At 32.5% G+C, this 58,539-nt stretch overlaps 1 protein-coding gene across 1 annotated transcript; it reads right to left on the reverse strand.

Moving 5' to 3' along the window:
- Positions 1-46,572: 46,572 nt before the first annotated feature.
- Positions 46,573-50,603, reverse strand: LOC105114459 (putative auxin efflux carrier component 8). The gene is made up of 5 exons (XM_011011007.1): positions 49,763-50,603; positions 49,586-49,671; positions 47,498-47,655; positions 47,066-47,142; positions 46,573-46,957 (listed from the first exon to the last, which is right to left on the reverse strand). The coding sequence occupies exons 1-5, from the start codon at positions 50,407-50,409 to the stop codon at positions 46,885-46,887; spliced, it is 1,041 nt and encodes a 346-aa protein (XP_011009309.1). The 5' UTR covers positions 50,410-50,603; the 3' UTR covers positions 46,573-46,884.
- Positions 50,604-58,539: the final 7,936 nt, after the last annotated feature.

Below are 58,539 nucleotides of genomic sequence, written 5' to 3' on the forward strand. Positions count from 1 at the left end.
TTTCAAAGAAGGGTTATTTTAGCAAACTCTGAAATTTGCAACAACGTCTGTAGTTGCAAAGATAAATTTTTGAATCTATGAAATTTGCAGCAGATTAACAACCAATGGATTTTGCAGTAGCACATGTCAGTGCAAATTATCCATTAGCGGTTATTGAAATTTCCAACAACACATGCGGCTGCAAATTATCCAATTTGCAAACAAATTAGCAAGAAGTACAATTTGCAACAGTGCGTGCAGTTGCAAAGCTACTGCTAATAAACAAAGTATCTCTCCTTGGTTAAAAAATTTGCATCCTCTAGACTGTAGTTGCAGTTTTCCTTGCAAATAACCTTTATTTTCGGTAGTGAGGTATATTGCAATGCTCCCATTTGTAAAGTTCACAGATACGAAGTGTACTCAGTCATTTCAAGTGGATTTAACCGCTATGGACTCTGAACCAGATGTTTCTCAAAGGTTCATGTCCATTGGTATGTGAATTATCAGGGTCAAAGTGAAACATGTCAAAAAAGAAGTAATAAGAACTAGTATTTAATGACATAATAATCATCGTGAAGCCTTCACATTCTGGTGGTGCCAGTGAATAAATGGTGAGGGGGCATATGACGTTTCTTGTCCGGAGGAATTTGTTGGAAGTTAGATGGTTTGTTAGCTAATAATTGATTAGTTATTTACTTTTAATTTCTTCTTACTCTTGTCTTCGTTAGAGAATTTAGGTTTTTAGCTTAAACTTTGTTAAAAAGTTCTTGTAAATGATAAAAACTACATCCATTACAAAATTTTGCATTTACGCCACTGACATGTTTTCTTCCTTCTCTCTTAGTTTTCTTTCTAATGAGGTTTTATGGAAGTTCAACCCAAGCTTTATTACGCAACCATTTGGGTTTTTGTTGCGTAATCCTGTTGGGGCTCGAAGGCTCTAAATGTTTAAATTGATGATCATATTCACCAATGTCTGTGTTCTGGTCCTGGTTTTGAGTGTTAGAAATGATAGAGCTCTGGAAAAGGGTCAGCTTTGTATGCTGGGAGTTTTATTTCTGAGATTTCACCACCTTTGATTTTAATTGAGACACCATATTTTGTCCAGCTGAATTGTATAAAATCCACATTGATTGCAGGTGTCGTACAGTGAGGACAAGATATGGAAACAAATTCGTGCAGTACGCACAATAGTGGGGTACAAAGCTTCTGTGCGAGGAACGTGTATTGAGGAGCTCAAGGCACTGTATGTATTCACCGGAGTGGAACCACCCTCCTCATTCAGGGATCCTTCCGATCTGGCGGAGGTCAATGACAAGCTTAAATTTCTTATGACTATTGTTGGAGTGAAGTAGAACTGCAGTTAGTTTATCCTATGTTTCTGTCCTAACACTGTCTCTGATTATGTTCGTGCGATGTTATGGATAGTTGCTTCCCTGAAGAGAAGCTGCAGATTTTGCAGCCTCCGATTGAGAGAAGTAGACAGGAGAGGTAAGAGGGTATTTAAGCAAAGTCGTGTCATGTGAGCTATGCATAAATTATTATTATTATTTTCCCAACTCTTCAAGTTATTATCTTTATTTTGAATTTATTTTTTTCTCAAATTTAATAATTTGTGTTTGGTGGGGACAAAATTATAAGGTAATTAATATATTTTTTTCATTCTTAATATGCTTTAAATCATATCCATTTATTCTTTATTTTGTAAAATCTAGATTTAAGAAAATAATCGATGACGTAGACTAGCTGGTAAGAACACTAATGTCACTTGCTCGATATAGTTTAAATATATTTGATTAATTAGTTTGATCAATGATGGTGATTCCACAATGATAGTGGATGTTATAACCTAGTCTTTCCAAAATAACAAAAACAACAAAAAGTTCAAAAAAAATATGTTTTCAACTATTTGTATGCTTATTTTATGATTTTAAATATGTTTTAAAATCAAAATAAAAAAAATATATGTTTTTGACTTTATTTTCATGATTTTCAATGTTTTTTTTTAAATTAAAATTCAAAAATATACTTTTAATGTATTTAATTTTTAACGTGTCCATTTCAAAAAAATTTATTAATCTTTTTTATTAAATTGACATTGACAATGTTTTTTTAAAACCAAAATACAAAATAAAAGTAAAGTAGAGAGAAATCAAAAGTGCAACAAGAAAAAATAAAATTAAAATTACACCAAATTATTTTAGAGATCAAGTGAAAAGCACTTTGTCTATAAATACTAAAATCTTAGCTAACAAGGGATTCATAATTAAAAATACATACTAGAAATAAATAAATAAATAATAGACTTTCTTTTCTACACTCCAAAACAACCCTTGACTATTCTTTCTAACCTAGTTGCCACTCTCATAAAATAAAGAGACATGATCATTTTCTTTCTTTGACATTCATTACCCACACAAAAAACACTAGCTAAGACACCTAAAAACCGTCATCACACTTTTGAGCTTCCCTCTTGTTGGCCATCCACAACATTGTCAACCACCACCAACAACTTTCTCCCTCTCTCATTGCTAACCTCTTTTTTTTTTTTGACAAACCTATTTTTTTGGCCAATGCTATAAACTCGACTAGCCAAGACTCACCAATCCAAAGTCCTCCTCATCATCGGTCAAACACCAACCTCATCACATCATATTTTCTATACCGTTGCTAGATGCCATGGAAGTTAACCATGACAACAACAAACATCAACAGCAAAAAAAAGAAAAACCTAGTGGAAGAAGATAGAAACAATGAGGTTCAAAACTTTAGGGCTTCGATCTCCTCTCTCAAGTAATAATAGGAGACATTGTCTGTACCAGAAAGAGGATCAAGAAGAGTATTGAGCGGATTGACTCAAGCATTTTCATCTCTTGTCAGCGCATGCAATAATGTGCAATAATGTGCAATAATGTGCCACTGGCAATTATGCCTTCCTAACTCATGTTAGACACACTACCACAATTCATCCCACTTCCAACAACTACTTTACTTGACTTAGTTGTTCTCAAAGGTTGACTTTAAACCTTAAACATGGTTTTTGAATAATATCTTTACATGTTGATTGATTTTGATGATTATTGTAAGGAATTTTATGGGATTCATAAAAAAAATAATGTGTATTGAGTTTAATTCATGTTATTTTAAATGATTATGAAATATTGGAGTTATGGATAGTGTTTTTGAATTTTTGTAAGTGTTGTTTTTGATTTGTTGTGTTATAAAACAATGTTATAGATTTTTTTTGTGAAGTTACTACTTGCTAAGTGATGGTGATCTTGACTTGTTGTTGTTATTATCTTTTATTTTGTGGGTTTTGTTTTTGATGCATGAATATTTATATATGGTTTATTATTGTAAGTTGACATAGGATTAGAAAACCTAATGGTTTTATCCTTAGAATGCAACCTAAAAATGATAATAAAACCATTTCAAAGGAATATATATGCATGTAGTTAACACATAACTATTCAGTGGTAATTTTATTATACATTAACCGATATAAGATAAATAAATATTTAATAAATCCTTGATAATCGACCTCAAAACAATAATAAAATCATTTTAGAAAATATATTTTCAATATATAAATATTTATTGTGATTTTGTTATCTATGGATTAATATTGGAGAAATAAACCCTTAATGAGATTTATCCTTAGGATAATAAAATCACTTTGAAAAATATATTTTCAATTATCCATATATCGACATAAGATAAATGAGTCCTTAGTAGGATTTGTCCGTAGTGGCATTTATCCTAGAAGTCAACCTAAAAGTGATAATAAAATCATTTTGAAAAAATATTTTTTTCAATGTACATTAGACATTTTTTTTCATTAAAAACAAACATTAATGCAACTTCTATTAAGTAAGATAACATGATAACTATCTTTTTTATTATATAATTAATCTCTTATTTAAAACGTCTAAAAATCAGTCAGGGTTTTTAGTTACCTTAAAACTAGATGATAAGTTTTTTTGTTTTTTCTTTTACACATAGTTCGCCTCAATGTCTACTAAGATAGAATGATGATTCTACTAGGGATTTTGAGGCTAAGTTATGTTGGTTTGTTTTGTGATGATAATGTATATTTTCTATTATTGTTTGTTTGATATGATGTTTATTTATGTGTGTGATCCTGCATCTCATGTATTTTGTTCATTTTATTGCATATATTAAATATGAATTTATCCCTTCACACCAAGTCCAACACACTTTGATCACATTTAATATCAACTTTAGGTTAGATAAGCGAGTAGCGGTACCTCAATAGGTTTAGTATGAACAAGACTTGTGAAATCATCTAACTCTTGTTTGATTATTTACTAAGTAGTTGTTGATATACCAACCAGATATTATCCATGGTCTTTATCTTCACACTCCTTATAAGATTCATATCAACTATCACATTTTAATTTTAGGTTTCTCTCAAAATCTTTTTTTTTTTAAAATATAAAAATAAAAGAGGACTAGCAATTTGATTGGCAATGATAAATTGAAGATGGATTTAAGTGCAAAATTAGAAGCTCAATTGCACCATTGAAGAACTCAAAGTAAAGAAAAACACAGATTTAAGGCTAATTTGAGTGCATATCAAATGAATTTTCATTAAAATCAAATCTAAATACTTAATTAGATTTTTAATAGGCTAATTTGATTTAGTCATGAGCTCAATTAAAGATCTAATTGATTTTAAAAATTAATTTAGGCTAAAAGTAGAAAAATTAGTTAAGTGTAAAGGCTTAATCAGACTTTCAATAAGTTAAATTAATTTTATTAAGGACTTAATTGATAAAAAAACTAAATTTAAAAGCCTAATTTGAGCTCAATTTAAAATATTAAAATTGTAAAGAACCATATTTAATTTTTACAAACTCAACAGATGCAATTAAAGTTAAAATTACAAGAAAATCAAAGTTTGAAAGTCAATTTAATGTTATATTGAAAAAATCTAAGACCAGTAACCTCTTTACAAAAGACATTCATATTCAAAGACCAAATTCTATTGAAAATAAAGGTAAACTTAAAAAAAATATAGAATTTTCAAGGTCAATTGAAAAACATGTTAAATTATAGGGTCTTTTTAAAATTTTGAAAGAGAAAATTGAATTAATTTTTAAAATCAAAATTTAAATGACGATTTAAATAAAATTTTTTGAAAGATTAAGGGTTGAAATCAAAAGAAGGATTAATAACCTAATTTAGTATATAATTTAGTATAGAAGTGCCAAAAAAACAATATTTTATTTAAATGAAATAATGTGTTTTGATCATATTTTAATCAAAATAGTGTATTTTAGTTTAAAATGATAATATTTAAAAACAATATTTTATTTAAATAAAATAATGTGTTTTGATCATATTTTAATCAAAATAGTGTATTTGATTAGCGGTGGGAGGGGCTTTTCCCCTTCCTCCGCACCTGGGTTCGAACCTCACCATGCACGCCTGTTACCCCCGCGGTGCCTTACCTGCTCACTGGGCTTGCAGGATGTTCAGTGGGTCGTGGGGATTAGTCGTGGTGCGCGTAAGCTGGCCCGGAGGTGCAAGTGAGGTTCTGGCCTAGCGGTGGGAGGGGCTTGTCCCCTTCCTCCGCACCTGGGTTCGAACCTCACCATGCATGCCTGTCACCCCCGCGGTGCCTTACCTGCTCACTGGGCTTGCAGGATGTTCAGTGGGCCGTGGGGATTAGTCGTGGTGCGCGTAAGCTGGCCTGGATACCCTACGTAAATAAAAAAAAAAAATATATAGTGTATTTGAGTTTAAAATGATAATATTTTGATAACATCTAGTAAAAAGAAAAAAGAAATTCTAATAACTTTTTGTGTAGTATTGTTCATTATCTTCATTACATTTCAAGTTGTTAAAAATTGTCTCCGATTCCACCTTTCAAGCCTTCTTTCTCTCCCATACCCTTGCCAAACAAGATATATATATATTCCCCTGCACACCTCTAACGCTAAGCTTGGTCTGCAAGCAATTTTTATTTGTCTTGACCTTGCTGAAGCTCTGTCATGCCAGGAAAAGAGCATAAATTGAGCAGCAAATTAAAATCTACAACTACAGAAGTAGCTTTGCAAGGCAAGAATCAACAGCCATCATAAAGACTTGATCATCAACCATGATGGTCTTGCCAGCTCAAAATTCTGACTTTCCTTAAACCCCTATAAATACCAACCCTAGGGCACCATGAAAAAAAGGTGAAAATAGGGAAGAAAACTAAGAGAAAACCGAGAGTGAAGGACATGAAACCCGCAAGAAAAAAAAACAAGAAGAAGAAGAAGAAGAAAATCAGTCCCACCCTTTGCTCATTCCTACCAAATTGAAACTCAAACACATATAATTTGTCACCTCTCCTCACCACCCTTCGCTTTACACAAATACAAACACTTTCAATTTCCACCCTTTCCCTTCCTTCCCAGCAGCATTGTCGTGTCCATCCTTTCATGATTCCAGCTGCCATTGAAGCAACTCTAGCAGCCCAAGGTCAGTATACTCCCTCTACTTCACTGTCTTGTGTATTTTTACCGAGTTTCATGTTTCAAAGTTGGGAAGAAATGGGAGATTAATTTACTCTGGTTGCTAACAAATATCATTTCTTCTTTCCTTTCCTGTTAATGCCACGAGGCTCGTGAGGCTGAGCTAGGTTCATATTAAAAAAAAAAAAAATGTAAAAGCTTTTGGGGTTGTTTACCGACCCAACATAATCAGGTTAAGTTCAATCTAATCCTAACCTGTGTGTGGCTTGGACCTGCAGCCCAATAAATCCAGCCCAATCTAGTTTTAAAGGCATGTTTGGTATAGTCTATTTTTATCAAAATAAAAATTATTATTTTTTGTTCTTAATATGTGTTTTCCAAACACAGTCCTAAAACATTTTGTTATTATTCTAGTTGGAGGCTAAAAGCGTGCTCGGCAAATATGCTCTATTGTCTTTCCTTTTTAGTTTTAGTTTGTCTCTATCTTAGTATTTAGTTAAATAGACCCTAAATAAATTTTAAAAAAAATCTAAAAAATTCAGGTATTATTTTAAAATTTTATGGGTTATTCGTTTGTTTTTCTAGTAATTTTATCTAATATCAAGCTATAGACTTACACTATAAAATATTGACTCAATATTAAAAATACTTGTTTTTCTCTGAGATTTGAAAAAATTAAAAAGAAATCCTCATTTAAAAAATACATAAAATGTGTTTTTATTTGCAAACACACGGTCAAATTCTAAAAGTTTTTCATGCATATTTTTATATAAAAAAATTGTATTTTTATCTTGTTTCATAAAATACAAAAAATGAAAATTATAACTAATTAGTACTTAAAAGTGTATTTTTATCAAGGTTTTATATCAATATTTTGCACTTGATGTATCAATAACTCCTTGACTAAAGCATGTTTTATAATAATAAGTCTAATACTATAAGATACCTTTAATTTATGGTAAATGTTTATCTTAAATACAAGTCTATCACATAAATCAAAGAATTGATTAATGAATTGATGAGTGCAACCCAAACATTGTTCAGTGTTCAGCCCATATCTTGAGTTTTAGAAGTCCAAATAAGCTCTCTCTTTTTTGTTGGAAAGCTGAGACAATTTCCTATAACTTTTATAATTTAAATCTATTCAAATTTTGATATTAGCAATGATGTTTTTGATAGACAAGAAGATAAGGATTATCACCATGTCAAGAGTTGGTTACCCACTCAATAATTAGTCAACAAATCAATAGTTTCAAATCTTCGCCTATAAAAAAGACATTTCTCATACATTTAGGCATCTTGGTTTTCAAATCAAGATCATGTTCTTGCTCTTTCTCTTTATATTTTTGTAATGTTTAAGTTTTGTTTTCATTAATCTCTTGTTTATACTTTTAATTTCATTTCATTTACTTAGTTAACTTATATCTTATTTATGTTCTTATCTTGTTTATTTATGTTTCTCTTCTTTCATTATGTTTAGTTAAGTTTATTATGTCAAGATAAAAAGGTTACACTAATGGTATAAGGATAAGTATAATGTAAACTCAACATGGATTTTAATGTTTGATACTAACATGTTTTATATTTATTTTCTTGTTTACTCTTAATATTTTACTTGCTAAATGATTAGTCTAGATTTATGTTGTATAACACTTGGTAAAACAAATATTTGGCACTTTCATAGCCGAACCGTATAGTGTAACCCACACTTGTGCTATGAAAAAAACTTGATTTGATGTTAACATAAGTTATAATCATGAATACCTGATAATATTTACAAGTATTAGCATTATTCGAACATAATAACTAATGTAATCATGTTAACAATTCATAATCTAATTAGAACTTCCTTTATGTGTGGTTTCTAGTCAAGTAATAAAAAAACTTTATAGTGTACTTGTTTGAAATATCATTAGTACATCCTCTAGTCATGGCATTTGTTTTTATCCTTATTTAATCCTTACATTAATCTTATATCTCAAAACTCTCTTTAACTTCTTCTTCTTCATCATGTTATTATTATTATTATTATTATTATTATTTTGTTGTTATTGTTGTTGTTTATAATTTATACAATTAACCTCCATGTGATTCGACCCCAGTCTTGCTAGATTATTTATTACTTCGACACTTCTTATATTTAGGAGAAGATATCAATCTTTTGATTGTGTCAATAACCACTTGATGATTATTTATTAGGATTTGACCAAACTTTCAAAATCATAAAAATTAATTTGTTTAATTAATAATCAGGGTATGAACTTTAAAACATAATGTATACTCCCGGTATTAAATCAAATAAATTAATAGCAATAAATATTAGGAATTAGTTGTAGGTTTTATTTTTTAAGGGTATAAAATTATGTTGTAATGTATATCATCAAATATTAAAGATATAGAATAGAAAATAAATACGATGCTAAAATTTAGACCTTGGAACGATTAGAATTTAATCCAATAAGGCATAGACTTCCTTACAAAAGGAGATATGCCTTAAACATTATATAAGATCAATGAATAGAAACATAATCTAACATAACAACCAATTAATAATGCAACTTATCACATATAGGGTGCATTGGGAGTAATGCATCTTCTCCTCACATAATTAGTTTCTTTACCCAGACTCTCGTGAACCATTATGTTTTTAAGTGAGCAAGATATTAGGTGGTTTCTCCTTTAAAATTATAATTAAACTCAAACCCCTTCAATCTATGAGAAAAACTCGTCATTCAACACTATGTATACCATAACAAGATGGCAACTCCACTGAGGAATTGTTTGGTTGAACTAAGCTTTATTGATTTTTTTATGTGTGATTGTTTATTGTCTTGTTTATTTTATTAGTCTGTATAACCTAATTTTAGCATGTATTTTTTTACATTTTGCTCGTGCATAAGTAGATCGAGTATGAATATGCTTTCATGCATATTAATTTTGAGAATAAAACTAATTCTAGACTAGGTGGAGGAGTATCGATCAACCTCATGACTTTCAATCAAGGTTCGAATTCATAAAATACCTAACTATGAGTTGAAAGTTAACTTAGTAATGGCAATTATATTGTGCCTCAACTATTTCTTATAAATCTCTATATTGTCTTCACAAAAGATGGTCACTAGGGAAATTATAAACCCTTTTGAGACCATGTAGTAAATCTACCCCTCATATAATGGCTAGAAACTACCCTTAGGATGTCGACTTCATAATAATTCATTTTGCATCAAAGCAGACCTGATCAAAATCCTAAACTCTGTAGGATTTATTCGATCCAAGACCATAATGATTAGTATCAAAAGTGTATTTTTATTAAGGTTTTATATCATCATTTTGCACTTGAAGTATTAATAATTTCTTAACAAAAACATGTTTTATAATAACAAGAGTGATACCATAAGATACCTTTAATTTATGATAAATATTCATCCTAAATGCAGGCTTATCATATAAATAAAAGGATTGATTAATAGTTGAAGTATCAAAATTGAAAGGACAAAGAGAGGGTGAACCTTAAAAAAAAGATACTGGTGCAGTCTAAACTGGAACACTATTCGATAACTGGGTCATATCTAGAGCTGTAGATCTCATATTTAGGTCTGCTTTATAGAATAGAAAGCTAAGACATAGACCAAAAACTTTTATGGGAAGGCAAGACTCCATTCTGCTGTTTGGAAGTTCAAATCTTAGCAACAACGTAGAAGTCTAAATCTATCCTGTAGCCTAGACACTATTCAATGTTCAACCCATATCTTGAGTTTTAGAAGTCTAAATTATCTCAATTTTTTTTTCTGGAAAGCTGAGACAATTTCCTAGAACTTTCATATGGAAGGTTAATTCAAATTCTAACATTATCAATGACATTTTGTTCAGACAAGAAGATAAAAATTATCACCAAGTCAAGATATGGCCACCTACTCGATAATTATTCATCAAATTAATAGTTCCAAGTTTTAGCCTATAAAAGAAGGCATTTTTCATGTATTTAGGCGTCTTGGTTTTCAGATCAAGATCATGCTCTTGTTCTCTCTTTATTATAATGTTTAAGTTTTACTTAGATTAATTTATTATTTATGCTTCTCATTTCCTTTTCTTTACTTAATTAACTTTTATTTTATTCATGTTCTTATCTTATTTATTTATGTTTCTCTCTTTTATTATGTTTAGTTAAGTTTATTATGTCAAGGAGAAAAGGTTACACTAATGGTGTAAGAATAAGTATAGTATAAACTCAATATGGACTTTAATGTTTGATATTAACATGTTTTGTATTTATTATCTTGCTCACTTTTAATACTTTGCTTGTTAAATGATTAGTGTAGACTTGTGTTGTATAACATAGAAAAACTTATATCAATCCTAAGATATGTGAACAAAACCTTTTTTAAGAGAAAGTATGAGGGAATTTCCCATCCAGTAAGCTTCTAGTACAAATTTTTGCAGTCAAAGCCTTATTATATTTCTAGGACCTAGGTGACACGACTAAAAGATTGATATGTTCTCCCAAGTGCAGAAGTGTCGAAGTAATAAATAACCCGGCAAGACCGGGGTCGAACCACAGGGAGGTTAATTGTACAAATTATAAACGACAATAGTATAACAATAATAACAACAACAACAACAATAATAATAATAGTAATAACAATAATAACAACAATGACAATAACAACAACAACAACAATAATAATAATAATAATAATAATAATAATAATAATAATAATAATAGTAGTAGTAGTAGTAGTAATAGTAATAGTAATAATAATAGTAGTAGTAGTAGTAGTAGTAGTAGTAATAATAATAATAATAATAATAAAGAAAGAGAAGAAGATGATGATGATGAGAACTTGGAGATGGAAAATTAATGTAAGGATTAAACAATAATAATAACAAATGTCAAGGTTAGAGGTTCCACTAATGGTATGTCAAACAAGTATAGTATAAACTCTTATTATTCAATTGGAAATCACACACAAAGGAGGTTCCAATCAGATTATAGATTGTTAACATGATTACATTAGTCATCTTATTCGATTAATGCTAGTACTTGTAAATCTCGTCAAGCATTCATGATTATAACTTATGTTAACAACAAATCAAGTTTCTTTCATAGCTCAGGTGTCGATTATACCATACAGTATGAACTATGAAAGTACCAAGCATTTGTTGTACCAAGTGTTATACAACATAAATCAATATTAGTCATTTAACAAGCAAAGTATTAAAGAGTGAACAAGATAACAAATACAAAACATGTTAGTATCAAACATTAAAGTCCATATTAAGTTTACATTATACTTATTCTCACACCATTAGTGTAACCTTTTCACCTTGACATAACTAACTTAGCTAGACATAATGAAAGAAAGAAAAATAAATAAACAAAATAAGAACATAAATAAGATAAAAGTTAACTAAGAAAATGAAAGGAAATGAAAGACATAAACTTAATATTAATGAAAGCAAAACATAAACATTACAAAAAATACAAAGAGAGAAAGGAAGAGCATGATCTATACAAAATATGCTAGTATCAAACATTAAAGTCCATATTAAGTATTAGTATTATTATTATTATTATTATTATTATTATTATTATTATTATTATTATTGTATTATTATTATTGTTGTTGTTGTTATTGTTATTGTTATTGTTGTTGTATTATTGTTATTTATAATTTGTACAAATAACCTCTCTATGGTTCGACCCCGGTCTTGCCGGGTTATTTATTACTTTGACACTCCTGCATTTGGGAGAAGACATCAATCTTTTAGTCGTGTCAAGTTTTTGGCGTCATTGCCTCTCTTTTCACTTTTTTTGTATATAACTTTGTTTCTTTTCGTTTGTTTCTTTTTATTTTGTTTTCTTCCTCCTTCTTTTGCTTTCTTCTTCTTCTTTTTTTATTCTATTCCTACACGTGCATGAGAGTGTGGTCACGTACATCAAGTGATAGACTTTGTAGGGTATCCTCATCATTTTCAGAAAATATGGCTGAAGAAGATAATCAATCACTTCATAATGAAAATAATGAGAATAACCGTGCTAGAACACTTAGAGACCATATGAATCCCACAAGAACAAGTGCACCATCATGCATAGTTTTTCCTCCCGATGCATCTCATTTTAATTTTAAACCAGGTATTATTCAACTTTTACCTTCTTTTCATGGCTTAGAATTGGAAAATCCATACTTGTATTTAAGGGAATTTGAAGAGGTCTGCAACATATATAATAATTTAAATTGTAGCATGAACACCATCAAATTAAAGCTTTTCCCTTTTTCATTAAAAGATAAAGCTAAAACATGGCTACAAAATTTAAGACCAGGATCCATTCGTGCTTGGGATGAAATGCAACACCAATTTTTAAAGAAGTTTTTCTCATCGCATAGAACAAACTCTTTTAATAGACAAATCACCACTTTCACTCAAAAACCAGGAGAAACATTTTACCAATGTTGGGATAGGTATCGAGACTTGCTTAATACTTGCCCTCATCATGGTTTTGAAACATGGAGATTGGTTTCACATTTTTATGAAGGGTTAACACCTAGAGATAGGCAAATGGTTGAATTGATGTGCAATGGAACTTTTGAAGATAAAGACCCTGATGAAGCAATGGAGTACTTAGACTTGTTAGCTGAAAATGCTCAAAATTGGGACACTGCGGGTACTTATGAGGCACCAAGTAAAACTCAACCTCACACATCTAGTGGAGGCATGTACAACCTTAGGGAAGATCATGACCTTCAAGCCAAGTTTGCATCTTTAGTTAGAAAAGTCGAGGCACTAAAATTGAAAAAGAGTGGTTAATTAAAATTTGTTGAAAACATTGTGTGTCAAAGCTGTGAAACAAATGAACACTCAACCAACGATTGTCCAACCTTGCCTTCTTTTAAGGAATGTCTCCATGAACAAGCCCACGCTTTAAACAGTTTTCAAAGGGTCAACCACAACCCATACTCCCAAACATACAACCCTGGTTGGAGAAATCACCTAAATTTTAGTTGGAAGAGTGAGAACAACAATACACAAACTTCACAACCACCATTCCAAGCACACCACAATTTCCAAAATTCTCATGGATATGCACCTCCTTATGCTCCACCTCCTAGAAGAAATCTTGAGGAAACATTGCATGCATTCATTGAAAAGCAAGAGACAATCAATACTCAACTTGCTCAAAACATGATAGATTTTAAAGATACTCTTGCAAAATTAACATCTGCTCTCAGTTTCTAAGAGAAAGGTAAGTTTCCATCTCAACCACAACAAAATCCCAATGGGCAATATAATGCAAATGCAAGTAGTTCAGGAAACCAACACATGGATCAAGTCAAATCAGTCACTACTCTGCGCAGTGGTAAGGTTATTGAAAAACCCTCTCTTGAACCTTATGAGAAAGATGATGAGTCAATCTCTGAGGGTAAGGAAGGGGTTGAATTTGAAAATTGCAAAGAAAAGACTGATTCTATGCCAACACTTCCATTTCCTCAAGCTATGACCAAACAAAGGAAAGTTAATCACAACTCTGAAATCTTTGAAACTTTCAAACAGGTAAGGATCAATATACCTTTGCTGGATGCTATTAAACAGGTTCCTTCCTATGCTAAATTTTTGAAAGATCTATGCACTTTGAAGAGGAAACTGAATGTGAAAAAGAAAGCCTTTCTAGTGGAACAAGTAAGTGTCATTCTTCAAAACAATAATGCTTTGAAATATAAAGACCCTGGTTGTCCTACAATTTCCTGCTTTATTGGAGAGCATAAAATTGAAAGAGCCTTACTTGATCTTGGTGCTAGTGTGAATTTACTTCCATATTCAATTTTTCAGAGTCTCAATCTAGGTGAGTTAAAACCAACTTCTATAACTCTTTTACTTGCCGATAGATCTATAAAAGTGCCTAGAGGAATAATTGAAGATGTGTTAGTACAAGTTGATAAATTCATTTATCCTGTGGATTTTATTGTCTTGGACACACAACCTGTTGAAGTATGTAATTCATTTCCTGTTATTTTAGAACGTCCATTTCTTGCAACTTCTAATGCATTGATTAATTGTAGGAATGGACTGATGAAGCTATCATTTGGAAACATGACATTAGAGATGAATATTTTCAACATTTGCAAGCAAGCTAGAGATGATAATGATTTACAGGAAGTGGACTTTACTGAAAAATTAATTCATGATCAATTTCCAACCACTTCCAATGAAATTGAGATTGATGAATCTGAGGATTTGGAAATGATTTATTTTCAGGAAGAATCAAAGACAAGTAATTGGAGGCCACAAATTGAGGAATTACCACCACGATCAATTAAGTCCATACCTTCAAGTGTTCAACCACCAAAACCTGATTTGAAGTCGTTGCCATCCAATCTCAAATACTCGTTTTTAGGAGAAAATGAAACTTTTCCGGTAATAATCTCTTCCAAACTTAATGCACATCAAGAAGGTAAGTTATTACAAACTCTGAAAATGCACAAAAATGCATTAGAATGGACCATAGCTGATATAAAAGGAATTAGTCCTTTGATTTGTACACACAGAATTTATTTAGAGGAAAATGCTAAACCCTCTAGAGAAATGCAACGAAGGCTAAATCCTAATATGAAAGAAGTAGTGAAAAATGAAGTCATTAAGCTTCTAGATAATGAAATCATTTATCCTATTTCTGATAGCAAATGGGTAAGTCCTACCCAAGTTGTACCTAAGAAGTCTAGAGTTACTGTGATAACAAATGAGAACAATGAGTTAATTCCCACTAGAACTGTTACTGGTTGGCGCATGTGCATTGACTGTAGAAAACTTAATTCAATGACTAGAAAAGATCATTTTCCTTTACCTTTCATGGATCAAATCCTAGAAAGAGTTACAGGTCATGAATTTTATTGTTTCCTAGATGGCTATTCGGGTTACAACCAAATTGAAATTGCATTGGAAGATCAAGAAAAGACTACTTTCATATGTCCATTTGGTACTTTTGCATATCGAAGGATGCCTTTTGGATTATGTAATGCACCAGCCACATTTCAAAGATGCATGCTTAGTATATTTAGTGATATAGTTGAACATTTTCTTGAGATTTTCATGGATGATTTTTCTGTTTTTGGCTATTCATTTGATGATTGTTTGACTAACTTAGAAAAGGTTTTGACCAGGTGTGAAGAGAAGAATCTTGTGCTGAATTGGGAAAAATGTCATTTTATGGTAAGAAACGACATTGTACTTGGTCACATTGTTTCATCAAAAGGAATTGAGGTTGACAAATCTAAAATCGAGTTAATTGCAAACTTGCCAATACCAAAATCTCTTAAAGATGTTAGATCATTCCTGGGACATGCTGGTTTTTATAGAAGGTTCATCAAAGATTTTAGTGTAATATCTAAGCCTTTAAGTAACCTTCTAACAAAGGATACTATTTTTGAATGGACTGAACATTGTGAAGAAGCCTTTGTTAAACTTAAAAACTTGCTTACTTGTGCTCCTATCATTCAACCTCCCGATTGGTCATTACCTTTTGAAATAATGTGTGATACTAGTGATTATGCCGTAGGTGCTGTTTTGGGACAAAGAAAAGATAAGAAACCTTATGTAATTTACTATACAAGTAAAACTTTAAATAGTGCTCAAATGAATTATACCACCACTGAAAACGAATTACTTGCAGTAGTATTTGCATGTGAAAAATTCAGATCTTATCTTGTTGGCTCACCTGTTGTTGTTTTTAGTGATCATGCAGCATTGAAATATCTTCTTTCTAAGAAAGATTCTAAGGCTAGATTGGTGCGGTGGATTTTATTACTTCAAGAATTTGATATCACAATCAAAGATAAGAAAGGCAGCGAAAATGTTGTCGCAGATCACTTGTCAAGATTGACAACAGATTCGAAAACTGACATCACACCAATCGATGACTACTTTCCCGATGAATCTTTACTTTCTGTCTCTACAATGCCTTGGTTTGTTAATATTGTCAATTTTCTTGTTTCAGGACAATTGCCAGCTCATTGGAGTACCCAAGATAAAAGAAAGTTCTTGAACGAAGTGAAGAACTTTTATTGGGATGATCCTTATTTATTCAAATATTGTCCTAATCAAATATTTCGAAGATGCATTCCGGACAATGAGGTAAGTAGTGTCATTAAATTTTGTCATTCTGAGGCATGTGGGGGCCATTTCTCATCAAGAAAGACAACTGCAAAAATCTTACAAAGTTGATTTTATTGGCCCACCATGTTCAAAGACTCACATGCATTCTGTAAGTCTTGTGAAAATTGTCAAAAGTTTGGATCTATTTCAAAACATCATATGATACCTTTAAATCCTATTATTGTCATTGAGATCTTTGATTGTTGGGGTATAGATTTCATGGGTCCATTCCCTCCATCATTTGGTTTCTTATACATAGTAGTCGCAGTAGATTATGTTTCAAAATGGATAGAGGCAATTCCAAGTCGAAACAATGATCGCAAAACAGTGATAAAGTTTTTGAAAGAAAATATTTTGAGTCGATTTGGAGTCCCTCGAGCCATAATAAGTGATGGTGGAACACATTTCTACAACAAGCCATTTGAGTCTTTAATGAAGAAATATGGAATCACACACAAAGTTGCCACCCCTTATCACCCTCAAACAAGTGGACAAGTAGAGCTTGCTAATAGGGAGATCAAACATATTTTGGAGAAAACAGTGAACCCTAATAGGAAAGACTGATCTTTAAGACTTAATGATGCACTTTGGGCTTATCGAACTACTTATAAAACATCATTAGGTATGTCACCTTATAGACTAGTCTATGGAAAACCTTGTCACTTGCCTGTGGAACTTGAACATAAAGCTTATTGGGCTATTAAAGCTTTCAATTCAAATCTGGATGATGCTAGTCAACTGCGAAAATTACAAATAAATGAGCTTGAGGAAATAAGAAATGATGCATATGAAAATTCAAGAATTCATAAAGCAAGAATTAAAGAGTTTCATGACAAGAAAATACAAAGAAAAACCTTCAATGTTGGTCAAAAAGTCTTGCTTTATAATTCTCGACTGCATTTATTTCCTGGAAAATTAAGATCAAGATGGAGCGGTCCTTTTATTGTGAAACATGTGTATTCATATGGGGCCTATGACATCGAGAATCCAAAGAATGGCAATGTTTTCAAGGTAAATGGACATCATCTGAAAGTTTACTTTGACAATTTTTCAGTTGAACATAACTCTATTGAATTGGGTGATCCTGTATATAAAGATTGATTTTATTTTATTTTTGTTTCTTTTTGAGTGATTTTTGCAAGTTTCTCTCACCCCAGTCAAATGGCGGACAACGGTACTCCGTGACTTAAGTCGGTTCTTTCAGTTTCCCACAATAACTGATATTTGTGTATATATTTGTGCAATTCTTTGAATCTCTCTTCTAATTCTCATATGAAATGGACACTAATCTTGAAAAATTAAAAAAGTATTTTCCCGTTCTGCCTCAGAATGCGATTACAAAAATTTACCGTGCTAGATGTGCAAGATTGAGATTGTCAATGAATCATGGAATTCCTGAAGATATTCGCTGGTTGATTGAAGCAAAGGTCCAATTATCAGGTGAGTCCTCTAACTTCTTCATTTCACACATGCCTGGAATAGGTAAAAGCACTTTTGCAAAGAAACGTCGTGCAAAACGACTAGAAGTCTGTCATCGATGTGCTAGATGGACTTGTAATACACAATATCGTTCTTTAGGAATGGTATCTATAAACCGTGAAAATAAAATACAATTCATTAAGGATGGCCTGAGTAAGGAGTCTTTAGATAATCTTCTATTGACTCTTGAGACGCATCCTAGTGGAGATGTGCATCGTGTAATTCATGATTTATGGCCACTATTTCATAAAGAACATGATCGACTTAGTCTTGGGAATCTGACTAAACAAGACCTTGTTTGCCAGTTTTTAAGAAAACTGGATGGGAAGCCTATCCCCGACTCATAGAGGGTGTTTAAGCCGTTCTTGGACGTAAAACCAAGGGAAGATGTGAGCCACAATCACAACTACCTGTACATACACATGCTTTTTCAAAAAGTAAATAAATAAATAAATAAAAAGAGAAAGAGAGAGTGTGAGACTCCAGCTAGCCTATATATAGGTATTATGATTGCCTTTCTCATTTCTCATCTATAAAACCCTCTCTTCCTTCCTTTCATTTCTACTCAACCCATACATTCAACAAATACACAAGTGTGTAGAAATGGCAAGTTCCTCAAGTCATCAAATAAGAAATATTTGTGTTTTTGGTGGATCTAGTCTTGGGAAAGAAAAGGAGTTTTTAGAATCAGCAAATCATCTTGGTCAGGTGCTAGCTGAGAGAAAGATTCATTTAGTGTATGGGGGAGATAGTCGTGGGTTAATGGGAGGTGTGTCAATAGCTTTGGCACAAGGGGACATCATTGGAAAAACAATTGGAGAGGAACTTCAGATCTCTACAATGTCAACTCGAATGAATGCAATGTTTAACCATGTTGATGCCTTCATTGCTTTACCAGGTGGTCTAGGCACATTGGAAGAGATCTTTCATATTTCCTCTTGGGCTCAACTGCGTATTCACCATAAACCCATAGGTTTGTTAAATGTTAATGGTTATTATGATAAATTGTTGTCTTTTCTTGATCATGCTGTCGAACAGGAATTTCTAACATCTTCTACACGACAAATCATAATCTCTGCTACTACTACTGAACAATTGATTGACCAACTACAATCTTTCATTCCTGTGATTGATCCTTCCATGAGTCGCATAAATTGGTCATCTACAGAAAGCCGTAAAAAGCTTAGATTGGATTTGAGCCTTCATTTGTGAATTTTTGTGTCTTTTGGTTTTATTATTGTGTTTTGTTATTTCTTATTTTTGTTTTAGTGTGTTTCAGGTTTGTCGGTGTTCGTTATTTCAGATGATATCTTCTATACTCTATCTTTCTACCTTAAAACATTGAGGACAATGTCTCGTTTTGGTTGGGGGGAGAGGGTAGTAGTTGATAAAAAAAAAAAATTGTTTTTCATTTCATAAAGCATGTGCATAATTGTTGTTACTAGGATGGCAGAGTAAAGGAGCTCTTTTGTTAAAGTGACTCTTGAGACGCATCTTAGTAACCATTCTTAACAAGGTCTATTATAATACTTCCTGAAATATTCAGATTTACAAACTCTCGCATTGTTATCACTTAATTCTGCTCACATACTTATTTAACATGTATTCTTAAACCTTAATTTACGCACACACACTTTAACATATGATTGTGGGTTGCATATTGGATTATTACATTATTTATGTTCTTTTGTTAAAGGTAACAACTAAGGGAAAGGGATTGTATATAATTAAGAAAAAAAAACATGAAAAAAAAGAAAAAAAAAAGAAAAAAGAAAAAATGATGATAATAAAAATGTAGATAAGTTTGGTTTCGTAGCCTCCCTAATCTAAGCAATTAAGCCCGAAGGGGTGTTTTAACACCTAATACCCTAAAGTCAACTGACTAGGGAGCTGTTGGACCAACGCTTGTTACATGGGTTGAGGAGAAAAGCTTAAGGAAATCAAACATTGCACTATCTACATATCAGTATCTGCGACCCGAGTTATTAAGCTCGTAGGGGTGTCTTAACACCTAATGCCCTAAGACCAACTGGTCTGGGAGTCATTAACTGAAAGCTCGTTACATGGGTTAAAGATGCATGATGTTTTTAAATTATATGTATATATATTTAAAAAAAAAAAAAGAAAAAAAAAAGAAAAGACAAAAATAATAATCCCAGCCCAAGGAAGTTAACCTTAAACATTAGAACAAAAATTTTGTTTTCTTCCAAGAAAAGCCCCATAATTATGTGTTGATACATTGAGCACAAAAGAAAGGTTTATTAATATCTTGTTAAGAGGTATTGAGCAGATATATAAATTTAATGAGAGTTTGTTTATTTGGATACATTAATGGAAGTTAAATGATGAATACCTTGCTTTGTGGAATTTGCAAATTGTTTTTCTATTTTACACTTTGATTACTAGGGACTAGTAATAAGCTGGTTGGGGGGTGTGATTAGTACTTAAAAGTGCATTTTTATCATGGTTTTATATCATCATTTTGCACTTAAAGTATCAATAACTCCTTAACCAAAGCATGTTTTATAATAATATATCTAATAATATAAGATACCTTTAATTTGTGGTAAATTTTCATTTTAAATGCAGGCCTATAACATAAATGAAAGGATTGATTGATGACTTTAAGAACTTAAATTGCAAGGATAAAGAGATAGCCAAACTTAGAAAAGAGATGTCGGTGCAATCCAAATCGGAACACTGTTCGGTAATTGGGTCATATCTAGAGTTATAGATCTCAGATTTAGTTCCAATTTATATGGATGGAAAGGTAAGACATAGGCCTACAACTTTCATGTGGAGCCCAAGATCTAAAAAGGTCATTTTCAAGTCCAAATTGTAGCAACAACAAAGAAGCCCGAATCTCTCTTCCAGCCCGAGCACTGTTCAGTATTTTGGCCATATCTGGAGTTCTAGAAATCCAAATGAGCTGAATGTTTTACACAAGAAAGCTGAGACAATTTTCTACAACTTTCATGTTTGCAACTGGCTCCAATTTTGACGTTATCAATGAAGTTTTGGGCAGACAAGAGAAGATAAGGATTGTCACCAAGTCAAAAGTTGGTCACCCACTTATCAATTAGTCATCAAATCAATAGTTCCCAATTTTGGCCTATAAAAGGAGGCATTTGCCATGCATTTAGGCATCTTGGTTTCTAGATCACGATCATGCTCTTCCTTTCTCTCTTTGTATTTTTTGTAATGTTTATGCTTTGCATTCATTAATATTAAGTTTGTGCCTTTCATTTCCTTTCCTTTACTTAGTTAACTTTTATGTTCTTATTTTGTTTATCTATTTTGCTTTCTTTCATTATGTCTAGCTAAGTTAGTTATGTCAAGGTGAAAAGGTTACACTAATGGTGTAAGAATAAGTATAATGTAAACTAAATATGGACTTTAATGTTTGATACTAACATGTTTTATATTTGTTATCTTGTTCACTATTTAATACTTTGCTTGTTAAATGACTAATCTTGATTTATATTGTATAACACTTGGTACAACAAATGCTTGGCACTTTCATAGTTCATATTATATGGTATAACCGACACCTAAGCTATGAAAGGAACTTGATTTGTTGTTAACATAAGTTATAATCATGAATGCTTGACGAGATTTACAAGTATTAGCATTAATTGAATAAGATGTCTAATGTAATCATGTTAACAATATATAATCTGATTGGAACCTCTTTTGTGTGTGGTTTCCAATTCAATAATAAGAGTTTATACTATACTTGTTTGATATACCATTAGTGGAACCTCTAACCTTGACATTTGTTATTTTTATTGTTTAATCCTTACATTAATTTTCCATCTCCAAGTTCTCATCATCTTCTTCTTCTTCTCTTTCTTTATTATTATTATTACTACTACTACTATTACTACTACTACTACTACTATTATTATTATTATTATTATTATTATTATTATTAGTATTAGTATTAGTATTATTAGTATTAGTATTATTATTATTATTATTGTTGTTGTTGTTGTTATTATTATTATTATTATTATTGTTGTTATTGTTATTGTTATTGTTGTTGTATTATTGTTATTTATAATTTGTACAAATAACCTCCCTATGGTTCGACCCTCGTCTTGCCGGGTTATTTATTACTTCGACACTCCTGCACTTGAGAGAAGACATCAATCTTTTAGTCCTGTCACATGTGTATGTACAGGTAGTTGTGATTGTGGCTCACATCTTCCCTTGGTTTTACGTCCAAGAACGGATTAAACACCCTCTATGAGTCGGGGATAGGCTTCCCATCCAGTTTTCTTAAAAACTGGCAAACAAGGTCTTTTTTTAGTCAGATTCCCAAGACTAAGTTGATCATGTTCTTTATGAAATAGTGGCCATAAATCATGAATTGCACGATGCACATCTCCACTAGGATGCGTCTCAAGAGTCCATAGAAGATTATCTAAAGACTCCTTACTCAGGCCATCCTTAATGAATTGTATTTTATCTTTACATTTTATAGATACCATGCCTAAAGAACGACATTGTGTATTACAAGTCCATCTAGCACATCGATGACAGACTTTTAGTCGTTTTGCATGAAGTTTCTTTGCAAAAGTACTTTTACCTATTCCAGGCATGTGTGAAATTAAGGAATTAGAGGACTCACCTGATAATCGGACCTTTGCTTTAATCAACCAGCGAATATTGATTAGTACTTAAAAGTGCATTTTTATTATGGTTTTATATCATCATTTTGCACTTGAAGTATCAATAACTCCTTAACTAAAGCATGTTTTATAATAATATATCTAATAATATAAGATACCTTTAATTTGTGGTAAATGTTCATAAATGAAAGGATTGATTGATGACTTAAAGAACTTAAATTGCAAGGGCAAAAAGATGACCAAAATTAGAAAAGAGATGTCAGTGCAATCCAAACCGGAACACTGTTCGGTAATTGTGTCATATCTAGAGCTATAGATCTCAGATTTAGGTCTAATTTATATGGATGAAAAGGTAAGACATAGGCCTACAACTTTCATATGGAGCCCAAGATCTAAAAAGGCCATTTTCAAGTCCAAATTATAGCAACAACAAAGAAGCCCGAATCTGTCCTCCAGCCCGAGCACTGTTCAGTATTTTGACCATATCTGGAGTTCTAGAAGTCCAAATGAGCTGAATGTTTTACAAAAGAAAGCTGAGACCATTGCCTACAACTTTGATGTTTTCAAGTGGCTCCAATTTTGACGTTATCAATGACGTTTTGGGCAGACAAGAGAAGATAAGGATTGTCACCAAGTCAAGAGTTGGTCACTCACTTATCAATTAGTCATCAAATCAATAGTTCCCAATTTTGGCCTATAAAAGGAGGCATTTGCCATGCATTTAGGCATCTTGGTCTCCAGATCAAGATCATGCTCTTCCTTTCTCTCTTTGTATTTTTTGTATTGCTTATGCTTTGCTTTCATTAATATCAAGTTTATGTCTTTCAATTCCTTTCCTTTGCTTTGTTAACTCTTATCTTATTTATGTTCTTATTTTGTTTATTTATTTTTCTTTCTTTCATTATGTCTAGCTAAGTTAATTATGTCAAGGTGAAAAGGTTACACTAATGGTGTAAGAATAAGTATAGTGTAAACTTAATATGGACTTTAATGTTTAATACTAACATGTTTTGTATTTGTTATCTTGTTCACTCTTTAATACTTTACTTGTTAAATGACTAATCTTCATTTATGTTGTATAACACTTGGTACAACAAATGCTTGGCACTTTCATAGCCCATAATGTATGGTATAACCGACACCTGAGCTATGAAAGGAACTTGATTTGTTGTTAACATAAGTTATAATCATGAATGCTTGACGAGATTTACAAGTATTAGCATTAATTGAATAAGATGACTAATGTAATCATGTTAACAATATATAATCTGATTGGAACCTCCTTTGTGTGTGGTTTCCAATTCAATAATAAGAGTTTATACTATACTTGTTTGATATACCATTAGTGGAACCTCTAACCTTGACATTTGTTATTATCATTGTTTAATCGTTACATTAATATTCCATCTCAAAGTTCTCATCTTCTTCTTCTTCTTCTCCTTCTTTTTCTTTACTATTACTATTACTATACTACTACTACTACTATTATTATTATTATTATTATTACTATTATTATTATTATTAGTACTACTATTATTATTATTATTATTATTGTTGTTGTTATTGTCATTATTGTTATTATTGTTATTACTATTATTATTGTTGTAGTTATTATTATTATTGTTGTTGTACTATTATCGTTTATAATTTGTACAATTAACCTGCCTGTGGTTTGACCCCGGTCTTGCCGGGTTATTTATTACTTCGACACTCCTGCACTTGAGAGAAGACATCAATCTTGTAGTCGTGTCAAGTTTTTCGCGCCGTTGCCGGGGAGGTGAGTTCTTGTATAAATTATAGTAATTATTTTATTTTCTCTTTTCACTTTTCTTGTATATAACTTTGTTTCTTTTTTCTTGTTTCTTCTTCTTTTGTTTTCTTTTTCCTGTTATTTTATTCCTTCACGTGCATGAGAGTGTGGTCACGTACATCAAGTGGTACTCTTTGTAGGGTATCCTTATCATTTTCAGAAAATATGGCCGAAGAAGATATTCAATCACTTCATAATGAGAATAATCGTGCTAGAACACTTAGAGACCACATGAATCCCACAAGAACAAGTGCACCATCATGCATAGTTTTTCCTCTCGATGCATCTTATTTTAATTTTAAGCCAGGCATTATTCAACTTTTACCTTCTTTTCATGGCTTAGAATTGGGAAATCCATACTTGCATTTAAGGGAATTTGAAGAGGTCTGCAACACATATAATAATTTAAATTGTAGCATGAACACCATCAGATTAAAGCTTTTTCCTTTTTCATTAAAAGATAAAGCTAAAACATGGCTACAAAATTTAAGACCAGGATCCATTCGTGCTTGGGATGAAATGCAACAACAATTTTTAAAGAAGTTTTTCCCATCTCATAGAACAAACTCTTTCAAGAGACAAATCACCACTTTCACTCAAAAACCAGGAGAAACATTTTACCAATGTTGGGATAGGTATCGAGACTTGCTTAGTACTTGCCCTCATCATGGTTTTGAAACATGGAGATTGGTTTCACATTTCTATGAAGGGTTAACACCTAAAGATAGGCAAATGGTTGAATTGATGTGCAATGGAACTTTTGAAGATAAAGACCCTGATGAAGCAATGGAGTACTTAGACTTGTTAGCTGAAAATGCTCAAAATTGGGACACCGCAGGTACTTATGAGGCACCGAGTAAAACTCAACCTCACACATCTAGTGGAGGCATGTACAACCTTAGGGAAGATCATGACCTTCAAGCCAAGTTTGCATCTTTAGCTAGAAAAGTCGAGGCACTAGAATTGAAAAAGAGTGGTCAATTAAAATCCGTTGAAAACATTGTGTGTCAAATCTGTGAAACAAATGAACACTCAACCAACGATTGTCCAACCTTGCCTTCTTTTAAAGAATGTCTCCATGAACAAGCCCATGCTTTAAACAGTTTCCAAAGGCCCAACCACAACCCATACTCCCAAACATACAACCCTGGTTGGAGAAATCACCCAAATTTCAATTGGAAGAGTGAGAACAACAATGCACAAACTTCACAACCACAGTTTCAAGCACACTATAATTTCCAAAATTATCATGGATATGCACCTCCTTATGCTCCACCTCCTACAAGAAATTTTGAGGAAACTTTGTATGCATTCATTGAAAAGCAAGAGACAATCAACACTCAACTTGCTCAAAGCATAACAGATTTTAAAGATACTCTTGCAAAATTCACATCTGCTCTCAATTTTCAAGAGCAAGGTAAGTTTCCATCTAAACCACAGCAAAATCTCAAGGAGCAATACAATGCAAATGCAAGTAGTTATGGAAGTCAACACATGGATCAAGTCAAATCAGTCACTACTCTACGCAGTGGTAAGGTTATTGAAAAACCCTCTCTTGAACCTTATGAGAAAGATGATGAGTCAATTTCTAAGGGAAAGGAAGGGGTTGAATCTGAAAATTGCAAAGAAACGACTGATTCTCCGCCAGCACTTCCATTTTCTCATGCCATGACCAATCAGGAAGAAATCGAGGATGAAAAAGGCATCGAAAAGGTTGATGCGAATCTTTTATCAAAAGTGACAACAGATTCGACACCCGACATCACACCAATCGATGATTACTTTCCTGATGAATCTCTACTTTCTCTTAATTCAATGCCTTGGTTTGCTAAAAATATCAATTTTCTTGCTTCAGGATTTTTGCCAACTCATTGGAGTATTGAAGACAAAAGAAAATTTTTGAGCAACGAGCAAAATTTTTATTGGGATGACCCTTACTTATTCAATTATTGTCCTGATCAAATATTTCAAAAATGCATTCTCGACAATGAGGTAAGTAATTTCATTAAATTTTGTTACTCTAAGGCATGTGGGGATCATTTCTCATCAAAAAAGAGGATTGTAGAAATCTTACAAAGTGAATTTTACTGGCCCATCATATTCAAGGAGTCAGATGCATTCCGCAAAAACTGTGAAAATTGTCAGAAGGTGGGATTTATTTCAAAACACAGAGAGTCTTTAGATAATCTTCTATTGACTCTTAAGTCTCATCATAGTCAAGATAAGCATCGTGCAATTCATAACTTAGGAACCCATTTTCATAAAGAACATGCTTGGCATAGTCTTGGGAATCTGACTAAAAAAAGACCCTGTTTGCCAGTTTTTAAGAAAACTGGATGGGAAGCCTATCCCCGACCCATAGAGGGCGTTTAAGCCGTTCTTGGACGTAAAACCAAGGGAAGATGTGAGCCACAATCACAACTGCGATTTGAGTCTTAGCTTGTAAAAATTTGTGTCTTTTCTTTTTATTAATAACATAATATTTGTGTTTTGTCATTTCTTATTTTTGTTTCAGTGTGTTTCAGGTTTGTTAATGTTCATTATTTCAGGTGATATCTTCTATACTCTATCTTTCTACCTTAGAACATTGAGGACAATGTCTCGTTTTGGTTGGGGGGAGAGGGTAGTAGTTGATAAAAATAATCATTAACCTGAGATCCCTTTTGGTGACCTCCTTTAACCAAAACTAAAAATCTATTTTGCAACTCAGTTAACCTGAAATCCCATCTGGCGATTTCTTTTAACCGAAGCTGAAGTATGAGATCCCTTTTGGCGACCTCCTTTATACAAAACCAAGAACTATATTTATAGTTCAGTCAACCTGGAATCCCATCCGGTGATTCTCTTTTACCGCAGCTGAAATATGAGATCCCATCTGGCGACCTCATTCAACTGGAACTAAAAATATATGCAGCTTGATCAACCTGAAATCCCATCTAACGATTCCCTTTAATCAAAGCTACTTGAGATCCCATCTGGTGACCTTATTTAACCAAAACCAAAGAACATGTGTAACTTGGTCAACCTGAAATCCCATCTGGTGATTCCCTTTAACCAAAGCCACCTGAGATCCCATCTCGTGATCCCTTTTAACGAAAACCAAAAAATATGTGTAACTCGGTCAACCTAAAATCCCATCTGGCGATTCCCTTTAACCAAAGCCACCTCAGATCCCATCTAGTGATCCTTTTTAACCAAAACTAAAAAATATGTGTAACTTGGTCAACCTGAAATCCCATATGGTGATTCCCTTTAACCAAAGTCACTTGAGATCTCATCTGGCGATCTCCTCCCACTAGAACAAAGTAATATATGTAACTTGGTCAACCTGAAATCCCATCTGGCGATTCCCTTTAACCAAAGCCACTTGAGATCCCATCTAGCGATCCTTTTTAACCAAAACCAAAAAATATGTGTAACTCGGTCAACTTGAAATCTCATCTGGCGACCTCATTCAACTGGAACTAAAAAAATATGTGTAGTGTGGTCTCTTTGTAATAGGTGACCTACCCAAGTAGAAGAATGGCCTCATTGTCATGGGTGACCTACCCGGATAAAAAATATAGAGAATTGGTCTCATTGTAATGGGTGAGCTACCTAAAAAAATATTGGTCTCATTGTAATGGATGACCTACCTAAGGAAAAAAGGAAAGAATGGTCTTGTTGTAATGGGTGACCTACCCAACTGGAAGATGTGATGCGACAAGTGTGAAAAATGGGACTTACTTGCAAAGTCTTGGAGGGATGACAAGAGAAGGGTTGGAAAACTTGGTGCTTCTTGACAATTCCCGATCACAGGGTTTGAAAACTCGGGGCTTCCTGATGGCAAGGTTGATCATTTCATTTTTTAAAGATTTTCCTAACGGTAGGCTTCATCTCATCTTTCTTGGCTAATTGGTGGCCAACATAAATCAAATTGATAGATAAGTTAGGAGAGATAAAAACATTTTAAAATGAAGAACCTAAAGTCCCAACAGCATTAATAGGAAATGTACTACCATCAATAATTTGAATAGTTTGTGCCGCCATATTTACAAACATCATGGAGACCTGTCGTGCTACCAATCATATGATTAGAGGCACTCGAATCAACAATCCAAGAAAAAATAGAGGTAAGATTTGTACCTTGGAGGCCTAAAGCTGAAAAAGCAGACACAATCATTTGTTGGACCATGGTAGGCGTGAGAACAGAGGAATTAGAGCTTACAGTGAGAAGAGCAAAAGAAGACAAGGGTTGAACCGTAGCTTGAAAGGCCTGGATTTAACTTTTTCAAGTAGCTTTTCCAAAATGTATGATTTGTCATTGCCTTCTTTTTCATGCTTTTGTCAATTGCTTTAACTTATTTTTTTTTCAAATTGACAGGCTTTCATCCCGTTTCAAACACTTTAAACTTTTCATGAAATATCTATGTTTGCCCCTAGTGTGGGGATGTGATCCTAGTCCAGGCTTTTATAAAGAAGAGATTCATTTCGCCTATTTCTCCTTCAATTAAGCAATAGTGAGCTAGATCATTTCTATTATCAATGTGTACAGGTTGTATCTTATACTTGAGATCAATGGTAGTCATAGCCGCTAGCGTTGCCAAAGCATCCGTAATATGGTTCCCTTCTCTTTCTAGATGGGTGATTTTAATCTCTTCAAATTCCTTTGCTAGTATAGATAGGTATTCCTGGTACGATTTTAACTTTTCTTCCTTGGTTTACCATACCCCTCAACCTGACATATAATCAACATTTAAATTCCCATATACATCTATCCCCTTTTTTATCTTTAGCTCCAATGCAGCTTCTAAACTGAGGATATCAGCTTCATACTCAGCTATATTGTTGGTGCACTCAAAATGTGTTTTAACTGAAACTGGATATTGTTTCTTATTGGGAGAGATTATTACCACCTCGACCTCATTACCATATACATTTATTGCTCTGTCAAAAAACATGGTCCACCAATCTGTCTTTTCCTCTTCTTTCTCTATGAACAATATATCTTTATTAGGAAATCAAAATCCAAAGGTTTGTAATCCTCAACAACATTATCAGTCAAAGGGTCTGCAATTGCACTTCCTTTTACAGCTTTCTCTTAGAGGATCCACTTTTGAAATTAACCAAATAGTATCGTATAACATATAATGTTGTAATTTCTTTGTCGCCCACACCAACGCACAACAGAGCCTTTCTATCTCAGTGTATCTAGACTCACATTTAGTGAGTTTCTTACTTAGGTAATAAATAACTCTTTCCTTCTTTTTGGTTTCATCATGCTGACCCAATACACATCTCATGGCTAATTTGGTTACTGTTAGATATAATACCAAAGGTTTTCCTGATACCAGAGGAACCAGTAAAGGTGGATTTTGTAAATAATATTTGATTTTATTGAATGCCTCCTCACACTCCTCATTCCAGGTTCTAGGATTCTTTTTCCTTAATAATCAGAATATAGGTTCACATGTTGTTGTTAACTGAGCTATAAACCGAGCAATATAGTTTAACCTTCCCAAAAATCCTTTTACTTCTTTCTCTGTCTTAGGAGATGAAATAGCTTGGATGGCCTTTCTTTTATCTAGATCCATCTGTATACCTCTATCACTTACCACAAATCCCAATAGCTTACCTGATTTAACTCTGAATGAACATTTTGCAGGATTGAGCCTTAATTCATACTTCTTCAACCTCTCAAATAACTTCCTTAAAACCTCAACATGATCTTCTCCCCTTTTAGATTAGCAATCATATCATCTATATACATCTCAATTTCCTTGTGCATCATGTCATGGAACAGAATCACCATTGCTCTCTGATAGTTTGCTCTTGTATTTTTCAAACTAAATGGCATAACCTTGTAGCAGTATGCCCCCCAAGGTATGACAAAAGTTGTTTTTGCTTTATCCTCTAGAGCTATTTTTATCTGGTTGTATCCTGAAAAAACCATCCATAAAGGAATATGTGGAACTTCGGGTAGCTTTGTCCACCAAAACATCTATATGTGGTAGAGAAAAATCATCCTTAGGGCTAGCTCTATTCAAATTCTGGGACTCCATACAAACTTTAATCTTCCCCTTCTTATTGGGCATCACAACAATGTTAGATACCCATTGTGAATATCTAACTACTTCTAGGAAGCCAGTATCCCACTGCTTCTCGAGTTCTACCTTGACCTTGATCCAGATATCTGGGTGGGCCTTTTTTTTAACTTCTGCTTGACTGGTTTATAGCCTTCTTCCAATGGTATCTTGTGTACTACAATATTTGTATCCAAACCAGACATATCTTTATAGGACCAAGCAAAGACATCTGAATATTATTGTAATAGGACGATCATTTCCATCCTTTATTCAGAAGTGATTAAAATACCTATTTTCAACTCTTTCTTGAGCTAATCACCACCGATATTGATGGTTTCGAGTTTCTCTTTGACGGGCTTCCAAATCTGTTCTCGTTGTTCTATTACCTTAGTGAATTCACTGATATTGCTTTCATCTCACTCTTCTTCTTTCATAGCTATCACATGTTCGTTCGCGTTTGGCCATTTATTCTTGATGCTAAATGTATGTGATATTATAGGAGATCTGCTTTCAGGATTCATTTTGAAAACTACCGGAGCTTCTTGGGTCATCCAGTTCTGAAACTTCTCACCCTAAGCCAACTTGCGCACAACGGTCTTAGTGGAGACTTTTTCTAGTGTATGGACAGTTAGTTGTGACAACGCTTCGTCTTTCTTTCTCGCTACTGTCTTCGTGTCATCTCCTTCTACCTTATTTTCCCCCAAGGTATTTATGCTCATACCGAGTTGCATTACATATGTAGCTTTTAGGAATGACACTGCAAGAGGAGGGATTTCTAGCTTTTCTTCTTTAGACTCTCTTCCTTCAATTCTAGTCATTCTTCTTTCCCTTCTCAAGTCAGCAGCCCACCGATGATCCTCGTTATTAGGTTTATACCCCAACCTAAATCTTTGGTCAACACATTTCATCTTTGTCGACTTAACTCGTTCTGGTACCCTAGTGATAGGGTTATACTGAAATGGGATCCTGTGTTCCAAGAAGCATTAAGCTGCCATCCTTGTTGCATCTGAGATCCTTGGCCTTCTTAGTACTGTGTTCTCAGGCACTAATTAGTGTTCACAATCTCAAAAGCATGGATATTGTTATCATTGCAATCCTCCACCTCAATAAAAAGTATATCCATATTCTTTAGCATGGATACTGTCTCCTCGGCTTTGACAGTTGCCAACATCCTGTTTATGATATACTTCAAGCATTGGAATATTGATGAAGTTACCGCCCCCACTACATGAATCCAATGTCTTCCTAACAACATACTATAAGAAGAGTGAATATCCCTAACTTGAAGCATCACCAGGAATATTTGTGGCGCCATATATAGCTCCACTTCTAAAGTCTCAATTATTGGCCTAGGTGAGCCGTCATATGCTCTGGCCATCATAGTACTTGACTTCATATGAGATTCGTTAATCGGCATTTCTTTTATAATGTGTTTTGGCAACATGTTGAGAGCCAAGCCATTGTCGATGAGTGCTTTTCCTATGAGGCAGTCTTTGCACCTAACAGTAATGTATAAAGGCTTATTGTGTCTGGTACCTTCAACATTCAGCTTATCAGTCATAAAGTACAAGTAATTAGTTGCATGGATCCTCCCCACCAGATGCTCCATGGTTTTATGTTCCATGTCTTGGGGTACATATGCCTCGTTCAATACCTTTTGCAAGGTGCTTCGATGTGGGTTAGAGCTGAGTATCAAGGACACAAGGGAGATCCTAGCTGGAGTCTTTTGCAATATTCATTGTGTTTTATCAACTTCAAAAATTCATTCGACTCCTCTTCAATTACTGGCTTATTAACTTTTAGTGCTTTGTTAAAATCTACCATTTCTTTTCCCTTTGCCTTTCTCAACTCCTCGAGCGTGAAACATCAACCACTCCACGTTAAACTACTGATCTTAGTTTGGAAAAAAAGGAGCTCGAAGGTTGGAGTCATAGTTATAGTTATAAGGCATGGCTTTGTGATTTCCTTTTATGTAGGAAGGTTTAACCAAGATTAACTTTGGTGGCCCATTAGTTGTTGGTTGGACCCTACATATACTTGTCATCTTATCTTAATCTTCCATCATAATCACCTCATGACTGCCCTCCATGGGTTCAATCCTCAATTCCCTTATCATCAGCATTTTCGCAATCTTCTCGCGAAACTCGATGCAATCCTCAATATGATGTCCCTCTCCTCTATGGAACTCACAATAATCACATTCCTCTAAATGGCATTCCACGTTTATCTCTAGAAGTCCTGATTGTACCAATATGTCGTACCACTTTTTCATTGACATCATCACTATATTGCTTTGATTTCCAACTTCTATCATGCCCACTCCACTACTACTTGAGGTATGTTTAAGCAACAGGTTTGAATTAACATTGGGTTTGTCTACGAATGATACCCATCCTATCTCAATAAGCTCCAACAACTTCCTCTTAAAAGCATAGTAGGTTTCAATCCCATGCCTGGGAATACCAGCATGGTACTCGCAAGTTAACTCGAGCTTATACCAGATAGGGAATGGTGGTTGTAGTGGTAATGTGGGGATAGGAGCTATGTGTTCAATGCTCAGCAGTTTGGGCATACATGTCCTTCAAAGGCATGGGTAATGGTGGAAGTTGTTCTAAAATATATCTTGTACTTGGTCCTTGGTGGTTGTTTTGGTTGTTTGACTGGTTATTTATTTGATTAGGGAAAAAGGTTTGCTAAAGTTCATGTGGGAAAATCAAGAAGTAGGTATTTGTAGGTTACGAGAATCCACTCTCTTGCCCTTGTGTCCACCTTCCAAGTTGTTAACGTCACCTTCCCTCTTTCTTCCAACAAAACCCCTCTTTTCCAATGGCTCAGCTATACGCCCAGCTTTAATCCCTTGCTCTATCCTTTCAGCTATGTGCACCGCATCGTGGAAATGCTATGATCGGTAGATTAGATTACAGGCATAAATAGTCGAGAAAACTTGAATAAACTAAAAATAAATCAATCACAAGAGAGATTTAAATTATTGAAAGTAAATAAAAATCAAATACTAAAACACAGCAATGCCTAAAAACCCTAAAAAACAGTGGAATTTAGCCTCAAGAGGGTGGTGCTAGCAGCCAAAGTTGACTAGTCTTACTCAGAACATAGTTCTCCTTTAGGAAACTAAATGTTAAAGCCTTATTACACTAAAAATTTCATTTTGAATAGTACATTTTTTCATAATGAAATAAATAACAATCACAGCACAAGAATTAACTAGAATTAATATCTCGATAACGACACCAAAATATGTTGCAATGTCGCGATCACACAAATTAATTACCCTTACTTAAACAAATAAGTTAGTATAGAGCAAGTAAGGGGTCAATCCCATGTGGAAGATCTAGTTCAGGTCTTTATACTAAATGATTCAAAGGTGGGCAATGTCGCGATCACACAGATTAATTACCCTAACTTAAACAAATAAGATAATATACAACAAGTATGGGGTCAATCCCATATGGAAGATCTAGTTCAGGTCTTTATGCTAAATGATTCAAAGTTGGCAGGTTTTGAGGTTATCTAGACTATACTATAGTAAATAAAATAAAGTAATCAAACTAAATTAAATAAACTAAAACTTATTAAAAGAAAACAACTGGTCTCAAGTAAACGTCCACCTATGACAATCAAAACTGATCATTGAAATGATACGTTAATTTATATTCTAGATATTTATCTTTCTTTAACATTAGTTAGTTAACTGATCCACAGTGCAACTAACCCTAACCATTAAACTACCACAGTGTCCGCACTAGTAATTTAATTATATAATAGTTTTAAGAACTAGATAGGTTGATAAATCTAGACAACATGACTGTTTATAGTATATGCTCGATTTAATTGAATATTTTTCCTAAGATTAATATCATAGATCTGCTATAATTATTAAACATAGTCGCTTCACAAGTTTAAATATCACAACTCTGGTTTTGATAGTAAACTTATTAATAGATTGGTTAGAATAATAACTTAGAGTCTGCTCTAACAGTCAAACTAAATAATTATAGAAAATAAGTATAGAAAAACATTCATATTCATCATATAAACTAAAAAAAAAAAGATAAAATAAATCTCATAATTTTTAAAATCTGAAGGTTTTTATATCCTTTCAACCAAGAAAAATAACTTAGCTTTGCAAGTCTATCAAAAAAGTAAGAGAAATGATGAAAATATAATTTTTAGTATAGAAGAAAAGGGTGAGAGTTTTTCTTCTTCTTTCTGGTCACCCCTCTTTTTCTTTCTCTTTTTCTTTTTATTTGATAGGAAATCATAATCCCTGCATCCCTCCTATCTGTTTGAATCCTCTAAAATAATAATATTTCATTCCAGATTAGACAATATATATTTAAGTAGTATAATAACTACTTTCCTAAAAAGAAAGAAAAATAATTTTGCATAAAATCTTTAAGCTTTGACTTTAAACTTAAAGAATTTAAATTGCCCAAATAAATACCTTTCTCATATGAAGAAATAATTTCCATGTTGGTTTGGATGCTTGGTGACACGATCAAAGAGTTGATGTCTTATCCCAAGTGCAGGAGTGTCAAAGTAAAATAACCCGGTAAGACCGGGGTCGAACCACAGGGAGGTGAATTATATAAATTACAAATAAAGAAAAAGATTTAAAGAGAATAATAACAGAAAAGGAGTTGAAGAAAGTTTTGGGATGTGATATTGATGTAAGGATTAAACAATAACAAAACATATGTCAAGGTTATAGGATTCACTAATGGTATTTCAAATAAATATAATATAAACTCTTTTTATTACTCAACTAGAAACCACACACAAAGGAGGTTCTAATTGGATGATTTCTCGTTATTAGCTCATTATAAATTACTAACATGATCATATTAATTATCTTATATAAGTAATACCATACTTATAAATATCATCAAGCATTCATGTTGCTAGTTTATGTTAACAACAAATCAAGTTTCTATCATAATAACGATTTTGGCCGAAAACTATGAAAGATCAAGCATTTGATGTACCAAATATTATACAACACAAATCTAAATTAAACATTTAATAAGCAAGGTATTAAGAATTAGTAAGATAAAAAGATAAAACATGTTAATAACAATCTTTCTTGGATATAAACATTTAAAGCTCATGTTGAGTTTATATTATACCTATTCTAACACCATTAGAAAAACCTTTTCACCTTGACATAATTAACTTAGCTAAACATTAAGAAGGAGAAAAACACAAATAAACAATATAAGAACATAAACATAATATAAGCTAACTAAGTATAGGAAAGGAAATGAAAGAGCATAAACAAGAGATTACTATAGCATAAAAGAAAACTTGAACATTACAAAGATGTAGAGAGAAAGCAAGAAGATAACTTTGATCTAAAAATTAATATGACTAAATACATGGACAATGCCTCCTTTTATAGGCTAAGTTTCAGAACTATTGATTGATTGAAGAATTGGTGGGCATCCATTGATTTGGTGGCTGGTTTTTGACATTAATGGCTGCTGGTTTTTTTGATATTGTGGGCTGATTTTTGATATTGTTGGCTGGCCAAAACGTCATTGCTCACATCAGAATTATAGCCAACTGAATTGTGGAATCTGTGGGCAATTGTCTCAGCTTTCCATAAAAAAAAACCAGAGCTCATTTGGACTTCTAGAACTCAAGATATGAGCCAAAAACCGAATAGTGCTTGAGCTGCAGGACAGCTTCCGACGTCTTCGTTGTTGCTAAGATTTGGTCTTGAAAACGGCAGAACTGAGTCTTTGACTTCATATGAAAGTTGTAGGTCTATGTCTTACCTTTCCATCGATATAAAATGGACCTAAATCTGATATCTACAGCTCCAGATATGATCAAATTACTGAACGGTGTTCGAGTTTGGAATGCACCAGCAACACTTTGCTAAGTTTGGCCTTCTTTTTATCCTTTCAATTTCAATCCTTAAACTCATCAATCAATCCTTTTATTTATGTGATAGACCTGCATTTAGGATGAACATTTACCATGAATTAAAGGTATATTATATTTTTAGACTTGCTAATATAAAACATGCTTTTGTTAGGGAATTTAATGATACTTTAGGTGCAATATGATGACATAAATCCTTAATGAGAATGCATTTTTAAGTACTAATCACTCTGCGCAGTGGTAAGGTTATTGAAAAACCCTCTCTTGAACCTTATGAGAAAGATGATGAGTCAATCTCTGAGGGTAAGGAAGGGGTTAAATCTGAAAATTGCAAAGAAACGACTGATTCTCGGCCAGCACTGCCATTTCCTCAAGCCATGACCAAACAAAGGAAAGTCAATCACAACTCTGAAATTTTTGAAATTTTCAAACAGGTAAGGATCAATATACCTTTGCTGGATGCTATTAAACAGGTTCCTTTCTATGCTAAATTTTTGAAAGATCTATGCACTGTGAAGAGGAAACTGAATGTGAAAAAGAAAGTCTTTCTAGCCGAACAAGTAAGTGCTATTCTTCAAAACAATAATGCTTTGAAATATAAAGACCCTGGTTGTCCTACAATTTCTTGCTTTATTGGAGAGCATAAAATTGAAAGAGCCTTACTTGATCTTGGTGCTAGTGTGAATTTACTTCCATATTCAGTTTTTCAAAGTCTCAATCTAGGTGAGTTAAAACCAACTTCTATATCTTTTTTACTTGCCGATAGATCCATAAAAGTGCCTAGAGGAATAATTGAAGATGTGTTAGTACAAGTTGATAGATTCATTTATCCAGTGGATTTTATTGTCTTGGACACACAACCTGTTGAAGTATGTAATTCATTTCCTGTTATTTTAGGACGTCCGTTTCTTGCAACTTCTCACGCATTGATTAATTGTAGGAATGGACTGATGAAGCTATCATTTGGAAACATGACATTGGAGATGAATATTTTCAACATTTGCAAACAACCTAGAGAAGATAATGATTTACAAGAAGTAGATCATATTGACGAATTAGTTTATGATCAACTTGAATCTACTTTAAGTAAAAATGAATTGGATGAATCTGAAGATTTGCAAATGATTTATTCTGAGGAAGAAATCACGGATGACAAACGCACAGAAAATGTTGATGCGAATCTTTTGTCAATAGTGACAACAGATTCGACATCTGGCATCACACCAATCGATGATTACTTTCCTAACGAATCCTTACTTTCTCTTAGTCCAATGCCTTGGTATGATAAAAATATCAATTTTCTTACTTTAGGAGATTTGCCAGCTGATTGGAGTACTTAAGACAAAGAAAAGTTTTTGAACGAAGTGAAGAGCTTTTATTGTGATGACCCTAACTTATTCAAATATTGTCCTGATCAAATATTTCAAAGATTCATTCCTGACAATGAGGTAAGTAGTGTCATTAAACTTTGTCATTTTGAAGCATGTGGAAGTTATTTCTCGTCAAAAAAGACTGCTGTAAAAATCTTTCAAAATGGATTTTATTGGCCCACCATGTTCAAGGACACACATGCATTCTGCAAAACTTGTGAAAATTGTCAAAAAATTGACACTGGTCAAAAAGTTTTGTTTTATGATTCTCAACTCTATGCATTCCCTAAAGAGCTAAGATTAAGATGGACCAATCCTTATGGGGCCTGTGATATTGAGAATTCAATGAATGACAATGATTTTAAGGAAAATGGACATCGTTTGAAAGCTTACTTTGATAATTTTCCTAGTGAAAATGAATCAGCTGGTTTGAATGATCTTGTAGATAAAGGTTGATTATTTTGTTTTTCTCACTTTTTCTTTTTTGTGTTTCTTTTTGAGTGATTTTGCTAGTTTCTCTCACCCTGGTCAAATGGCGGATAACGGTACTCCGTGACTTAAGTCGGTTCTTTCAGTTTCCCACAATAACTGATATCTGTAATGCGATTACAAAAATTTACCGTGCTAGATGTGCAAGATTGAGATTATTAATGAATCATGAAATTCCTGAAGATATTCGCTGGTTGATTGAAGCAAAGGTCTGATTATTAGGTGAGTCCTCTAACTCCTTCATTTCACACATGCCTGGAACGGGTAAAAGCACTTTTGCAAAGAAGCATCGTGCAAAACGATTAGAAGTCTGTTATCGATGTGCTAGATGGACTTGTAATACACAATGTCGTTCTTTAGGAATGGTATCTATAAATCGTGAAGATAAAATACAATTCATTAAGGATGGCCTGAGTAAGGAGTCTTTAGATAATCTTCTATTGACTCTTGAGACGCATCCTAGTGGAGATGTGCATCGTGCAATTCATGATTTATGGCCACTATTTCATAAAGAACATGATCGACTTAGTCTTGGGAATCTGACTAAAAAAGACCCTGTTTGCCAGTTTTTTAGAAAACTGGATGGGAAGCCTATCCCCGACCCATAGAGGGCGTTTAAGCCGTTCTTGGACGTAAAACCAAGGGAAGATGTGAGCCACAATCACAACTACCTGTACATACACATGTTTTTTACAAAAAGTAAATAAATAAATAAATAAAGAGAGAGAGAGAAAGTGTGAGACTCCAGCTGGCCTACATATAGATGTTATGATTGCCTTTCTAATTTCTCATCTATAAAACCCTCTTTTCCTTCCTTTCATTTCTACTCAACCCATACATTCAACAAATACAGAAGTGTGTAGAAATGGCAAGTTCCTCAAGTCATCAAATAAGAAATATTTGTGTTTTCGGTGGATCTAGTCCTGGGAAAGAAAAGGAGTTTTTAGAATCAGCAAATCATCTTGGTCAGGTGCTAGCTGAGAGAAAGATTCATTTAGTGTATGGGGGAGGCAGTCTTGGGTTAATGGGAGGTGTGTCAATAGCTGCATTTTTAGGAGGTAGTCAAGTTTTAGGAATCGTCCCTGAAGCTTTGGCACAAGGGGACATCATTGGAAAAACAATTGGAGAGGAACTTCAGGTCTCCACAATGTCAGCTCGAATGAATGCAATGTTTAACCATGCTGATGCCTTCATTGCTTTACCAGGTGGTCTAGGCACATTAGAAGAGATCTTTCATATTTCCTCTTGGGCTCAACTGCACATTCACCATAAACCCATAGGTTTGTTAAATGTTAATGGTTATTATGATAAGTTGTTGTCTTTTCTTGATCATGCTGTGGAACAGGAATTTCTAACATCTTCTGCACGACAAATCATAATCTCTGCTACTACTGCTGAACAATTGATTGACCAACTACAATCTTTCATTCCTGTGATTGATCCTTCCATGAGTCGCATAAATTGGTCATCTAAGGAAAGCCGTAAAAAGCTTAGATTGGATTTGAGCCTTCATTTGTGAATTTTTGTGTCTTTTGGTTTTATTATTATGTTTTGTTATTTCTTATTTTTGTTTCAGTGTGTTTCAGGTTTTGTCAGTGTTCGTTATTTCAGGTGATATCTTTTATACTCTATCTTTCTACCTTAGAACATTGAGGACAATGTCTCGTTTTGGTTGGGGGGAGAGGGTAGTAGTTGATAAAAAAAAAAATTGTTTTTCATTTCATAAAGCATGTGCATAATTGTTGTTACTAGGATGGCAGAGTAAAGGAGTTCTTTTGTTAAAGTGACTCTTGAGACGCATCTTAGTAACCATTCTTAACAAGGTCTATTATAATACTTCCTGAAATATTCAGGTTTACAAACTCTCGTATTGTTACCACTTAATTCTGCTCATATACTTATTTAACATGTATTCTTAAACCTTAATTTACACACACACACTTTAACATATGATTGTGGGTTGCATATTGGATTATTACATTATTTATGTTCTTTTGTTAAAGGTAACAACTAAGGGAAAGGGATTGTATATAATTAAAAAGAAAAAAAAAAAAAAAAAAAAAAAAAAAAAAAAAAAAAAAAAAAAAAAAAAAAAAAAAAAAGAAAAAAAAAATGATGATAATAAAAATGTAGATAAGTTTGGTTTCGTAGCCTCCCTAACCTAAGCAATTAAGCCCGAAGGGGTGTTTTAACACCTAATACCCTAAAGTCAACTGACTTGGGAGCTATTGGCCCAACGCTTGTTACATGGGTTGAGGAGAAAAGCTTAAAGGAATCAAACATTGCACTATCTACATATCAGTATCTGCGACCCGAGTTACTAAGCTCGTAGGGGTGTCTTAACACCTAATGCCCTAATACCAACTGGTCTGGGAGTCATTAGCTGAAAGCTCATTACATGGGTTAAAGATGCATGATATTTTTAAATTATATGTATATACATTAAAAAAAAAAGACAAAAATAATAATCCCAACCCAAGGAAGTTAACCTTAAACATTAGAACAAAAATTTTGTTTTCTTCCAAGAAAAGCCCCATAATTATGTGTTGATACATTGAGCACAAAAGAAAGGTTTATTAATATCTTGTTAAGTGGTATTGAGCAGATATATAAATTTAATGAGAGTTTGTTTATCTGGATAGATTAATGGAAGTTAAATGATGAATACCTTGCTTTGTGAAATTTGCAAATTTGTTTTCTATTTTAACGCTTTGATTACTAGGGACTAGTAATAAGCTGGTTGGGGGGTGTGATTAGTACTTAAAAGTGCATTTTTATCATGGTTTTATATCATCATTTTGCACTTGAAGTATCAATAACTCCTTAACTAAAATATGTTTTATAATAATGTATCTAATAATATAAGATACCTATAATTTATGGTAAATGTCTATTTTTAATGCAGGCCTATCACATAAATGAAAGGATTGATTGATGACTTGAAGAACTTAAATTGCAAGGATAAAGAGATGGCCAAACTTAGAAAAGAGATGTCGGTGCAATCCAAACCGGAACACTGTTCGGTAATTGGGTCATATCTGGAGCTACAGATCTCAGATTTAGGTCCAATTTATATGGATGGAAAGGTAAGACATAGGCCTACAACTTTCATATGGAGCCCAAGATCTAAAAAGGCCATTATCAAGTCCAAATTGTAGCAACAACAAAGAAGCCCGAATCTGTCTTCCAGCCCGAGCACTATTCGGTATTTTGGCCATATCTGGAGTTCTAGAAGTCCAAATGAGCTGAAATTTTTACACAAGAAAGCTGAGACAATTGCCTACAACTTTCATGTTTACAACTGGCTCCAATTTTGACGTTATCAATGACGTTTTGGGCAGACAAGAGAAGATAAGGATTGTCACCAAGTCAAAAGTTGGTCACCCACTTATCAATTAGTCATCAAATCAATAGTTCCCATTTTTGGCCTATAAAAGGAGGCATTTGCCATGCATTTAGGCATCTTGATTTCCAGATCAAGATCATGCTCTTCCTTTCTCTCTTTGTATTTTTTATGCTTTGTTTTCATTAATATTAAGTTTATGCCTTTCATTTCACTTCTTTTCCCTTTGCCTTTCTCAACTCCTCGAGCGTGAAACATCAACCACTCCACGTCAAACTACTAATCTTAGTTTGGAAAAAAAGAAGCTCGAAGGTTGGAGTCATAGTTATAGTTATAAGGCATGGCTTTGTGATTTCCTTTTATGTAGGAAGGTTTAACCAAGATTAACTTTGGTGGCCCATTAGTTGTTGGTTGGACCCTACATATACTTGTCATCTTATCTTAATCTTCCATCATAATCACCTCATGACTGCCCTCCATGGGTTCAATCCTCAATTCCCTTATCATCAGCATTTTCACAATCTTCTCGCGAAACTCGATGCAATCCTCAATATGATGTCCCTCTCCTCTATGGAACTCACAATAATCACATTCCTCTAAATGGCATTCCACGTTTATCTCTAGAAGTCCTGATTGTACCAATATGTCGTACCACTTTTTCATTGACATCATCACTATTTTGCTTTGATTTCCAACTTCTATCATGCCCACTCCACTACTACTTGAGGTATGTTTAAGCAACAGGTTTGAATTAACATTGGGTTTGTCTTCGAATGATACCCATCCTATCTCAATAAGCTCCAACAACTTCCTCTTAAAAGCATAGTAGGTTTCAATCCCATGCCTGGGAATACCAGCATGGTACTCGCAAGTTAACTCAAGCTTATACCAGATAGGGAATGGTGGTTGTAGTGGTAATGTGGGGATAGGAGCTATGTGTTCAATGCTCAGCAGTTTGGGCATACATGTCCTTCAAAGGCATGGGTAATGGTGGAAGTTGTTCTAAAATATATCTTGTACTTGGTCCTTGGTGGTTGTTTTGGTTGTTTGACTGGTTATTTATTTGATTAGGGAAAAAGGTTTGCTAAAGTTCATGTGGGAAAAACAAGAAGTAGGTATTTGTAGGTTACGAGAATCCACTCTCTTGCCCTTGTGTCCACCTTCCAAGTTGTTAACGTCACCTTCCCTCTTTCTTCCAACAAAACCCCTCTTCTCCAATGGCTCAGCTATACGCCCAACTTTAATCCCTTGCTCTATCCTTTTAGCTATGTGCACCGCATCGTGGAAATGCTATGGTCGGTAGATTAGATTACAGGCATAAATAGTCGAGAAAACTTGAATAAACTAAAAATAAATCAATCACAAGAGAGATTTAAATTATTGAAAGTAAATAAAAATCAAATACTAAAACACAACAATGCCTAAAAACCCTAAAAAACAGTGGAATTTAGCCTCAAGAGGGTGGTACTAGCAGCCAAAGTTGACTAGTCTTACTCAGAACATAGTTCTCCTTTAGGAAACTAAATGTTAAGGCCTTATTACACTAAAAATTTCATTTTGAATAGTACATTTTTTCATAATGAAATAAATAACAATCATAGCACAAGAATTAACTAGAATTAATATCTCGACAACGACACCAAAATATGTTGCAATGTCGCGATCACACAAATTAATTACCCTTACTTAAACAAATAAGTTAGTATAGAGCAAGTAAGGGGTCAATCCCATGTGGAAGATCTAGTTCAGGTCTTTATACTAAATGATTCAAAGGTGGGCAATGTCGCGATCACACAGATTAATTACCCTAACTTAAACAAATAAGATAATATACAACAAGTATGGGGTCAATCCCATATGGAAGATCTAGTTCAGGTCTTTATGCTAAATGATTCAAAGTTGGCAGGTTTTGAGGTTATCTAGACTATACTATAGTAAATAAAATAAAGTAATCAAACTAAATTAAATAAACTGAAACTTATTAAAAGAAAACAACTGGTCTCAAGTAAACGTCCACCTATGACAATCAAAACTGATCATTGAAATGATACGTTAATTTATATTCTAGATATTTATCTTTCTTTAACATTAGTTAGTTAACTGATCCACAGTGCAACTAACCCTAACCATTAAACTACCACAGTGTCCGCACTAGTAATTTAATTATATAATAGTTTTAAGAACTAGATAGGTTGATAAATCTAGACAACATGACTGTTTATAGTATATGCTCGATTTAATTGAATATTTTTTCTATGATTAATATCATAGATCTACTATAATTATTAAACATAGTCGCTTCACAAGTTTAAATATCACAACTCTGGTTTTTATAGTAAAATTATTAATAGATTGGTTAGAATAATAACTTAGAGTCTGCTCTAACAGTCAAACTAAATAATTATAGAAAATAAGTATAGAAAAACATTCATATTCATCATATAAACTAAAAAAAAAAAGATAAAATAAATCTCATAATTTTTAAAATCTGAAGGTTTTTATATCCTTTCAACCAAGAAAAATAACTTAGCTTTGCAAGTCTATCAAAAAAGTAAGAGAAATGATGAAAATATAATTTTTAGTATAGAAGAAAAGGGTGAGAGTTTTTCTTCTTCTTTCTGGTCACCCCTCTTTTTCTTTCTCTTTTTCTTTTTATTTGATAGGAAATCATAATCCCCACATCCCTCCTATCTGTTTGAATCCTCTAAAATAATAATATTTCATTCCAGATTAGACAATATATATTTAAGTAGTATAATAACTACTTTCCTAAAAAGAAAGAAAAATAATTTTGCATAAAATCTTTAAGCTTTGACTTTAAACTTAAAGAATTTAAATTGCCCAAATAAATACCTTTCTCATATGAAGAAATAATTTCCATGTTGGTTTGGATGCTTAGTGACACGATCAAAGAGTTGATGTCCTTGGGAAGTAAGTTGGACTTGTTTCTTTAGAAAACATGTATGTTGGTAAAATTTATGAGTTGTCTTATAAAAATCATATCTCTCTCATGTGAGCTGCTGCAATTTGGTAGGTTGATAGGTCTTTAAGTTAGAAATCCAAAAAAATTAAATTTGTATAAATGGACGCTCTAACTCAAGATATTTAACTCAGAATGGTTAAAAGTTAAAATTACCTGAATGCGAGACTTATCTTTGAAGGCTGTGATTTCCATGCGATTGCCATATATTTATAGAAAGTTATAGATGTTAGCTTTCTAATGTCACTGGAATCACTTTATTTTGACCTTTACAGCTCAAATTTTGCATAAAACATCGATTAAAGATCAAATCTATCAATATTCGATAGAGGTTGGAACATGGTTTGAATTTTATCTCTAGTTTACTCATTTTCCAAATTTGATATCCGAAAGTGCCTTCAAAGAATAAAAACAAAAAATATTATCAAGGCATTTTATATAAAAAAAAAAAACATATGTAAAACATAAGGTAATGTATGTAAAACTATCAAATAATACGGTTAAATAAACCAACATGCCATATGTAGACTTGGAGTATAAAGAATTATTTTACTTTCAATAAACAAATTTAGTTTGTCTAAGATCATACCTTATCAAACTTTTAGTGAAGTATGACTTATCAATCTTCTCATACACAAGTGAAGCTTGTGCGAACTTGGAAATATTTTCCTTAATTTTTAAAGTCAACACATAAAAAATTATAATTTTTAAAGTCAATACATAAAAAATTAATTTTTTTCTTAATTTAAACTAACCGATATCACTTTGGTGTCCATCCTAGGTCAAATGACCCTAAAAAACAATCCAAACATGCATTTAAACGATTCTATCTATTTGGATACATCATAAAAGAAAATGATATAACGATAGAGTAAATGACCATTAAAAAAAAATCTTATATATCCTTTCCTAGGAGATGCATGGTCACCAAGTGGAGTGATATGAAATTAAATACATAAATGATTTGTATTAATGCAATTGAGAAATTGTTAGTATATATTCTCTATAACCAATAAGTTAGTTACTTATGGCATTGAATTTGTTCATACAAAATATATAATTTTATTTATAAAATAATTTTTATCTTTAATATTCATTTAAGTTTAGTTGATGAGTCTAATAAATATAAAGTTCTTGTAACAAAAAAGCTTTGCAAAAAAAAATATAAAATAATTTTAATTATGAGGATTTCTATTACATCAATCTAAATATTATTTATCAATAATCTATTAAAACTAAATATTAATTAGTGTTCTTAAAAATAATATATGTATGTGTGTGTATGTTATTTTCTTTAGCAATTATTCTATAAGTTATGATAAAAGAAATATTTCGAACTAATATGTAGATGTTTGAAAATTTTATATAAAGATATTCTTTGTTTATATAGAAAAGCTTGTGTAAATGATTTTTAAACTTAAAATAATTAAGTTATTTTATATAAAAAATATATTTTGATCTTAACTTAATATTATTTTAATTAAAGATAACAAAGGGGTAATTATTAAGTATAATATACAGTGAATAACAGTATTTCAACGATCAAGTAACAATTTATTATTCATTTTTTTCCATATGATTCTTAGGATTGCTCGGGGTGCTCCTCTTTACCTCACATGGCGAAACGGAAAGTTAACTGACCGAATTGCTTCATCTAATAGTATAATACAATCCATACTCTTCTCCGTAATACGTAGGCTACAACGTGTTTGTGTGTGTATATGTATATATATGAGCTATTAGAAAAACTCTTTTGTTTGAAATTTGTTACCAATGGCACCTAGTTGATTCATGCTTTGCAGCGGCGATTGGTTCCTAGCTATTTGTTTTTCTCTGATTGACGAGACCTTTGGGCAGAGATTGTATTTTCTGAAAGACGGTTCGTCTTTCAAAGAAACATGAAACAAATACTGTTAAGTAAGATGGTTTTATCAACTACAACTGTCAATATCTGCATCAGGTTTGTCTCGCTTGCCAGTTTGTCCTTTACTTGGCATGGGGTCTGCGCAAAATGAGTTCATGTCCTTGCTAAAATTCTCTCGCCGGATTCCGATGACAAGTATTAGCATAATGTTAATATATGGTAAACATCGCAAACGTAGTTATGCATGATAATCATATATATTAGATTGATAGGAAGAAAAAAGTTAATAACAAATAAGATAATAGCTGGGACTGTTTTGAAAACGCCTTGATTGATTGGTCAATGTACGAAGTCTAAAATTGCATAATAAGCGATTAACACAGGAAGAGCCACGATGGTTCCGAAGATTACACTGCAATAGAAACATGAAAATAGAAATCAATCAAAGACAATTCCGTTTTTGTTTAATAAAATCTAGATAATTTATGAAAAAAGAAAACAGTTGCAATATTTAACTTACGCTGTGCTTAGCACCTCTGCGTGTAATCCGTATTCTTGAGCAAAGATGAAGGATATAATTGCCTGTGGGAAAGCAGCCTGCAAAATGATTCCGTATGAATCAACAGCCTTTACTTGGAGTCTTTGATCTTGGATCATTCCAGACCGTATCAAAAATCTAGAAAATATTTTTCTTCCTACTTTTTTCAGATGGATAGATTTGAAGAAACTCGTCAAAATATTCCAAATATTCTAGATAGAAAATGAGGAGTTTTATGATATGAGTGAGGACTATCCAAATATTCTAGATAGAAAATGAGGAGCTTTATGATATGAGCGAATATATCTTCTATGCGATGTTAAACTTCTCGTGGGTCTTAATTTCATATGTAAGCATAGAAAATAAGGGGATGCCACTCTATATTATGTGTTATTTGCTCATCTAGCACTGTACCTGAATGATAGCAACACGTAAAACATCGCCACGCAAGCCCACAATGATTGATCCAATAGCCATGGCAGCGGGTCCTGCTATAAACCTTAAAACCATCCCAATAACGGTTAGACTTGCGCCACAGGCAATCACTTTTTCCTGCAAAGCCATGAAGATCCCTGCATGCGTGGTGGTTTCTTGCTCAGAAATATAAATAAAACCTTGCTAGCTATTGCAAGAGAATGTAACATAAAGATTTCCTAAAACGTCGTCTAATTAATATTATTGGAACCCTGTGATCTTGGCACCAAAAAAAGTCTGGGAGCCCATGGATTAGGGAATAACAAGTTGAAATTAGGGCAGAAAACATTGAAAACCATGGGCGCAGGACAGGCATATGTATATTTTAATTAAGTCAGGAAGACAAATCCCACTTCCGGTTTGCCACAAACATATTTATCGATTATATATTTGCTTGCAAGTGGTATCGTACGTGATGCAAGCAAATTTGGATTTGTAAAGCTTAGTTTTTGGCTATTCCTTCTTCTATAGGGGAACGTCTGCCAGAGAGAAAGTCTTTTTCATTAGAGTACATATAATTTCTTAAAACCTTGAATTTGCAATTATATTTATATCCAACTTTTGTCATTTGATCTTAATTCATGTACACAAACTTTAGTACTTTTTCCTCCTTTAAGTGCGTGGGCTCTTTCTCTTGTTACGGTGAAAATAATTTAATTAGCAATTTAGGGTTTCTTATTGGCTGGATTAGGGAGACGACAAACTTATTTAGGAACTTAAACATTAATTAAGGTGCTCGTTCTAAATAGGAAAATTTTAAGTAGTATCGAAATTATGATTTTTCCCTTGGTAAAGTTTAAATGACATGTTAGTTGATCACCTTTTACCTTCTAGATTATACTAGTTTATCGCCTCAATTTTTTTTGGATGTTAGACCTAAATTTCCTAGAATGTAAAAATATAATATTTGTATTTGCAGAATGTTTTTGATATTATTATTATATTTGGTATAACAGTTAAATTTTAAAAATTATAACTTAATTATTTTTTAACTTGAGTTTAGATTTAAACCATATAAAAATTATTTTAAAATAATTTTTGTTCACTACATAGATATAAAAAGGAAACATAACAAAAAATAAACTATATCACTCGAGTTAACCTACAATTCAAGTTATAAACTCTGCTAGCTTAAATATTTTTATATAATATGATAAAAAAATACAAAAATAAATGCACAGTCAACCTAATACTAAATATTTTTATATAATATGATAAAAAAAATATAAAAATAAATGCACAATCAACCTAATACTATATATATGTGTGTGAGAGAGAGAGAGAGAGAGAGAGAGAGAAAATTAACTAAATAGGATGAGTTGAGAGAGAGAGAGAGAGAGAGATAAAATTAACTAAAATCTTAATATGATAGGATGAGATTGTAAAAAAAAAAAAAGCTAAAAAAACTTGCAACTTGAATTATAGGGTTGAATTAATTTTTTTTATAATATGATAAAAATTAAAAATTAATTCATAATAAATTTAATACTAAATAATAATTTTAACTAAAATCTCAATATTAAAGGATATAATTAAAAAAAATCAAGAAAAAAAAACTAAAAAAACAATTAAAAAAATTAAAAAAAAAAATCATTCTTCATGCTACGCTCGGCCTAATAAAAAAGGCCAAGCATACGACCAGATAGAAACCCACACACCTGAGCTGTATCTATTTTATTGTTTTTTATAAGAGGCAGACAACGATCGTTCAACCCTTTCTTCCTTGAAAGAAAAAAGTGTAGACGACAACCACTATGACACGAAACTATTAGCTAAACAAATAAAAAATATTTTAATTTGATTTATTATTTATATAAATATTTAATATGATCTTACACCTTTTAGTTGTTTTAGTAATGTTTATATAAAAATATTTTTATAATATATCTGAAAATTAATTAGATTTAATGTATAATTTTATTGATAAAAAAGAAAAGGAAAAGGATTTTATTGGCCGGAAGCAACACAAGTATTAATAACTAAAATCCTATAAACTCATGAAAAAATAGAAAAGAATAAATAGCTCACCCATGCTAAACATGGCAGTTCCTGTGCCAGTTTTCGACATGATCAATATAGAACCTTCCATTATGCTCGGCATCTCAAAACGCCACCTAAAAGTGTTCATAAAAGGAAAATCTAGAGTTAAATAAATAGATGAGGATACAGAAAACATAGAACAAAAAGCTTAGTACTCTTACAGACCTGTTAGCTATGAAAGCCCAAACAAGACCAATAATACAAGCGTATGAATTGGGGTTCATGGCAAGTTTCATCCCCACAGTCTTCATCAAGCACCAGAAAGCAGGCCTAGAGCTTACTGTGCTGTCTGCATTTTCTTCTAAATCCTCGTCAGGATTGCTGGCTGAAACGCCAAGTCCTGTTCTTCGAATTTCTAATACGAGCAACAACATTGTAAGCCATATAATAGATTGGATGACAGACGATTGAACAATAAGAGCAACTGCCGCCTGCCCATACATGGCTTTAATCAGAGGAACACCCAAAACAAGAGAATTGGTAAGGGTACAAAGAGAGAAGCTGGTAATGGACCAGCTGTAGCTTCCCTTGCCACTCCACTTTGCCCAAACGGCAAGCACGACCACTATAATGAGCTTCGATATAGCATCAGCGCCAATAAATAGGTAATTCATTTTGAAAGGATCAGCATGAGCAGTGAACTCAAAGGTGAAGAATGGGAGAGTGAAATAACAAACAAGGCGGTTTATGGCGCCGCACTGCTCTGGTGTGAATACCTTCCACCACCTGACAGAACCATACCCTAACATCAGTGCCACATAGAGTGGCACCATGGCGGCCACTACCTTGTAAATATCTGCCCACCCGATCATCTTTCCTCAATATTTAGCTACGTCTGAACCTTAGGGATTCTTTGAGTTGGATCTCAAGCATGCATGAACGCACTATTCAAAGAATGTAGAATGTCTTGAATTGGTTGGAAACCTAGCAGGGTTATGTATTTATACACATGCAAGGTCTATGCATTTTACTTTTTGTTTGTTTCTTGTGGAAAAGAGTCTTGGTGGGTGTATACGATTCTACGCCGTGGGTTCTTAAAGACGTGATGTAACTCTTTTTGGTGTGCTCATGGAAGTGTGATGTTGCTTCCACAAATGGCGGTTCTGAGGAAATGTCAGCGAACGTTTTTTGTACAAGTAATGAGGTCCAGCGATTATTCCACCCACCTTCCAGAATAGGGTTCATGTTCTCGTGTACTTGTATATTAATTCTAAAATTATTATATATTCCTAGTGCTGCTTTTAGCGATGATGGCCAGCATAAAACTTTCACTCATGCAATATTGTTCAGATCGTCGCAAACGAACATTATAACAACACAAGGAGTGATCAAATTGACAGCCCACAAACTTCTATTATAAATTAGACAATTTTAAGCTACGTGGTTTTATTGCTTGTAAAAGCTCTGTGTTTTTTGCCTGGTCTGATTTCAAAACAATAATCGAATAGTTCTCATGCTTGGTTGTTGGAATATTAGACTCTACCCACTATAATGCAAAAAGTTGAAGCGCTTGCCCTAATATAATTTGAGCACACAGAATAACTAAGTTCTTTTGATGGATTGCCATATGCTGACCTTGACACAATCTCTGACTGGTAGACAAAAATCCATGAATAAGTGCGCATGTGCTCTCTATATATTTTTATGAAATCATGCATTCCACTTATTGTATTCCTCTTCCAAAGCTTTCTGTTGATGGTATGTGAAATACGATATTTCCAGTGACACTAAGGAAGCTCTCTGTTTGGTGCTGTAGATGGCTGCATGCGCCATTCAAATTTGGCAGCTCGCCTGCACACGCCAGACAAATTTTTGGCCCATTTTTTTAATTTAGTCCTTGATTCTATACTAACTTTTCAGTTAAGTCCCTGATCTCGTTCCACCGGAGCCCACACCCTCCTTTTAATTTAGCTATTTACTCTCTAATAACGGATTTTTATCTGACCAAAACCCAAAGAAAACCCAAACATAGAGAGAATAAGAGAAGGTTGAAGAAAAAGATAGCTACCCGATTGAGTTAGTTTATTATCATCATGTCTATATCTTAATTTAGATTAATTAAATGTGATTTAATATATTATTATTTAATTATTAAAACAAAAAAAAAATTATCATGATTTTTTTGAAAGCTGTTATATTTTGATGGGTAATTTAAATTATCTTCGAATCACGTAATTTCTACACATTTAAATTTAAATCCCAAGTTAAGCAAGGATATTTTAAATTGATTTACTAGACTAGGTTTAATGATATTGTCAAATAATTTATTATGATCTATTCATTTTTTTACATTTAAAAAAAAATGTTGTTTGTATTTTTTATTTTTTAAAAATGAAATTTGGATAGCTTAATGATATTGTCAAATAATTTATTATGGTCTATCCATTTTTTTACATTTAAAAAAAATATTGTTTGTATTTTTTATTTTTTTAAATGAAATTTGGACATTATTTTATGTTTTTTCGTTCAGGTCAGATTTTGACCAAGTCAACCAAATATGTTATGAATTTACATTAATTGTTTATTTTTTAAATGATACCTTGAATATATGAAAACAAAACTAGTTTAATGTTCAATAAGAACAAGAAATTTTACTAGTTTGTATATAATATTTTATAAATAATGTTATTTTCACTCCACGCTATATTATTTTCATTCCATCATTTCTTTTAGAAACTAAAATAACTTTATGTCTTAATTACTTTTTAATTTTAACTTAAAAAAATCCTTTTTAATTTATCTTTTAAAATAAAAAATATAAGAAAAAGAAAAGGAAAACCTATATCTTAAAGATTTTACTTTATCTTAATTCAAATTTTTATTTGACAATATATAATTTTTTTAATTATATATTTTAGAGAATCTAATTTGCCAAACAAGGATTGATATCTCTAAAGCATTGAAAGAACAAACCTATCACTTTAAACATGGAATAGGAATATAATCAAGATCCAAATGCCAAATGTTTCCAGATGCATTATGTTGTGTTGAACATGCTAAAAAGTTCTTGAAAGAATATTGGTTGACTCCATCTTGAAGTTTACCTAAGCCAATTATTATCCTGGTTTTTAGGTTCTAAAGTGCATAAAAGTCAAAAAAAAAATGTCAACATAATTCAATTATTTAGTAATTTTTCCAACAAATAATATATTGCATGTGAGATTTTGAACATATAAAACATTAAAAAGTTTGAGATTAAAAATTAAGGTTGTGCTACCAACATGAGTAACAAATAATCTATTTTTATTAGGAATTTTAATTAGTAACAAGTAATCCATTTTCATTAGGAATTTCAATTAGTGTATAATTGTAAACTAATTATATATCATTTAATAAAGTTTTTGATCCAACCATATGATCCGAAGCTCCATTATCAATAGTCTAGGTATGACTTGACAGGTTTTTCTTACCAACATGATTAATTTAACTTAAAAAATTGTTATTGAAAAGTTACATCAGTTGATTATATTGATCCATATTAAGTCCAAATATAGGTGAAAAGCCTATCTCACTTGATGTAGAAATGTTATTTAACATGACATTATAGGTTGAATTATCCTTACTCGATGATACCTTAATATATTTTATTTGTTCATTCCCTTTTATTTGCTTTATATTACAGTCTAGTTTCCAATTTAGTGAATATCCTACCAATTTGTAACCCTCATCTTTTATATATGACTTATATAATTACAATGCTTGCATCATAGCTTTTATTTGTTTTTAACATGTCCTAAATTGATTTTATTAATAAAGGCAGTAACTGCTGTGGTTAGGACACATCTCGTGAAAAAACTTGTTATTTTTTCTCATGAGTTACCATAGCATAAACCTTACTAAGTGAATGAAAAGTCTCAAAACTAAGGATTTAGGATCAATAATTTTGAAGTTTTCATTAATTTTAATAATAAATTAATAGACCTTCTCTTACTCTTTTGTCATTACAAATTCCTTTGCTACACCACATATGCATTTGAGAATTTTGTCAAATAGCTAAAGTCCATCCCATAAAGCTTTGGATTTGGTATAGCAAACCACTACAGACTGATTGCCATGTTGTATGCTATAAAAAACCTTTTTTAGTTCTTATGACTCGTATGGCATTACACTGTGAAAAATGCTCCTCAAGATCTTACCAAAAATCTTATATTGTCTCTGTGCATGTGATGCTTTTATGAAGGTCATGAAATATGATATTAAAAAGCCAAGAAATCACCATTGAATTGCATTATTTTTTTCATATAGAAAAATCTGGATAGTAAGGGCTTGATTTTACAAGTGTTCCATCAATAAAGGAGATTTTGTTCTTAATATGAAAGGCGTTTTCCATTGCTTTCCTCCATATCGTTTTTTCCATTGAGAACACATCTAACAAACATAATATCTAGATTGGGTGCAAGTAATAATTTGGGTTAGAATCATTGAAAGTTTGTGTTTGGAAATCAACTAAGATTTGTGACTGATTGTTTTCCCCTCTTAATTGAGTTCAAGTTGTGGTGGTGTCACTACTTTGTGTCATTGTTAGGCTCTGATATTATAAGAAGTTGCTAGTGTAGAAAGAAAAATATTCACACTTTTTCATTAGTCTTGTTTATACGTACATATATATAATTGTACAAGTTTATTCTAAATAAGTTATAAGAGAGAAATATACAGGGAAATGGTAGATACCGCATGATAATAAGGATTATGCATGTAAATAAGGAAGAAGATGTTATGATGAAGAGGTTGTTATGGTATGTATGTATAATAAGAGGAAATCAAGAGGAGATGCAGTAGAATCTTCAAAATAATTGAAGTACTTGATGTATTATGAAAGTCCTCCACTTCGATTAGCTTCCTCAACATTACAAAAAATAAATGAATTAACTGAGATTGAAAAATTGCAAAAAAATAACAAGAAAATATAAAATATATATGCTTACATAGACTCAAATAATATTTAAATATAGTATAAAAAAATATTATTTTTATATGAAAGAGTTAGTTACAAATTTGTATCAAAATTAAACTACTACTAACTCAAAAGAGAAAAAATACATTAAAAATTATAGTATCAAAAAATAAGTTTCTAGTTAAATCAAATATTTTCCATCTAAACCTTATTTGTGACTGATATCTAAAATCCATTTAGAAAAAGAAAATGATGTCCAACTAATCTAAACCTCTTTCATTGTTGTTATTGCAACGCAAGTGTACTTGTTCTTATATGAGATATTTGACTTCCAATCCCAAAGAAAAACACCTCGAGATTACTAGTAAAACTCTAGAGTGTGTGGTATGCTAAATCTTGTGTATATATTGATTGAACTTAGAAAAACTGTTGAATAACCTGCGAAAAAGTGGAACTAGTTGAAGAAGGGATGATATTTTCTATCTTTATCAAGTTTGACAAGGTCACCAAACACTTGTGATGTTGCAAAACAGAATAGAGTAATACCAATGATCTTGTGCAACGCATGTTCAATTACATAAGACCTTTTTCCATGAACAATCTTAGTCTTATGAACCGATAACTGTATACATTCACCTGATTTTAGTTTCAAATTCTTATGAGCAAACAAGTTACTAAACAACTAATAAATGATAAAATTGGATCAATTATAAAAAGTATAATATTTTTTATGTTGTTTTTTGAAGCTGAAATACAACAGCAAAGATGAATTCTTCATCTGGTTCAAATGCCTCTTCAAGACTTTTTCCGACTCTTAAGTTAAAATTAGTATTTCATTAATTGAGAAAATACCCTCAGCATACAAGGGAATGATGCGGGTAGGTGCACCATGTAAATCATTGTGGAGGAAAGAATTATATACCGAGAGCAGGCTTTTCACAAACTAGAATATTGCTAGGTATCTACTAGAATTTTATCACTTTATTCATCACTTCTTTATAAACTTTTAAAGATCTAAGAACTTGTAACAAAATATCTTAAGGTATCTATTAGAAATAACAAAACAAAATTGTAATTACTCTTTAATGAACAAGAACATTATATATGTCATGCATGTTGAACAAGAAAATTGTTTATGCTGTGTGTGTGTAAGTTTTCGTACATGCATATGTATAGGAACATGACTTCAAGTATTTTCTTATCTAACAGTCTGCTTGCATAGGATGAAATTGTTAGCTATCTAGCTTTCAAGGTTATGATTGAAAATATATTAAAATAATATTTTTTATTTAAAAAATTATTTTTAATATTAACATATTAAAATAAATTTAAAATACAAAAAAATTAATTTAAAATAAAGAAAAAAATTTAAATTTTAAATTCTTTTAATAATATTTTTAAAATATAAAAATAAACAAGATATAATACCAAAAAAACATAAGCATAATGGTATGCGAAGTGACATGACATTGACCTTTGAGGTTCAGTTTAGTACAATGTATTGTCAAGGTTATAGGCAACTCGTCAAGGAGAAAAAAATTGATTTTCACCTAATACCACAACATAACAGGAATAAAACATGTACGATTTTCCCTGAAAAATCAAAGTTGAATCGAGAAACAACCTCGCCAATGTTTACTTCTTACTACAGGAACCCAATAATGATGCTTACATCAAAATTTAAATACAATAATCAAGCTTAGGTGAATGAAGTTGCATTACCTACTCTAAAATCTTGAGTGCCATATTTTAATTGATGGGGAAAATATGGTATTTTGCGACAACAATTTAGTGTAAAGACATCTACAGTATGTTTATGACTTAATAACTGTAAATAATTATTAAAAAAAATTATTTTACTAAATCATTATTCACAGGTAAAGTAAATTAAGATTAAGTTTTAAAGGTTGTTGTAACCCAATTTTGGATTTACTAAGATTTTCTTGAATGTTATTTTATTTTATTATTCATAACAAAAAAAAAGAAGTTTAAAATATATTTTCTCGAGTCGACTGTATCTTTCGATCAAAATCGAGTCCAACGAGTCAATACGGGTTAAACCATGTCGATCGGAATAAAAAATGAGTTTCGGGCCATTTCGGGTCAAAACCGAATCCACCGGGTCAAAACGGGTCCCACCAAGTTGACCGAGATGAAAAATAAGTTTTGGGCCGTTTCGAGTCAAAACCGTTATTTTGGTCAAAACCGAGTCCACCAAGTCAATATGGGTCCCACCATGTTGACCAGGATAAAAAATGAGTTTCAGACTATTTTTTGTCAAAACTGTTATTTTTTGTCAAAAAACCTGGTCCGCCGAGTTGATACCCATATAAAGATTTTTTCGGTAATTAAAATTGATTTTTAGCAGTTGAAAAGCTTTTTCTAATACTAATTTGAGTTTTTAATTTTACCCCTATAAATAAATATTATTATTATATACAATAAAACAAAAAAAATAATACAATTTTGTCATAGTAGGGCGGAGGATTTTTACCGATGGTAGGTGGTGCAGCTATACATTGAAAATTTTGCACAACCCGTGATTCCATGTCCCCCTCTTCATTGGCTATAAATAGCCAATGAAAATAAGCCAGACAAGAGGAAAAAAAAACAAAGAGAAATCCAAATTCGAGAGCTTACTATTTGTGTTAACTGTTTGGTACTGTATTTTTCTTCTTTTTCTTCACGCGAGTAAGATATTAATTTTTTTTAAAACAATTTGAAAAATACCAAAAATATCCTAACCGTTAGATCTAATAGTGTTTAAATCTAGGCCTTTGATTTTTTAGGATACAATAGGCTCTACCACACTAAATTAAAACCCAAATCCATCTCAGCCTTTAAAATAATCTGTCATTCGATCTTGTTGCGCCACGCCATCAGGTGTACCAAATACTTGGTACACCGTGCCACACCGGAACAAAGCTCAACCCATCCGGACCATCCGATCAACTTGCAGATCAAGTTAATCACAGCCGCACGATCAGTTCATTCGTGATCCAACAGTTCACAGCCTTCAGACGCACCAGTGCACCATGCTCGCATTCACACCGTAGCACAATCTCGGAGCCTCTCTCCTCTCGCCGGCAATTCTCTCTCTCTCCTCTGATCTTCCATTTCCGGCTGTTGTAAGCCACAAAACCACCACAGAAAGGTGAATCGCCCCCTCTGAAGCAAAACCCGATCGTTTTAAGGGTTTTCACCGCCGAATCTGGCCGAAAAAAGGTCACAACTGTCATCGACCAACTGAGGTTTCAAATCGACGATTCTCCCTCATCAGCCATCAACGGAAGACGAAACCACCGTCATTAGAATCCTCTCCCTCATATTTACCAAAATCAACCATCTGTTGGTCGGAATCTTGCCGAAAAATTTCGCCGCCACTAACAGTAGCCATGCGTGAGGCACATGTGCCGCCAGTGGCATTTTCATAAATTTCTAAGAAATCTAAAGGTATTTCAGTCTTTTATCTATATAGTGGCACTCAGGTAATTTTTTATGATTTTTTATGGTATTTTTTATATTTTTATATATAAATACTTGTAAATTTTTTTGCATATAAAAAAAACAAAAATAAATTTAAAATAAATAACGACGCGGGTCCAACACCCATTTTATCATGTCACTGTTCATAGGTTCAAAACCCGATTCTCAAGTATGGATATACCCATTTCTCAACGATTTCAAAATAATTTTAGTTTTATAAAATAAATATTATTTGTTGACACGTCACTTTTATTTATAGAAAAGGACCGATGTCAAAAATTTAAAATACCAAATATGGATTATGTCCATTATTATTCCTTTTGGTAAATCAGATGTAACTCTCCTTTTTAGGGACAAAGGTCAATATTTTAGACAAAGTCTCCTAATTTTAGGGACTGATGTCATTTTTAACGCGTCTCCTATTTTAGGGACTGATGTTAACCATCTTAAAAATTTTGTAAATAAACTCAAAATATAATAGCATTGAATTAAATAAAAAAAACACAAGTAAGGGTAACCTTTCTCTAAAAGGATGTTTTAAGGGTGGTGTCTACCTTCCCTT

Source organism: Populus euphratica, unplaced genomic scaffold (genome assembly GCF_000495115.2).
Source record: "Populus euphratica unplaced genomic scaffold, PopEup_1.0 scaffold524.1, whole genome shotgun sequence".
Classification (NCBI taxonomy): Eukaryota; Viridiplantae; Streptophyta; class Magnoliopsida; order Malpighiales; family Salicaceae; genus Populus; species Populus euphratica.

What these genes read in the sequence shown, in the direction of transcription:
- LOC105114459 (XM_011011007.1), bottom strand. Translation starts at nt 50,409, where the DNA reads ATGATCGGGTGGGCAGATATTTACAAGGTAGTGGCCGCCATGGTGCCA. An exon ending in TGGGCTTTCATAGCTAACAG is followed by an intron (nt 49,672 to 49,762) that starts GTCTGTAAGAGT and finishes GAACACTTTTAG; the next exon opens with GTGGCGTTTTGAGATGCCGA. An exon ending in GCAGAGGTGCTAAGCACAGC is followed by an intron (nt 46,958 to 47,065) that starts GTAAGTTAAATA and finishes TTTCTATTGCAG; the next exon opens with TGTAATCTTCGGAACCATCG.